Here is a 72089-nt window from a genome sequence, read left to right as displayed (position 1 = left end):
AACCTGCAGAGAAAAAAAAAGAAGAGAAAGAAAATTTAAAAAAAAAAGCAAAGGAAAGAATGAATTTAAAAAAAACAATCTGACTTATATAGGCCCCTAAAACGACGTCGTTTTGAGGTTGGCCTTAAACACCCAAAACGACGTTGTTTTGATGCAACCCGGATTTGACCCGATCCAATAGGCTGAGATCCGCGTGTTTTTCATTAGAGGGGCTAATTGCACTTTTAGCCCCTTCGCTTTTTTATAGTTTTATAATTCAATTTTTTGTATTTTTAATTTTGCCCAGAAATTTTGTTTTGGTTTCATTTTGGTCCCTCTGCTGTTGTGCGTTTTAGGCCGAATGGTTTATTGCCCGATCTAGTCCCTCTTATTTGTTTGCGTGTGCAATTTAGTCCTTTCCCCTTTATTTCTTTTTAAATTTGCCCCAAAACTTTGTTATTAGTTCAATTTTAGTCCTTTCCTATTTATTTTTGTTTCTTTATTAAATATTATTATTATTATTATTTCTAATATTATTAAGTTTATCAATATTATTTTTTTATATATTAGTATATATTTTATTATATACATATATATATATATATATTGTAGTGTTTTCTATTACTTCATTTTTATATTTTGTTATATTTGCTTTTTTGCATTACAATATTATTATATATGAGTGTATATGTTTTTATGTACGTATATGTATATATATTTATATAGCCTTATTTTTATCATTTTTTAATATTTTATTATACGTGCTTTTTTGTTACTATTATTAATATTATATAATAGTGTATACTTTTTATCATATATATGTATATATATATATATATTTGTACATAGTCTTATTTTTATTACTTTATTTCAATATTTTTGTTATATTTGTTTTTTCGTATTTCAATATATTTATTATATAGTGTATATTTTATTGCCTATGTGTATATATATATTAATATATATAGTATGATTTTAATTACTTTATTATTTTTAGTATATTTTATTATTTTTTTATATTTTAATATTATTACTATTATTATTATTATCATTGTTAATATAGTGAATATTTTTGTTATATGTATGTATGTATATATATATGTATTTATATAATAGTATTTTCAGTTACCTTATTTTAACATTATTATTATATTATACATTTTCCCTTTCATGTTTATTTATCTATTACTCTATTAATAATTAACTTAATTTACTGATTATTATTATTATTATTATTATTATCACTATTGTTATATTTAGTATTACTTTTATTTTCTTTATAACTAATTATTACTGATCTTCGTATTATTACAATTGTTTCTTATTTTTATTTTATATTATATTATTAGTTTTTTATTAGCATTAGTTTTAGTTTCAATTAATAATTTGACATGCATATATATTATGTGTATATTCTTTTAATAGATATTATGTATATATTTGCATATACCATTTTTTTATGTACATATTTTTAATATTATCTTTTTAGTATGTACATATTTTCAATACTATTATGTAAACACTTTTCATTCCTATTATTACATATATACTTTAATATATATATACATATAGTAATTGTAAGTATTTTTAATATTACGTTACGTCACTCCATATAGCACCCCAAACCCGCCCAGACGTTATGGTCGGATCCGATATGCCACATCGAAGCGTTCAAAACATTTTATATTGTTGATCCGAAAAACTTACTTAGTGTTTTAAAAGATAATTTCATTATAGGTTAAAGTGAATGGAAGTCGTGCACCGTAGGAAACCGGAAAAGAGGTGGTGAGTCCATCGGATCGCTAATACCAAGCTCCTTCGGATCCAATCCTAGACATGCATACCGCCATTGCCACACCTTAACGTCATGGATATTTCTAGAAACCGATTTGATTAAGTCATTTTAGGAAAAGTGATTAATTTTGGAAAATACTTTCATTGCGGAAGCTTTGCTTGTTGTCGTGTTATTTTGAAATCAATTGTTGTTTTTGAAAACGCGCCTAAAGCTATCCAATTTCAACAGTTAAAATAAGTAATACCTATCTTAGTAATACATATTAAAACCATCAAAAATAATTAAGCGGCCTTATTACATTTAAAACCCAAAACTTCAAACGTAAATAAAAGGATGTCCAGTTCACCGTAAGAAAATCAAACTTTCGAACGGGTGGCCACTTCAATTCCCTCACACTCCAAGCCCACTATGGTTGGGGATTACTGCGTGGATGAAAATAAAAGGGTGATTTTGGGAAACTCGGTGTGTAAATTAACCCAACCATAGCCTACATCACTCAAACCACGTAAATAGAATAAGTTGGCCTTAGCCCGAGCAATTGAGAATAAAGCCCATAGGCCCATAACAGAACAGAACATATATTACATGTTTATGTAGAAACCCAACCTAGATTCATCCATAACACCCCCGTACCAGCCTTACACCATGTGGGGAGACTACTCGACCCACCCAACCGCTACACACCACAGAAATCGCAGCGGGGCTGCTAGATATTGTGACGAAGTCATCAAATACAGATATTGTGGCAGAGCCACCAGAACAGATATATGTGGTAGAGCCACCAGATCAGATAATTGTGGCGTAGCCACCAGGACAGATATATGTGGCAGAGCCACCAGATCAGATAATTGTGGCATAGCCACCAGGACAGATATATGTGGCAGAGCCACCAGATAAGATAATTGTGGCATAGCCACCAGGACGCTTCCTCCATAGTATAACCCAAGTCCCCATGCAACAGATATATAATCATGGCATACATCATACAGAATCAGATCGTCATGCTTTTCAGTCAAAAGTAACCCTAGAGGTATAATGGTAATTTTGCCTACATAGGGGTATTCAAGTAATTTAAATATTCTTAAGGTTTTCATACATAACATAGCCATTTATGTATGATCAGAAACACTTACTGCGTTTTCTTACCAATTTGGGCTCGTTGGACCATTATCCCGTTTTTGGCCCATTAAGCCCAAAAATATTGAAATGCACAGAATCGCGCACTCTGCAGTCTTATCACTTTATTTTACCATATACGTCAAACTATTAATCTCATGAGCATTCACACACTCGCAAGATCTTAAAATATCGGCTTTTCGGCATTTCGGCTTTTCGGCTTGTGCCGATCTAGTCTATAAGAGGGTGTTAGTTACACATTTGCTGACGATATATTCGACGAGATCCACACACGAACCGCCTACAATTGGATTACTAACACGTTAATCTAACTATTCAAATACAAACTACGATTAACCCCTTACAATATTCGGCCAACCACACCTACAGATCATAGTAAGCTTATAAGAAATCAATAAGCAACTCATTAACAAATTTTTGTCAATGTTTACCACATAATCATAATTTCACTGCAAGCTGTCTTCCTGAGCAATAGTAACTAAATCATTTATAACTGGAGCTACGAAACTCCAAATCAAGTGCCGTTAATTTTCCCTAAAAATATACTCATATATCTTCTATCCATAAAATTTTCAGAATTTTTGGTTTGGCCAATCAATACCAGATTTTTCTTAAAGTTTCCCATGTTTCACTATTTGAATAATCTGACCACTCTTCATTACGAATCAAATTTCTCATTGTACAGAATTCAAAATATGTTCTTGTTTATTTCATTAGAAACTAGACTCAATAAGATTTAATTACATAATTTATTCAGCTTCTAATTCATCTCCCACAATTTATGGTGATTTTCCAAATTCACGTTAGTGCTGCTGTCCCAAGCAGATTTATTACCAAATCACTCTTTCACACATACCTTGCAAGCATGTTATTTAAACATGTATATCACCAATCAATCATCACATATCTATGATTTTACTTAATTATAATCTCCATTTCATCATTTTAAAGCACAACATGTTAGCCGATTTTTCCTTTTAGCATCTAAGGCACATGCATGCTCATTTGTTTGGCTCAACTTCACCTATCTTCCATTTTTCATCAAAAGAACATGAAACAACAACCATTTCCTTCATTTTAATTCATGACTAAATGCTCACAACACAACTAAAAACCAAAATATGCAAGGTAGAATCAAGAAGAACTCATGAATCTCAAAATAGAAGCAAGGTACCAAGAACTTACCTTCAATTTTCCTCCTCCTAGTGACCGAATACTCAAGAGCTTTCTCCTCTCCTTTCTCTTCTCTAACTTTCGGCTATGATGAACAAAGATGGACAAAACTTTGTTCTTTTCATCCTTTTGTTATTTTATTACCCAACAGTTAATGACACAAAATAACCTATATTATTTGTGCCATACCTATGCCATAATGTCAATAAAAAAAAATGCCCATAATGCTTATCATGCCCATCATGGAACATTTACCTAACCCATTATCAATTTTTTTTATCAATTTGTACCATAAATTATGGATATCAAGTGCTCATATTGTCTTCAACAACATGATGGCCGGCCACTTCTTGTAAAATGGGAGGTTTGACATGCAAATCCTCCTATTTTGCACTACTATTTATTTGGCCATTACAAATTAGCCTATAGCATTTTCAAACATTTTCACATAGGTCCTATTTCATAATTTTACTCACAAATGACAAAATCAAAACATGAAATTTTGCCAACATTCACAGAATTCCCGAAAATTGGGGCGTTACAACTCTACCCCCTTAAAGAAATTTCGGCCTCGAAATTTACCTGATCCAAATAGTTGAGGGTATTGTGGACGCATAGTCTCTTCTGATTCCCAAGTAGCTTCTTCCCTTCCATGATTACGCTAAAGCACTTTCACTAACGATACAGATTTCCTTCTAAAAACCTTAACATCTCGAGCCAATATTTGCACAGGCTCCTCCTCAAAGGTCAACTCAGTCTGAACTTCAATTTTCGAATCGCGGGACATGAGCAGGTCGAACGATAATGCCTTAACATGGAGACGTGAAAACATCGTGAATCTGTCTAACTCGAGGCAATTCCAACTGATAAGCCACTGGGCCTACTCGCTTCAAAACCCGATAAGGCCCAATGAACCGCAGACTCAACTTGCCCTTCTTACCGAACCTTAATATCTTATTCCAAGGAGAAACCTTTAAGAAGACCATATCACCTACTGAGTACTCAATCTCCTTACGCTTCAAATCTGCATACGACTTTTTCCTATCAGATGCTTCTTTTAACCGATCCCTAATTATTCTGACCTTATCCTCAGTATCAGCTACCAACTCTGGTCCAAGAATTTGTCGCTCTCCTAGTTCAGTCTAACAACTAGGTGTACGGCACCTTCGTCCATACAGTGCTTCATACGGTGCCATTCGAATACTCGCCTGGTAACTGTTATTGTATACAAATTCTGCCAACGGCAAGTAATCCTCCCAACTACCTCGAAAGTCAATCACGCATCCCCTCAACATGTCCTCCAGAATCTGAATAACCCTCTCTGACTGACCATCAGTTTGGGGATGGAAAGTCGTACTAAAGTTCAATCGCGTCCCCAACGCCTCATGCAACTTTTTCCAAAATCGAGATGTGAATCTGGGATCCCGGTCAGAGACAATCGAAACTGGGACTCCATGAAGTCATACAATCTCCGCCACATACAGCTTGGCTAACTTTTGAAGCAGAAAGTCAGTACGTAAAGGTATGAAATGGGCTGATTTGGTCAAACTACCCACAATCACCCACACCGAGTCTTTCTTTGATGGTGTCAAAGGCAACCCACTCACAAAGTCCATGGTTACCTTCTCCCACTTCCAAAGTGGTATCTTCACCGGCTGTAACAGTCCAGAAGGTAATTGATGCTCACTTTCACTTGTTGGCATGTCGACATTTTCCTACAAACTCGTTATTTCGCTAAGTCCGAGCCACCAAGACAATTCTCGCAAGTCGTGATACGACTTATTCCTCCGGGATACATGGCACATAGTCCTCATGAGCTTCCTTCAATATTATGCGCCTTAAATCGAGTCCTCGAACACAAATTCTTCCTCGAAACACGTAACTCCATCACCATTTAAACCGAACTCGAAGTTTCCTTCCTTAACTTGTTGAAAACGAGCAACCAAAGACTCATCTTCCAACTGCTTCCTTAATCTGGTCCACCAAAGTTGGCCTTACTTGCAATTCAGTCAACAAACTGCCATCATCATACAAACTCAAACGAGCAAACATTACTTTCAGATCAGATACGGTTCTACAACTTAAAGCATCGGCTACCACATTAGCCTTGCCTGGGTGATACTCGATCGAATAGTCATAGTCCTTAAGCAACTCAATCCATCTCCTTTGCCTAAGGTTCAGCTTCTTCTGAGTCAACAAATACTTAAGACTCTTGTGGTCTGTGTATATAATACACCTCTCCCCGTACAAGTAATGTCTCCAAATCTTAAGTGCAAATATCACTGCCGCCAACTCCAAATCATGAGTAGGATAGTTCCCTTCATGAGGTTTAAGCTGTCGTGATGCATATGCAACCACCTTACCCTCCTGCATTAACACGCAGCCCAAACCCACGTGTGATGCGTCACTGTACACAGTAAAATCCTTCCCAGACTCCGGCTGAATCAACACAGGTGTTTCAATCAGAACTTTCTTTAACTTCTCAAAAGCTTCCTGCTGCTTCTCAGTCCATACAAACAGTACTCCTTTCCTTATGAGTTTTGTCGAGGTGCCGCCATCACGAAAAACCTTCCACAAACCTTTCAGTAGTATCCCGCCAACCCTAGGAAACTTTGAATTTCGACACCGCCCTAGGTGGCTTCCACTCCAAAATTGCTTCAATCTTTCGAGGGTCCACCTTAATCCCTTCGGCAGAGACCACATGTCCTAAGAAGGTTACCTCCCTCAACCAAAATTCACACTTGCTGAACTTCGCAAAGAGTTTCTTCTCCCTTAACACTCGTAACACTATACGGATATGCTCATCATGTTTCGCTTCAGTTTCAGAATATACCAGGATATCATCAATGAAGATGACTACGAATCAATTCAAGAATGGTTGGAACACCCGATTCATCAGATCCATAAATGTTGCAGGAGCGTTCGTCAGTCCAAATGGCATAACCAAAAACTCGTAATGACCATACCGAGTCCTGAATGCCGTCTTATGGATATCCGCCTCCTTGACCCTTAACTGAGGATATCCAGATCGGAGGTCGATCTTAGAAAATACAGAAGCCCCTCTAAGCTGGTCAAACAGATCGTCAATCCTTGGCAGTGGATACTTATTCTTAATTGTCAGTTTGTTCAACTGGCGATAATCAATGCACATTCGCATTGTACCATCCTTCTTCTTCACGAATAGCACCGGCACTCCCCATGGAGACACGCTTGGCCTAATGAAGCCCCTATCCAACAACTCTTGAATTTGTGCCTTTAGCTCCACCAACTCCTTCGGTGCCATTCTATACGGTGCGATAGACACTAGTGCCGTTCCAGGCAATAAGTCGATTCCAAACTCCACTTTTCGGTTCGGAGGCAATCCTGGAAGCTCCTCCGGAAAAACATCTTGGAACTCCTTTACAGTCCTAACCTTATCCACTGACAATCCCTCCCCTTCTGACTGACTTACAAATGCCAAATAGGTCTCATAACCTTTCCGAATCCACTTTTCGACTCTTAATGCTGACACCACATTGGACAAATAATCCCTTCGCTCGCCTATCATCATAACCTCCTCACCCTTCGTGGTCCTTAACACCATTCGTTTTGCAGCACAATCCAAAGTCGCCCTATGCTTAACAAGCCAATCCATTCCCAGAATGAGGTCAAACTCTCCGAACGGTAACTCCATCAGTTCTCCAGGGAAAACCTTGCCTTGAGTTTCTAAGGCTACATCCCTATATAGTTTGTTTACCCTAACCGAATGACTTAAAGGACTTAACACAGATACCCCACTCACCATCTGCTCAGAGTGCACACCCAACAACCCAGATATGGCATATGCAACATAGGAATGAATAGATCCAATATCCACCAAAGCAGTATATGGCATGCCAGAAACCAAGAACGCACTAGTTATGACGCAAAAGGTCGCCTCCTCTCGACGACGAGCTGCATACACCAAAGCTGGCTGTCGAGCTTTAGCATTTTCGACACCCCTGCCAGGTGCCCTTCGACCTCGATCGTTTCTATTTTCACCCCTACCATGTCCACGTCCTCTCGGTGGTTGGGGTCTACCCCTTACGGGTTGAGCAATCCTTTGTTCAGCAACTTGAACTTGATCAGCTTTCTGAGGGCAGTCCCGTACTCTATGCTCCATAGATCCATATCAGAAATAAGCACCAAAGTGTTTCCTACACTCGCCCAAATGTACCTTACCACAGTCTCCACAGATTGATGGTCTGACCACATTCATCGGCACTGCTCGAACCGGTTCCTCTACTCTTGCTTTTTTAATAATCCTATTTGCACCACCCGAGGGTCCTGAATCCCTCCGGAAATGGTTCCAATCCTTCTCCCGATTTTGCTTTTTAGCACACTTAACCTCCACAGCGATCCTTGCCTTCTCCACCAAAACCGCGAAGTCTCGCTCCCTCTGCGGAGCGATCAACACCCTGAGGTCATCTTTAAGACCATCCTCGAAGCGCACACTTCACTCATACTCCGAGCAACTATGCCCACGGCATACCGGCTCAACCTCGTAAACTCGGCCTCGTGACTCGGCAGAATCTGCTTTTACCTTCTTGCACCAGATTCAGGAATTCTTTCCTGCGGGCATCCACATAACTTGCTCCAACATACTTCCCTTTAAAGGCCGTCTTAAATAGTTCCCAAGTTACCCTATCAGCTGGGGTTCCTTCTCTCACAGTGAGCCACCACTGGTAAGCCTCGTCCCGTAGCAACGATACGGCTCCCTTCAGCTTTTGCTCCACAGAGCAATCCAAGTCATCCATAATTCGTTCTGTGGCCTCCAACCAATATTCTGCCACATTCGAGGCGATACGAGACACACCCCTAAAGATCTCCGCTCCGTTGGCCCGGAGTCATTCAAAAATTGATCCTTGAATTCCGTTGCCCGAACTTGTCCCGGCAACCCTTTCCAGAACACGAAGCATTGCCTGCGACAGAGCGTCATCCCCGGCACCACGATCATGAGACTCCACTTCCGTTGCCGATGGTACCGGTGCATCTGCCTTCGGTATATGTCCCGAAGATGAAGATACCGCTCGAGCCCTTCCTCGGCCACTTTCACGGCCTCTATCACGAGTAGCTCTTGTACTCATATCGTATTATCTGTTTACGAATTTTATGCATTAACTTAGTATTCCAGGGATTGTTACAGATGTTTTATGAATCGATAAGAATTCAAAGTTTGTTTTCGCAGAATCAAGTCTAGTTACGCTTTCAATCTCTTATCGATTTTCCTATGGTTTCAGATCATCCTATCTAGAGTGTCCTAGTAAGGTTTGATGCATGCAGATAATTCAGAAAATATTCGTAAAAGAGTAGTACTTACGACCTTGGTGCGTGGATTCAGCAGCCACCTCATCGGGCCAGATAAACTCAAAAGATTTAGACTTTTGAAATCCATTTTCCAAACATTTGTGTTAAAAAAACAAGTATGGAGATTATCTCTTTTAAACAGAAATTTTCAAAAGTCGTTTTTCCAAAATACCCTCCTTTTTTGGCATAAAGTTTTGAAAACCCTTTTTGGACCCGATCCACAGCCGAGTTGTTGCAACTGGGCTCTGATACCACTAAATATAGTACCCCAAATCTGGCCCAGACGTTATGGCCAGATCTAACATGCCACATCGAAGCGTTCAAAACATTTTATATTGTTGATCCAGAAAAACTTACTTAGTGTTTTAAAAGATAATTTCATTATAGGTTAAAGTGAATGGAAGTCGTGCACCGGTAGGAAACCTAAAAGAGGTGGTGAGTCCATCGGACTACTTAAGTACCAAGCTCCCTTCGGATCCAATCCTAGACATGCATACCGCCATTGCCACACCTTAACGTCATGGATATTTCTAGGAAACTGATTTGATTAAGTCATTTTTAGGAAAAGTGATTAATTTTGGAAAATACTTTCATTGCGGAAGCTTTGCTTGTTATCGTGTTATTTTGAAATCAATTGTTGTTTTTGAAAACACGCCCTAAAGCTATCCAATTTCAACAGTTAAAATAAGTAATACCTATCTTAGTAATACATATTAAAACCATCAAAAATAATTAAGCGGCCTTATTACATTTAAAACCCAAAACTTCAAACGTAAATAAAAGGATGTCCAGTTCACCGTAAGAAAATCAAACTTTCGAGCGGGTGGCCACTCCGAATTCCCTCACGACTCCAAGCCCACTATGGTTGGGGATTACTGCGTGGATGAAAATAAAAGGGTGAGTTTGGGGAAACTCATGTGTAAATTAACCCAACCATAGCCTATATCACTCAAACCACAAAAATAGAATAAGTTGGCCTTAACCCGCAATGTAATTGAGAATAAAGCCTATAGGCCCATAATGTAACGTAGCAGATATTACATGTTTATGCGTAAACCCAACCTGATTCATCCATAACACCCCTGCATCAGCCTTACACCATGTGGGAGACTACTCGACCCACCCAACCGCACACACCACGTAAATCGCAGCGAGGTCGCTAGATATTGTGATGAAGTCACCAGATACAGATATTGTGGCAGAGCCACCAGAACAGATATATGTGGCAGAGCCACCAGATCAGATAATTGTGGCATAGCCACCAGGACAGATATATGTGGCAGAGCCACTAGATCAGATAATTGTGGCATAGCCACCAGGACAGATATATGTGGCAGAGCCACTAGATCAGATAATTGTGGCATAGCCACCAAGACGCTTCCTCCATAGTATAACCCAAGTCCCCATGCAACAGATATATAATCATAGCATACATCATACAGAATTAGATCGTCATACTTTTCAGTCAAAAGTAACCCTAGGGGTATAATGGTAATTTTGCATACATAGGGGTATTCAAGTAATTTAACTATTCTTAAGGTTTTCATACATAACATAGCCATTTACGTACGATCAGAAACACTTACCGCATTTTCTTACCAATTTGTGCCCGTTGGCCCATTATCCCGTTTTTGGCCCATTAAGCCCAATAATATCGAAATGCACAGAATAGCGCACTCTGCAGTCTTATCACTTTAATTTACCATATACATCAAACTATTAATCTCATGAGCATTCACACACTCGCAAGATCTCAAAATACCGACTTTTCGGCTTGTGCCGATCTAGTCTATAAGAGGGTGTTAGTTACACACACTTTGCGACAATATCTCGATTTGAGATCCACACACGAACCGCCTACAATTGGATTACTAACACGTTAATCTAACTATTCAAATACAAACTACGTATTAACCCCTTACAATATTCGGCCAACCACACCTACAGATCATAGTAAGCTTATAAGAAATTAATAAGCAACTCATTAACAAATTTTTGTCAATGTTTACCACATAATCATAATTTCACTGCAAGCTATCTTCCTGAGCAACAGTAACTAAATCATTTATAACTGGAGCTACGAAACTCCAAATCAAGTGCCGTTAGTTTTCCCTGAAAATATACTCATATATCTTCTATCCATAAAATTTTTAGAATTTTTGGTTTGACAAATGAATACCAGATTTTTCTTAAAGTTTCCCATGTTTCACTGTTTGAATAATCTGACCACTCTTCATTACGAATCAAATTTCTCATTGTACAGAATTCAAAATATGTTCTTGTTTATTTCATTAGAAACTACACTCAATAAGCTTTAATTACATATTTATTCAGCTTCTAATTCATCTGCCACAATTTATGGTGATTTTCCAAAGTCACGTTACCGCTGCTGTCCCAAGCAGATTTATTACCAAATCACTCTTTCACACATACCTTGCATGCATGTTATTTAAACATGTATATCACCAATCAATCATCACATATCTATGATTTTACTTAATTATAATCTCCATTTCATCATTTTAAAGCACAACATGTTAGCCGATTTTTCCCTTTAGCATCTAAAGGCATGCATGCTCATTTGTTTGGCTCAACTTCACCTATCTTCCATTTTTCATCAAAAGAACATGAAACAACAACCATTTCCTTCATTTTAATTCATGACTAAATGCTCACAACACAACTAAAAACCAAAATATGCAAGGTAGAATCAAGAAGAACTCATGAACCTCAAAATAGAAGCAAGGTACCAAGAACTTACCTTCAATTTTCCTCCTCCTAGTGACCGAATACTCAAGAGCTTTCTCCTCTCCTTTCTCTTCTCTAAATTTCGGCTATGATGAACAAAGATGGACAAAACTTTTTTCTTTTCATCCTTTTGTTATTTTATTACCCAACAGTTAATGACACAAAATAACCTATATTATTTGTGCCATACCTATGCCATAATGTCAATAAAAAAAATGCCCATAATGCTTATCATGCCCATCATGGAACATTTACCTAACCCATTATCAATTTTTTTTTATCAATTTGTACCATAAATTATGGATATCAAGTGCACATATTGTCTTCAACAACATGTTGGCCGGCCACTTCTTGTAAAATGGGAGGTTTGACATGCAAATCCTCTTATTTTGCACTACTATTTATTTGGCCACTACAAATTAGCCTATAGCATTTTCAAACATTTCACATAGGTCCTATTTCATAATTTCACTCACAAATGACAAAATCAAAGCATGAAATTTTGCCAACATTTATAGAATTCCCGAAAATTGGGGCGTTACACTCCACTCATTATTATATGCTTGTACATGCGTTCGTCTCTATTTTATGTTTAACACTATTGTTATCATGTTTAATATCGCATACGTTGTTATTGTTCTTTAATATTATTATCGTAGATATTGTTTGTTTCGATGTATTTCTAACTCTGTTATGTTTGGTTACCTCCCATTTTTGTATCATCTCGCTGTCCAACACTTTAAAGATTTTTATTCATGTCTTTTAATTTCAATAAATAAGGCAATGTACCGATTTAACGTTAAGTCATCGATTTCATAGCTATGTTGGGTGAAATTCATCGGCTCGTGTTAAAAATGGGACACCCTTTCTAAAAAAAATCAAAAACTAAAAAAATCTCATTTTTCAATCGGATCACGATTAAATGTCAAATTGAATTTGTATTTTTGAAAATCAAGACAACACTTGTTTAATAAAGATACCAATTTTAGGCATCGCGAGGGTGCTAATACCTTCCTCGCACGTAACCGACTCTCGAACCCTTTTTTTTTCTGGATTTTCGCGTAGACCCAAATTTGGCCTTCATTTTTGTTCAAGAATAAATTTTCTTTTCAAAAAAGATGATTTATTAAGTGTCCGATCATACCTAGAAAAAAAATCGGTGGCGACTCCTTTTTTTTAAAAAATAAAACCGAAAGTCGGTTTTTCAAATTTCCAATAAGTCACCTCAATTAGCGACCAAAGAAAAATTTTTACGTTGCTACAGTTCGCATTTAATCATATAATAACATCTATTTGCTTATAAACTTACCTCGGACAACGATAATCGGAACGGGATGACTAATCGACAACTTTGGTTTTCCCCGATCCAAATCTGATTTCTTTGGTTCTTGATCTAAACATATTCAAATTAAAATCATTCAAATATAATTTCATTCAATTTAGTCCAAAAACACATAAATTGGCAAATTACCATTTTGCCCCTAACATTTCACACTTTTTACAATTTAGTCCAAATTGCACAAAACACAAAACATACAAAATTTGCACACACCATGCTTAAGCCAAATCTTCCTTATGATCATAAAAGTGCATACATTTCATTTATTTCACATTTTAGTCCCTCAATTTATTATGTTTACAATTTAGCCCTAATTACTCAAATTCATAAAAAATTCCAATACAAAACATATTAATCCAAAACATATCTTTCATAATTCATCAACTAACATCACAAAGCTAAATTATTCATCAATAGCATAACTCAAAATATTCATCAAAATTAGAAATTCAAGCATGGGCTTTGTACATTACACTACAACGATAAAAAATCGAGCTAGTTACATACCTTAATCAAGCTTCAACAATGGCCGAATACCCTAAGCTTTATTTCTTTTCTTTCTTTTTGTTATTCGGTCATAGGAAGAAAGATGAAAAATGGCTTTTAAATTTTATGTTTTATATTATTATAACTTATTAATCATTTTACATATATAACCTTTATAATAAAATTTTAAACCATTTTAATTCATGGTTATAACCGTCCATCACTTTAACAATGGTTATATTTCATTATAAATACCTCAAATTAAAAAGACAACAACAATTCGACCCTTTCACATTTAACCATCAAATTTTCATTTTACGCTATTAAGCCCTTTTATTAAATCGGGCACTTAAACGACAAAATTAAAACACGAAAATTTCACACAAATTAATTCACACATAATGAACATAGAAAATAATTTTTAAAAATTTTTTTCTGACTCAGATTCGTGGTCCCTAAATCACCGTTCCAAATAGGGTCTAAACCGGGCTGTTACAACTCTCCCCTCTTTGGGATTTTTGTCCCCAAAAATCTTACCGGTGAATAGGTTCGGATAACGTTCTTTCATTGCATCTTCTGGCTCCCATTTTGCCTCCTCAACTCCGTGTTTACACCACAGTACTTTCACTAACGAAATTTTCTTATTTCTTAATTCTTTAACTTCACGAGCCATAATACGAATCGGTTCTTCCTCATATGTCATATCAGACTTAATCTCAATCTCTGAGGATTAATAATATGTAAGGGATCAGATCGATATCTACGAAGCATCGAAACATGGAATACGTTATGAATCTTTTCTAACTTAAGTGGCAACAATAGTCTATACGCAACCGGTCCAATACGCTCAATAATCTCATACGACCCAATAAATCTCGGACTCAATTTGCCTTTATGACCAAATCTGAGTATTTTCTTCCACGGTGAGACTTTCAAAAATACTTTTTCCCTGATCTGAAACTCTATATCTTTTTGTTTCAAGTCAACATACGATTTCTGACGATCTGATGTTGTTTTCAGACTTTCGCAAATCACTTTCACTTTCTGTTCTGTCTCTATGATCAAATCGACCCCGTGTATCTTGTTTTCACTAAGCTCAGTCCAATATAATGGTGTACGACATTTACGACCGTACAAAGCCTTGTAATGCGCCATTTTGATACTCAATTGAAAGCTATTATTGTATGCAAATTCAATCAGAAGTAAGTATTGTTCCCACGTATCTTCAAACTCGAGAATGCAACATCTCAACATATCTTCAAGTATCTGAATGATTCATTTGGAATGACCATCTATTTTCGGATGGAAAGCAGTGCTGAAATGTAATTTCATACCTAGTGCATCTTGCAGTTTCTTCTAAAACCGTGATGTAAACCTCGGATCTCTATTCGAAACAATAGAAATAAGTACTCCATGCAATCTCAAAATCTGAGAAACATACAATTCAACTAGCTTATCAAGTGAGTAATCTGTGTGAACCAGAACAAAATGAGCCGATTTAGTCAATCTATCCACAATAACCCAAATCGCATCTTTCTTGCTCGGTGTCAACGGTAAACCGGATACAAAATCCATCGTGACTCTGACCATTTCCACTCAAGTATCATGATTGGTTAAAGCAATCCAGAAGATACCTGATGTTCAGATTTTACTTGCTGATAGACTAAACATTTCTAAACAAAGTTAGAAATGTCTCGTTTCATACCATGCCACTAGTAAAGTTGTTTCAAATCATTATACATTTTCGTACTACCCGGGTGAACAGATAATCGACTATTATGAGATTCATTCAAAATCATCTGAATCAACTCTGGATTTCTCGGAACACATATTCGGTTTCTGAACCTCGGACAATCCTCAGCATCAACTCTAAACTCTGAATCAACATTCAAATCACATTGGCCCTGCTTTACTAACAACTCATTATCAACTTTCTGAGCATCACAAATCTATTAAATATATAATGGTCTTGCTTTAAACTCAGCTATAATCGAGCCATCATCAGACATAGCCATATGCGCATTCATTACACGCAAAGCAAATAGTGATTTTAGGCTTAGAGCATCAGCAACAACATTAGCCTTTCCTGGATGGCAGTCAATCACAAGCTTGTAGTCTTTTAAAGTTCTAACCATTGATGCTATCTCAAATTCAGATCTTTCTGAGTCATCAAATATTTCAGGCTTTTGTGATCAGAATAAATGTGACATTTCTCACTGAATAGATAGTGGCGCCATATTTTCAATGCAAACAGAATAGCTGTCAATTCCAGGTTGTGTGTCGGATAGTTCTTTTCATACGGCTTTAACTGCCTTCAGTCATAAACTACAACTTTTCCTTCCTACATCAAAACACAGCCCAAACCATTCAAAGATGCATCACTATAGATAACAAATTCTTTACCTGAATCTGGCTGAACTAGTACTGGAGCTTTGGTCAAACTTTCAACTGATCAAAACTTTTCTAGCACTTTTATGACCACTCGAACTTAATATCTTTCTGTAATAGCTTCCTCATCGGGGTTGCAATCATAGAGAAACCTTTCACGAATCATCTATAGTAACCAGCAAGTCCTAGAAAACTTCGAACTTCAGAAACATTTCTCGGAGGTTTCCAATCGAGTATAGCCGAAATTTTACTCGGTTCAACCCGAATACCCAATGCTGATACTACATGTCCCAGAAAACTGACTTCACGTAACTAGAACTCGTATTTACTGAACTTTGCATACAACTGTTTATCTCGTAAAGTCTGTAACACAAGTCTCAAATGTTCAGCATGCTTGGTTTCATCACGGGAATATATCAAAATGTCATCTATGAACACAACCACAAATTGATCCAGATACTGCCTGAAGATCCGGTTCATCAAATCCATAAAAACAACAGGTGCATTAGTGAGTCCAAAAGGCATAACCAAAAGCTTATAGTGTCTGTAGTTCGGCATTTACCCTTCCACCCAGTTCAGTCACAACAGTGATAAACAAGATTGAGTCTGAGCTATATCTAAGTTCATTAGGAAGTTCAAAGAAAAAACGATGGGTTGCTGGTATTTTGGGAGTCCACATTGTTGATTCACCTAGTAAGTATTTGGGAATTCAATTGGGTCTTATGAATATCGATTCTTTCAACTGATTTTCGATGTCGGTTAACCTTAATAAAGTAATCACTTGCAATAATTGCCCTCTACTCTCTATCTCGTGTTCAAGAACCGAAGTCGACGCTTAATTCTTTTGATAGAATAGTTCGGTCCTTTTGGTGGGGGCATGATACTCGTAATCGAGGACTACACCTAAATCGATGGGAGCAATTATGCAAATCTATGCAACTCGGTAGTCTCGGAATTCTCTAGTATCAGTATATGAATGATAGGCTTCTTGCTAAATTAACATGGCGCATACTTACTATTTACTAACCCACAGGTGTTTATACAGCGAGTCTTTGCAAAATACTGCATGAGGAAAAGCTTTTTGTAGGTGACGATCAAACCCACTACTCCTAGATGTGGGTGAGCATCCTGCGCGATGGGATATCTGCGCTCGAGAATTAGATATTCAATTCTGGGATTGGACCAAGTGTCGGTAGTTAATCACGGTCTGTTACTACAACAGCATGCTAAACAGGATTTTCCAGGTTTGTGGATTGCTAGTACAAGACCATAGGGTCAGTTATCATGGAACACTACTATAATCCGCGAACAGTTGCATGCATCCTGGGCATCGAAGATGTCTTCTAGAGGATTCTTAGTTTTGAAGTCTGGAAATCACTTTGGAAATATAGTTATATTGGAACCTTCAATGTTAAGGAAATGTACAGTTTTTTACTTCACCAAAGCCGGTGACCTCAGTCTAACTTCGTTTCTCCGGTTAACTGGCGAATCTTCTCGAAGATCAAACTCCCTTTAAAACTACTTATTTTTCTTTGGAAAATCATCAATCAAAGCCTTCCAGTTAGGTCAAATATACTACGGAAGCTACCTGGCGTAGATAGCACCTGCCCGATGTGCGACGTTGATCAGGAAACCCTAGACCATCTATTTCGCACATGCACGTTCGCCCGTGTTGTTTGGTTTACGAGTAGATGATACTAGTGTTTCGCCCTTTAGGAGATGGGTGAATGCCTTAAGGTGCCAACAAAATGAACCAGCGGATATCACGAAGAAAAAAGTGATTACTGTCTAGCAGATATGGAAATACAAAAATCAGGTATGTTTTTCTAAAGCGCAACCGAACCCTATCAAAGTTTTAAAGTGTCTGAACTATTATTGGTTATCGGTGACAACGGCCTACTAAGATTATGGTACTTACAAAATACAGAAACCTAAGTAAATCAACTACTAGTACGTTGGCGTCTAATGTCATTTACACTTTTGTGCTAAATACCCACGAGCACGCTAGGAATAGCTGTAATATCGAGCTTTGTTTTATAGTCAACCATAGAACAGGTTTGTATGCAGGTGCCATTGGACTCATAGGGCCAGAATACTCATCCCCTCTCGTCACGTTAGTATGTCTTCAAACGGATTCCAAGTTCCATAGCAGACTAGTTCTTCTCCGACACCACCTGTTTAAATTGAATTCTATCCAAATTACTGAAGGAACTATCATCACAAATGACAAAAAATGGGGTTCCATCATTTCTAGGCAAGGCGCTGTTCATTGGAAATTAGAACCCTTATGGGAAGACATTTTTACTCTTGTAAAGCAGATTCCCCTATAGACATAAAGAGGCACCATCCGATGGATTTCCTCATTTGGAGAGTGGCAATGCAAACATTGGCAACCGGTTCCGATATCCCTTGGCACCTACCGATTTGCTGCTTCTTTTGTCCTTGTACCAAAAAAAAAAATTTATATGGTATCGACTACAATAGTAATTTTAATAGTAGGAATTAAAATTGATAAATGTTATTGATGAATACATTCCAGACCAAAGGCTTTGTAAAACTTTGAAGCTGTGGACCCTCTTAGACCAAGGTTTATCTTCTTGTTTCAGATTGCTTTAATCGGTTAGTTTATCTTGTCTTGAATTTAAGCCTTTGCCATTATATCTTGAATTCAAGATAATTAACCGATTAGGTGGGATTGCATACCTAATAAAAAAAATTATTTTACATTATATTTGGTTCGAAAAAAAATAAAAATAAAAATGTGGGTAAAAATAAAAATAGACGAAAATGTAAGTATATAGGTATTCTACTAAATAATCAAAGCTTTACACTTTTTACTGGAAAATGAAAATGCCGCCATAAGATTTTTGAAAGGGACACCTGATACTTGTAGAAGACTTGAAGATTGGAGGGATGCATTCGTTTAGGTTTATTTCATCTCTTCAACAAGTTAAGTAATGAGTGCATATTGTTCCGATGGAAATATATATATATATATATATATATATATATTGATGATATTGTTCAGAAATATAATGTTTTGTTTAGAGTGTCAACTTTGCTCACTTTGAAAAGAAAAGAAAAGCAATTATTACCAAAGTAGAAAACAACCAATTGAAGACTCCTAACTCAAGAATAAGTTGGCACTTAGCATTAATCTCCTAACAGTTGGATTTTGAACAAAATGTTTAAAGACAAAATAGCATTAGGAAATGGAAGACCAAGATGCAATCTTGCATCTTCGTTGATGCAATTCTATATTCTTGATCTAAGCTCTGACAAATACAGTGCATGTGCTTTTGATGCTGTGAGAATCCTGAGTAGTCTGTGCAATAACAGACATATATCTTTTATCTAATCATGCATTTCTCCAAGGTCTTTGATTGTACAATTTCAACCATTCCATTTCTTAGATAAGTGAGAAGACATAAATGGTTACATTTGGGGTGCACATACAAATACAGATGAAGAATACCTCTATTCATCAGATCTCTCCATATCACAACCTGGGTCATCGAAAAATTCTCGGTCGGTGAAGAAATGCCCATCCTCTGGAGGCTTATAGTCTTGTCCTCTCCATACCACAATCTGCTCCTTTTCAAATGTCACAAGGATACAGGGAACCAGGTCCTATATGAAAATTAAAGTTAGCTGATTAAATTCAATATTGAAAGGCATAACAATTGCACAAGACAGCAGAGGTCCTTTTTATTTTGGTATTCTTCATGTCTGATTTACGGTCTATGTTTGGGGTATGTGGCTGCCCCTTCCAACAGTGTGTCTAAGGTTCGAACCTGGGTCCTCCCTTTAGGAGTGTAATGTGCCTTACTATTGCACCCAACCACTTTTTAGTAGTAGAGGTCCTTTTTGATGATGAAGAAAAAACACTATCTCATATTTGCCAATTTCCAGTTCCTACTACGATAAGCCTTTTTAACATGCACAATAGCATTGGCACTGAAGCAGTACGAACTCCATTTTGTTTTCCATAATAAGATGCTAATTTGAGAATGCAAGGAACCAAGTGCAAACTAACTAGTAGCAAGTTTATCTCTCTCCACACACAAAAAAGCTCACAAAGCCATAGAAAATGCAGATATGTAAGACTGAAAGTTCAATTGATCTTGAATGTAACGGGGAAGAAAACATGTGTATGTTATTAAAAGTATCAGATAAGAAATATAATATTTACCCTGAGTTTGCAGCCTATTTTCTTGTAATCACTTCTTTCAAATCCCGTGCAGTCTATACGCACCAGCTCACTGACAACAAATGCATCTCTCACCATGGGTACTAGACTACCATAATATCCATTCTTGGCTGCAAATTTTATTTGCAATAAGTAACCACGTAAAAGCATGCATTATGCCAGAAGCCAACAGGAAGAAACAAAGGGTACCAAGTTTTGTTAGAACAGGAACAGCCAGTCCTCTCTTTCTCATTTCTTTTGTTTCCTCAATACTTAGACCATCAATAGTAGTTTTAATCAACCTAGGATAAACAGGTTCCTGAGGTTTCCACAACATTAAAGGAATTACAGGCCTTTTCTTGCGATTATAATTCCGGCCTCTGTACAATATAAGTGTACCACCATGCCTCTGAATGATCTTTCCAAATGTTTTATCCTGCAATAGTTATTCAAACTCCATGATGAGAGTAAATATCTCATAGTTATCTGCATAGATAATAATTCAATTCATGATATATGAAAATCAAGTACATAATATTATCGATCAATAGTCAACACAAAACACATGCATGAGACACAGGAGACCATAGAATGGGAAACGGATCACATCCGAAAACTTAAAGATACTATACAAAAAAGGAAATCCTTTCCCTTAAAACTGCTTGCAGTAAACCAAATACCTCAAGCTGCGTGCAAACATTCTTCATGTCGACAGTGGGTACCCCGAGACACTTAATCCTCACTGCTTCAGCAAATTTCCAATGATTATGAATATCATTCAGCATGTTATGTGTTAAACCATCTCTCCCTACAGATGAAGACAACAGAAAACCATGCTATAAGATAACCTGTGAGATGAAGGATAGCAAACGCAATGAAAACATTGAAAATAAGTTGATGGGGATCAATCCAATCACAAGCAAACCACTTAACAGGGAGCTTTGCCATGTATAAAATAGCATTTCTTCTACAAGAGTTTCAATAGTACATAACAGTTTCCTACATGAGTTTTTAGACCTTTGAAAACTAATCTTCAGTGATCCATTATATAACAGGTCATAACAAATATATCTAAGATTTTCTGAATACCTTATTTGATCATATTTTTTTTCTTCTAATTTTAGAATCATGACATCAAAGTATATTATCAAGCTCAAATAAACATCAAACAAAACCAACAAAAACGTAAACCCAAATAAAACACCTCAATTGATATTACAAACCAACGACCCATACCCACATACAAATTCCAAAAACCAAAAGAAGAACCAATAAAAAAATACTAAGCTACAATACCAGAATTATTGGGGGAAAAGTAAAAAAAGAAGAAAAATTGAAACTTGTACACAATACCCAAATTTATTTGCCTTTTATTTCTATTTCTCTGACATTTTTCTACCAAAAACTTCCTCTCAGCCTCAGTAAGAGGTGCCCCCTGAATCCTGCCCCTCAATAGCTTCCTCTTTGCCTCTAAATTCGGATCCTCAGTACCCTCCAGCGACTTCACCTTCGGGTCCACAGCAGGGGCACAAACCCCGGTCCACTCACGGTCCAATCGACCTGGTCCGAAAGGGGAGTACTTTGGCTCTCTCAACCCGATGGGTCTCACCGTGGGGCTGCTCTCTGTGTAACTGAACCGGAAATCGAAGGGCAAATCGGAATATATCGGCTTTATCTGATCGAGGGACGACGGGGGTCTGTATTTGGGTTTCTGCTTTTTATGTGAGTTAGAATTGGACTTAGATTTCTGAGGATCTAAAGAAAGGGATGGTGGTGGTTGGAAGGAGTAATGGTCACGGAGTTTTGAGGTGGAAAGGTGGCGAGTGAGGAATCTGACGGTGATAAAGAGCGACGGTGGTTTTTGGCGGGAGAGACGAGTTAGGGTCATGAGGACTGTTAGGGTTTAAGGCAGTTAGTTTCAAAGAACCGAGGGAGAAAACAGAGAAGGGTTTAAGTGTTGTCAGTTTGGGGATTTCAAAATTTTCGTAGTTTTCGTATATTAGAATTTAGTACCATAAAGAATTAATTTTCTTGGTCTAATTAAGTTAAGTTATTAATACATCTTAATTAAAATAACATATTTAAATTAATTAATAAAAATTATATGAAAATATATATATAAAGATTAAATCTCAATTTTGAGCATAATATAATGATTAAATTTGGGCATTCTATATAATTTTTAAAAAATAAGTACAAGGGTTAGAATTAAAATTTAATCATTATATTATATCTGAAATTTAATCATTATCTTATAATGTCAAAAAAAAACTTAATTATGTGTCATAACAAAAGATCAAAATCTTCCACGCCTTAAGTTGAATATACAAGTTGTACCTTACCAGTTAGTCTATAAAGGTCGAACACCCATGCCCCACGATCACACAATTTTGTTACATGAAATGTATCAAAGACAAAGCAAGCCACTTCTAAGAAAAATAAATGAATTCCAAAAATCTTGGGCAAATCCGAAGAAGGTTTTCCCGTGCGCTCATCATAAAAAATTTCTAAATCCCAATACACCAGATAGCTAACAAGAAGCACAAGCCAAAAAACACAATATGTGCTTTGGCCACACCTTCGTAACCCTAAATACTAGGATTTGTTATAGTCCCTCCGTAATACTCCAACATCCCATGATTTAGTTATTCCTAAACGAGTAATGAAAGGTATTTTCTTTCTTTCTTTTCTTTTATTACCTTGCGTATGTATAAGATCAAACTCGTTTGATTTCTAAAACGGGTACTAATCCTTAAGTTTTTTAGGAATCCTGCATCAGTGATTGTGAATGATTGATTTTTTCAATCTTTTTGACATTGTCTCCGTAAGAGCAAGTAAAAAAAATTTTGAGAAGTAAAATCATTTGATTTGATTTGTTATCAATAGCCATGAGTTGATCATCTTAGGGTGATCCTTTTGCCGATATATGCTCCTATTACACTCATAGCTTTTGATATTATAAAAGATTAAATTTTAGGCATATAGGAAATAAAACTAAAATTTAGCCTTTATTATATAATCTTACTAATTTCTATCATGTGCAATGCACGAGTTACTCGCTTATTCTATAAAACTGTTATTATTTAAACATTGGTTTATTAATTAAAACAATTCATGAAACAATAAAATTGATCTAACTAGTTAACATCGAAGCTAAAAATTCTAAAATAATTTATGGCATGTCTTGAGACATGGAGTCCTCTGTCTCAAGGCATAACCTTGAATTTTGACAATAAGTTTGAATTAGTATCCTAAATTAGATTTTGACTTAGCATGACCACTTAATTAGATGAAATAAGATCTTAAGTTTTATAAATGCATGTGAATGATTTTATTAAATGATTTATTTGTTATGTTATTGACAAATATAAATTAAACATGGTGTAATTATGTTGAAATAGTCTAAGTTGCTTCGGCAACTTAATGTGATGTCACACATTCAGATTCGACGATTGATCGCCTATAAACAAGTTGTCATTTATAGTAAAAATATCACACCAAAAATATAATAAATTCAATCAGCAGTGTCCACAAACGTAAGGGTCAAATTTTAATATAGTAAAGTTTACAATGAAACATTGGTAAGTATTCCGAGGATTGTACCCAATGGATTATAGATTGGAGAAAATATTATTAAATTAATTACAGAAAATTGTAACACCCTTTACCAGTATCTAACGTCAGAATAGGGTACGAGGCATTACCGGACTTATACACAAGCAATCATACAAAACTGAGACGTAAATTAATTTCCATCCAAATTTAAAACTTTCACATACATTCCTATCGTCCCTAGAAAGGGGCCTACGAGGTCCAAATCATGCATTAGAGGTGGTTCGGGACTAAATCAAGAACTTTAGAAAATTCTATGACACCTAAAATTTTTTTCATCAAAACAGGGTCACACGACCGTGTGGCTTGGGACACGCCCGTGTGGGTAGCCTGTATGGTTATGCACGCCCGTGTCCTTAACCCGTGTAACTCTCTGTTTATGACTTTATACACCAAAGGAAGTCACACGAACAAGTCACACGCCCGTGTGCTAGGCTATGTGGCAAATTTTAATTTTTGAAAATTTTCATAAAATAGGTGCAGACTTCACACGCCCTGGATACACGCCCATGTCCCTAGGACGTGTCCGTCCCACGGCTAAGACACACGGCCATGTCTCTACCCGTGTGGACAAAATAGGGCTATTTACCAAGCCATTTTGCCACCCTTACTTGCACCAACCTACACCACAACAAGCAACACCAATCCAAGCATATACATACAACCAAATCAGCCACAAGCAAGATATCAATACATCATTTGCACATACTAACATCTATCATGCATAAACATCACATAATTTCTTTTCTATTCATGCCAAATTCATCTTCATGATAAGCATCATCACATAAATATACCAATGACCAATAAGAATAATATTAGCCAACTTCCAATGGCCAAATACAAAATGAATCATTAACCATTACAATGCCAACATATTTGGCTAAACCAATATGACACGTAATAAAATGACCAAGTCTCTATACATGCCATACTCAAGATATTAAAATCAAGTATACCTAAAAAAATCGTTTGATAGTATGAATCGAGCTCCGACATTCCTTGATCTTCGAGCTAGCTTGGCGACACTATGAAGAATGGAAAGAAAAAGGGGAGTAAGCTTTTTAAAGCTTAGTAAGTTTGCATGCAAATAATAAGCAACATAAATCATACATTAATCATATAACTACTTAACATAAGTTAGCATAATTATCATCAAGTATCTTAGGCTAGCTTACTCATTAGCATTCTTACCAAGAGTTCATCTCATACTAAAGTCCATACTCTTGGGTTTTACATATATACATGTACCAACGCATAACATAGTTGCATACTTTGCCATCTTTGACATACTTTTCGGATTACCCGTTGAACACTTGGAATATTATCGGATACACGAAAAGTCTTGCACATAAGTGCCATATATGTAGCCAATGCTACCTCATATCTCATAACACATAGGGCTCGCACACGAGCTAATCACGGGCCTACTTATACAAGCTGTCAGTCAAAATGTAGCTACACGGGCTGCTCACACAAGCTGTCAGGTATCCGCAACACGTGCCAGACTACCCAGCCACCGGTAGGACGTGCATGACCAGCATCCAGATTCACATAGATCACATAACACATGGTTTCCTAGTGACATGTCACTTGTATCCTAAACTATTTCTAAGGTTCAACCGAGATTTTCTCATTGTCGAAACTTCGTTGAATATTTCTATAGAAACAATTGTACAATATATGCAATATTAAGCATTAAATACATAATATAACATTGCATTATTTACGCACAAACTTACCTCAGTACAAAATAGTAGGAAATGGACTTAATCGTCAATAACCTTGTTCTTCCCCCAATCAAAGTCCGAACTTCATTTTCTTGATCTATAATAGAAAATTTAACTTATTTAATTATCACATTACTCAATGCTATCCAAAAATCAACTTACGGCAAAATTATATTTTTTCCCCTAAACTTTGACATATTTGCATTTTAGTCCTTAGGCTCGTAAAATGAAATGTATCTATTTTCTTTGCTACCCAAGCCTAGCCGAACTTAAGCCATGCTCATAACAACCCACATTTTTCATCAAATCACATTTCTACTACCCATTTTCACAACTTTTACAAATAAATCGTTTTTATGCATTTTCACTAAAAATCACTTAGTAAAAGTTGTTTATCACACCTTAAACATATAATATCTTCCATCAAACATCAAAATAAATGCATGTCACACATGACTAAATTTTTAAACATGAAACCTACTTCAAAATAATGGTAGAAATAGGCAAATGGGGTTACGAGGACTTAAAAAATGTAAAGAGCATTAAAAACGGGGCAAGGATGTACTTAAAATCAAGCTTGAAAGTTGAAGAAACCCTAGCTATGGTCTCCTTGTAAAATTCGGCCAAGATGAAGAAGATGGACACTAATTTTGACTTGATTTTCCCTTTTTATTATTTTATTAATTAAATGACCAAAATGCCCTTAATGCATAACATTGAAACTTTACCTATTCATGTCCATTTTTGTCCATTAACTTATCCAATGGTCTAATTACCAACTAAGGACCTCTAATTTAAAACCTCATAGCAATTGGACACCTTTAACAAGTATAACTCAACTTTTTCATTTTTTACAAGTTAGTCCTTTTGACTAAATTGAGTGCACAAACGTCAAAATTTTCGAACGATATTTTCACAGAATAGTTCTATAAAACTGCAGACCATAAAAATATAATAAAAATGAATTTTTCTATGTCAGATTCGTGGTCCCGAAACCACTGTTCCGACTAACCCCAAAATCGGTCTGTTATAAAAATAATTAGTAATCTAATCGAGTCATGAATTAGTAGTGCGAATCCAAATTAATATATTAATTAAACTAATGAAATTACTAAACCTAAATTAATCTAATGGACTTTACTATTCCTAGTGTCGACAACGCGAGCCTCTAGCCTATGATCGATTAAATCTCTAATTAATAAACTGAAGATTAATTAATTTCAGAATTTGAGTTTTATTATGAATTAGATATTAATTAACTAGTATTACCTTCCGGCCTCTACTAATTAATTAATCGATTTGTTGATATTTGTTTATCTCTCGACCTCACTTTCTCAACCAGCATAAACTACGATTCACTTGGTTAAACTTATCTCCCAATCTTGCCTAACATATGATTGCTTCCTAGATTGTCAAGCCTAGGGTTTAAGAACACATCATTTATACCAACTTATCCTATTATAAACCTTTATTTTTTTGTTAATTAATTGACTTGATGAATTAATCAGTTCAATAAACAAATTATGCAATATATGAATAAAACACAAGATATTATTCTAATATTCATACAATCATTAGTTTACCAAACTAACAAAATATAAATAAAAGAATAAAGTAGAAGAGTAGAGAGGATGCTCATTAATAATATATTAAGGCACGGATCTAGAGCAATCTCCTCTCGTAATTGTCTTCACATCAGAATAGAAAGTTCTGACTACACGAACATAAAAAGGAAATGCAAAGAAAACTTAATAGGAAAAACAATGTCTCTAAGTCTGTACCACAATTTCGGTGACCCTAAGGTTGCTTATATAGGCAACGGGCTACTTGGTGACCACTCAACCATAGATACAGTTAGATACTAATTAATACAATATTATGATAAATGCTAGGGTCCAAATATGGAAATATCCCTAAAAGGTCATGTAACACCCCGAATTTGGGCCTAGAAGTATTGGGCCTTGAGTGTGGGTCCGTAAGGAGGTTGTATATAGGTATTTAATTGTGCAATGAAATGACACAATTAAATGCCTGCTTTGGTGGTTAATGGCCTTGAGAAGTGTTAGAGAAATCTTGGGTTCAAACTTGGGCTTTAGCAAAAATTTTGGTATTAAGAGAAAAAAAAAACCTAGATGCTTGGATGAGGACTTTTAAATTATTGTATTAAATAGATGACACAAGGAAGCATGTAGTATAGTGGTTGTGTCGTCATTAAGGTTGTATGGGAGCTTGGGTTCAAGCCTTGGCTCTTGCAATTTATTTTGGTTTTTTTTTTTAGGGGAACCTCGACTTTGGCCTTTAGACCTTATAATTAATTGGGGATAAAATATGACACAAAAAGCCTTGTGGCTTAATGGCAAGTAGCGTGTGGAGCATTTAAGAGGAGGCATGGGTTCGAATCCCATGGCAAGCAAGGAGTATTTTTTTTGCTAACAGGGGGCTGCAAGAGTTGGTGTTGAATTTAAACTCTGATGTTGGAGGGATCCCACATCGGGAAGCTAACATAAGAGTGGTTGCGAAGCTGGCTTTAAATAGAGGGAACCATGAGGAGAGTAAGGATACCTTTCTTGGCTGATCCCTTTCGCTGTATGGCGTGCTCGTTTGGGTTGGGCGTCGGCTAAGAGTGCTCAGAGCGTGGATTAACTCCAGTCTCCTATCGTGTGTATTTTCTCGCTACTCTAGTCAGAGGATGGCTACTTGGCCGTGATGGTAGAAAGGGGTCATAATGGGCCTAATGGGCCCACGGGCCCAATTGGATAAGTTTTTGATTGTGTAGTAAATATTGGACTAGGCTAGGTGAATCTCATATTTGTGGCTAGATTTGGGCTAAAAGGGCTACACGAGCGCAGGGCCCATTTGGGTGAGAATAGGCTTTAGGCCCATTCGTATTATTATCCCTGTTTAGAATACTTTAGTTTACCAAATTATTGAAATACCCTCGATTTGTAGAATTACCATTTTACCCTCGATTTATAGAATTACCGTTTCACCCTCGATTTACAAAATTACCGTTTTACCCTCGATTTACAAAATTACCATTTTACCCTCGATTGTGAAATTACTGAAATACCCTTGTAGGATAGAATTACCAAAATACCCTAGTTTGTAAAATTACCAAAATACCCCTAGTTTGTAAAATTACCGAAATACCACTGGTTTTGAAATTACCGAAATACCCTCAATTTGTAAAATTACAAAAATACCCTTGACTTTTTAAAAATTATAGAAATACCATTGGTTTACAAAATTACTGAAATACCCTTGGTTTGTAGATTTACCAAAACACCCTTGTAGGATGAAATGACTAAAATACCCCTAATAGGTAAAAAGACCGTAAAGCCCTTGTAGGGTAAAGTGACTGTAATACCCTTATATGGTAAAATGACGAATACACCCTTATATTCCGTATGACTGATGTGTTTAGGATTTACATCTATTGATATTGGATTAGTTAAGTTTGAGTGACAGGTGGTGGTTATCGTAGGTGATTGATTGTGGAAATGTTTCAACTTCAACCCATAACAGGTGTGTACTAACCCTCGTAGTAGCTTAGATTAATATCTCACGAGAAGTCAAATGCTAAAATACTAGGTATTTGGGAACTTGTAATGTTGCGTGTGGGTATAGATGCGATAAATACGATAAGATCGGTGTTTGGATCGATGGAATGGGTAAGAACTCAATTTTGTGCACGATGGTAACTTGGGCCTCAATGGGCAGGAATTGGGCCAAATGGGCTTTTGGGCCCATTTGGGTAAAATTGATAGAAAATGGAATTTGGAAAAGTTGCATGTTAACACGGTTAGTATTGTTGTAAAATTTAGGTTAAGCAGGCTTAGTGGGCTAAATCAGCATTTGTAGGGCCCATTAGGGGTTTTGGGCCCAAAAGCTCGAATTTGATAATGTGGGTTAAAGATCATTGTTTAAACACTTGAAAATATTGACAATTGTAATGAACATGGAAAACCCTGATTTTTGGTAAAATTACGAAAATACCCTTATAATATGAAAAATGAGTGTTTTGTCCTTGTGGGCAAGTGACTGACTTGAACTGTGTGGTTGACGGATGTGATTGTGAATATATGTTGGTGATATTAATGACTTGACTGTGATCGTTTGATTCAAATATGGGCATGACATTCTACATACATGACATATTGCATGGGATATGGATTATATTGATGGAGGAAGTGCTAAAAGGGCTCTGCCCCAGTTTACCGAAAAGGGCTTTGCCCTAGTTTATCAGAAAGGGCTTTGCCCCAGTTATTAAAAGAGGCTAGGCCTCCAGTTATATGATAAAGCGGCTATGTTGCCAGTGGAGAGTTTGGTTGGGTGGGTTGAGTTATTCCCCACATGGTGTGTTGGTTGGTACGGGTGGAGAGTAGCAGATGGTGGGTTGAGTAGTCTCCCCAAATGGGCTTACATACATTCATTGATATTACATGTGATATTGAAATGGGCCAATAGGCCATACCGCTTACAGTAAAGGCTTCGGCCAGTGATATGATTTATGAAAAGGCTTTGGCCCAGTGATATGAATTATGAAAAGGCTTCGGCCCAGTTTATGTCGAGACTGAATTAGGGCTTAGGCCCATATTGCTACTGTTTAAGGGCTAAGGCCCAGATCTGCATCTTATCTTGAATAGGGCTTTGGCCCTGATTGTCTTGACATCGTGTTATTCACTGTTTGTTTGTTGTTGGGGATTACACACCGAGTTTTGTAAACTCACCCGCTTTCTAACTGCAAGTGTAATCCCTAAGCTTAGATGGTTTGGAGTGCGAGGACTTGAGATGGCCACACTCATCGCTTTGCTTTCTTTTAATTGCAATAAGTAGACGATTTATTTCTTTATAAGTTTTATCTTATTAATATTATTATTTGGTTTTGGGTTGTAATAAGGCCATTTTAATTATTTTTCTAGGATTATTTTATTTTATACCCTATATTTTACCGATAACAATCCAAAATGGGTTAGACTTAGGCGCGCTTCCAAAATGATAATTGTTTTCAAAATAACATAACGATACAATTAATCGGTTTATCAAAATATCTATTTAAATGAATTCTAACTCGTTTTCTCAAAACCTAACCTCGCACCAAAGTGTGGCAACGGTTGTGGGCATGTCTAGGATTGGATCCAATCAAGAGCTTGGTATTTAAGCAGCCTTCATGGCTCACCTCCTCTATTACAGATTCCTACATGGTGCCCAGCTTCCATTCACTTTGTTAGCTTAACAAAAGACGGTTTATAAAATACTAAAACGAGACATGAATTTTTAACTTCAATGTAGCACGTCAGATTCGGCCATAATGTCTGGGCCGGGTTTGGGGTGTTACATTTAGTGGTATTAGAGCTAGGTTACAGAACTCGGCTGTGGTATGGGTAGCAGAAAATTATTGTTATTTTTTTATTTTTTTATTTTTTTCTTTTTTCGAAATTGGGGTTTGAAAAAGGTTTTTCTAAAATTTTGTTTTGAAATTTATCAACGAAACTTGACTTGTTTCGAAAAGATGTTCTTGGAAGTGTGGCACACCGAGTCTCCGCACCAAATCTGTAAGTTCTCTAACTCTTATCGTTATAGATTGAAATGCTGTATTAAAAACCACTATAGATAGTAGCACAATACTGGAACTCTCTAGTTAGAGTAAACTATAACGCTTGAATTTAGATTTAGTATTTATTTGGTGTGCGTTTTGGAAATGTAGAAATTGTTTGCATGTGAAATCTATCCGCTCCGATGGATAAATGTTTTGGGTGTATGTTAGTATTATTAGTATCAGAGTATGCAGCGAAAAGTATGGTGGTGTAGTCTGAGAGTGGAAAATTTCGAGGACGAAATTTCTTAAAGGGGGGTAGAATTGTAACACCCCGAATTTGGGCCTAGAAGTATTGGGACTTGAGTGCGGGTCCGTAAGGAGGTTGTATATAGGTATTTAATTGTGCAATGAAATGACACAATTAAATGTCTGCTTTGGTGGTTAATGGCCCTGAGAAGTGTTAGAGAAATCTTGGGTTCAAACTTGGGCTTTAGAAAAAATTTTGGTATTAAGTGAAAAAAAAACCTAGATGCTTGGATGAGGGCTTTTAAATTATTGTGTTAAATAGATGACACAAGGAAGCATGTAGTCTAGTGGTTGTGTCGTCATTAAGGTTGTATGGGAGCCTCGGTTCAAGTCTTGGCTCTTGCAATTTATTTTGGTTTTTTTTTTAAGGGAACCTGGACTTTGGCCTTTAGACCTTATAATTAATTGGGGATAAAATATGACACAAAAATCCTTGTGGCTTAGTGGCAAGTAGCGTGTGGAGATTTAAGAGGAGGCATGGGTTCGAATCCCATGGCAAGCAAGGAGCATTTATTTTGCTAACAGGGGGCGGAAAGAGTTGGTGTTGAATTTAAACTCGATGTTGGAGGATCCCACATCGGAAGCTAACATAAGAGTGGTTGCGGTCGGCTTTAAATAGAGGAACCATGAGGAGAGTAAGGGTACCTTTCTTGGCTGATCCCTTTCGCTGTATGGCGTGCTCGTTTGGGTTGGACGTCGGCTAAGAGTGCTCAGAGCGTGGATTAACTCCAGTCTCCTATCAGGTGTGTATTTTCTCGCTACTCTAGCTGTAGGATGGCTACTTCGGGCCGTGATAGGTCGAAAGGGGTCATGTGGGCCTAATGGGCCTACGGGCCCAATTGGATAAGTTGTTTGATTGTGTAGTAAATATTGGACTAGGCTAGGTGAATCTCATATTTGTGGCTAGATTTGGGCTAAAAGGGCCACACGCTCGTGTGAGCCCATTTGGGCCGAGAATAGGCTTTAGTCCCATTCGTATTGTTATCCCTGTTTAGAATACTTTAGTTTACCAAATTCCTGAAATGCCCTCGATTTGTAGAATTACCATTTTACCCTCGATTTATAGAATTACTGTTTCACCCTCAATTTACAAAATTATCGTTTTACCCTCGATTTACAAAATTACCATTTTACCCTCAGTTTATAAAATTACCGTTTTACCCTCGATTGTGAAATTACTGAAATACCCCTGTAGGATAGAATTACCAAAATACCCCTAGTTTGTAAAATTACCAAAATACCCCTAGTTTGTAAAATTACCGAAATACCACTGGTTTGTGAAATTACCGAAATACCCTCAATTTGTAAAATTACCAAAATACCCTTGATTTACAAAATTATAGAAATACCCTTGACTTTCTAAAAATTATAGAAATACCATTGTTTACAAAATTACTGAAATACCCTTGGTTTGTAGATTTACCAAAACACCCTTGTAGGATGAAATGACTAAAATACCCCTAATAGGTAAAAAGATCGTAAAGCCCCTGTAGGGTAAAGTGACCGTCATACCCTTATATGGTAAAATGACGAATACGCCCTTATGTTTCGTATGACTGATGTGCTTAGGATTTACATATATTGATATTGGATTAGTTAAGTTTGAGTGACAGGTGGTGGTTATCGTAGGTGATTGATTGTGGAAACGTTTCAACTTCAACCCATAACAGGTGTGTACTAACCCTCGTAGTAGCTTAGATTAATATCTGCTGAGAAGCCGAAATGCTAAAATACCGGCATTTCGAGAACTTGTAATGTTGCGTGTGGGTATAGATGCGATAAATACGATAAGATCGGTGTTCGGATGGATGGAACGGGTAAGAACTCAATTTTGTACACGATGGTAAGTTGGGCCTTAATGGGCAGGAATTAGGCCAAATGGGCTTTTGGGCCCATTTGGGTAAAATTGATAGAAAATGGAATTTGGAAAAGTTGCATGTTAACACGGTTAGTATTGTTGTAAAATTTGGGTTAAGCAGGCTTAGTGGGCTAAATCAGCATTCGTAGGGCCCATTAGGGGTTTTGGGCCCAAAAGCCCGAATTTGATAATGTGGGTTAAAGATTATTGTTTAAACACTCGAAAATATTGACAATTGTAATGAACATGGAAAACCCTGATTTTTGGTAAAATTACAAAAATACCCTTATAATATGAAAAATAACTGTTTTGCCCTTGTGGGCAAGTGACCTGACTTGGAATTTGTGTGGTTGTGGATTTGATTGTGAATATATGTTGGTAATATGAATGACTTGACTGTGATTGTTTGATTCAAATATGGGCATGACATTCTGCATACATGACATATTGCATGGGATATGGATTATATTGATGGAGGAAGTGCTAAAAGGGCTCTGCCCCAGTTTACCGAAAAGGGCTTTGCCCTAGTTTATCAGAAAGGGCTTTGCCCTAGTTTATCAGAAAGGGCTTTGCCCCAGTTATTAAAAGTGGCTAGGCCTCCAGTTATATGATAAAGCAGATATGCTGCCAGTGGAGAGTTTGGTTAGGTGGGTTGAGTTATTCCCCACATGGTGTGTTGGTTGGTACGGGTGGAGAGTAGCGGATGGTGGGTTGAGTAGTCTCCCCAAATGGGCTTACATGCATTCATTGATATTACATGTGATATTGAAATAGGCCTATGGGCCATACCGCTTGCAGTAAAGGCTTCGGCCAGTGATATGATTTATGATAAGGCTTCGGCCCAGTGATATGATTTATGAAAAGGCTTCACCCAAGATATGTCGAGATCGAATTAGGCTTAGGCCCATATTGCTCTTGTTTAAGGGCTAAGGCCCGCATCTGATCACATCTTGAATAGGGCTTTGGCCTGATTGTCTTGACAATCGTGTTATTCATCGCTTGTTTGTTGTTGGGGGTTACACACTGAGTTTTTGTAAACTCACCCCGTTTCTAACTGTGCAGGTAATCCCTAAGCTTAGATGGTTTGGAGCAGTGAGGGACTCAGAGATGGCCACACTACTGTTTTTATTTCTTTTAATTGCAATAAGTAGCCGATTTATTTCTTTATAAGTTTTATCTTATTAATATTATTATTTGGTTTTGGGTTGTAATAAGGCCATTTTAATTATTTTTCTGGGATTATTTTATTTTATACCCTATATTTTACTGATAACAATCCAAAATGGGTTAGACTTAGGGCGCGTTTCCAAAATGATAATTGTTTTCAAAATAACGCAACGATACAATTAATCGGTTTATCAAAAATATCTATTTAAATGAATTCCAACTCGTTTTTCTCAAAACCTAACCTCGCACCAAAGTGTGGCAACGGTTGTGGGCATGTCTAGGATTGGATCCAATCAAGAGCTTGGTACTTAAGCAGCCTTCATGGTTCACCTCCTCTGTTACGGATTCCTACTTGGTGCCCAGCTTCCATTCACTTTGTTAGCTTAACAAAAGACGGTTTATAAAATACTAAAATGAAACATGGATTTTTAACTTCAATGTGGCACGTCAGATTTGGCCATAACGTCTGGGTCGGGTTTGGAGTGTTACAGGTCGTCCAAGGAATCTTCTTTATTTTCACTTGCCATCCTCGCGTCGTCCTAACGTGGGAAGACTCCTTGTCACGACATTGCCATCATAAAATCCCTCTTATATTTATTGCATTTTTGTGACAAGAGGAAGCTCCTCGTCATGAAATCAAGTGCTTTCCCAACCTTGGCAGCTTGCTATCGGGCTCCCATGTCTTACTGCTCGATCATTATCCCTTGTATTCTTAGACCTAAATTGATATCATACACAGTAAAATAGCCCATTAGTCACTCACGAGGCCCAAGTCGACCTTACGGGTCATCGAAATAGCAAAAAATGCATATTTTATTATTATTTTATTCCTAACCTACTAATATTGAAAATGTAATTATTAATTATAAAAGTGCTTGAAAACAAGCTTGTCTAGTGCGGAAATGACCTAAAATAACTACTACATTTAACGTCAAGTCAAATACCCCCACATTTAAATCATTGCTTGTCCTCAAGCAAACAAAACAAAAACATAAGTAAAACAAAAGAAACTAGAAAACAAAATAACTAATAATAAGAAATAAACATGGAAAAGATAAAATGTACTAGAACTAGTTTAATACACGAAATTGAATAGAAACATATTAACAAGATAATGTAAGTAACATATAACTCTAGTATGATATACAATTGACTCATAATTTCTAAAATTAGATGGGTTAGTTTAATAAATTAGAAAGCAAACAAATAAAAGAATATTAAGTATAAGTATCCATCAAAATATACAAATATACAATTATGTTCAAATGAATATAAGTGGTAAAAAAAAATCAAAACTTGGCATAAATGTCATCCATATAGAGTATTATCTAAGCCACATAAGACTTCTTAACTTGTAGCGTTATGTGGCTTAGGTTGGTTCAGAATTCAAAGAACAGGCTCGACAAAACGGCAAAGCATGAAAGTAGTTTGGAACATTATATTGTCCCCTATACTCCCATAATATTTGAATAATCTCACCACCTTAGATTCACTTTCCTCACCTTCCTTATTTCTCCATTTCCAAGGCCTCGTATAGTATCCATGAGTGCAATCATCTGAGATCATATTTTATTTTATTCTTTTTCCAACTCACTTTGTCTTTATTTTTCATTGAGATTTTCTCAATTGGCATTTTACTTTATTTTTCTACAAGATAAAGAAATCTTATACTCATTATACCATACAATTCTTTAGTTTACTCATTTTTTTCTTTTCTTTTGAAACCACTGTGATGTATCTACCTAATCCCTTAATATTAATGGTCGGATGTCTAAATCTGTGTAGGGAACAAGAAATAAATGATCAAATAGAATATATAATAGGCTTAAGGTTTCATTTTTGGTTCATCAAGAAAATAGATTCATGCTTAAAATAGGTACTAGGAAAAATATTTACGAGATAGCTTTTTTGGCTCTGAGCAAACAATGCGTTAGGTCATCCCTAGGTAATTCGGTACATAGACTAAATTGGCCAAGTCTGTAAATTTTTACAACTTATAATTCAATGAAACATGCATGTTATTTATATACCTATTTAGCATGTGGTATACTTAACTTCATAGATATATTCATAATGTAATAAATTGAACAAATTAATCTAAAATTAGATAATTTACAATCAATTATTATCAAACTAAATTTATAGCCTATTCATAAAATCCTATTAACATGCTCCTAACCAATCACTTGTATTTCTACAAGCTCAAGCACAGATGATCTTCCATAATTCGGTGTAGCAAATTAAACTAGTTTTTTCACTTGAAGAGCTTCAATTCAAGCATTTTCATTATATTTTTATTAATTTTCATAATTTAGTCTAAATGCAATAAAAAGTGTATTATGAGTCTTTTGTTGACCTTAGGGGCCGGATGCGGCCTAAAGGTGAGCTAATATACTTAGTGAGTGTGCAGGAGACCATCAAAGGACGTATAAACTCAATATAGGTTGCTATGTTGCAATACGGGAAGTTTGATGTCGTAACATAGGGAGCAGAATACAAGAATATCGAGATTGCCTTTGGTGTCACGACACAACCATGGGATGTGCACCTCTAAAGCAACCCTGAACCTCAGCATACTACCTTCAATGTCAAGACACAAACACCAAGGTGTCACGACATCAGTCCTATACAGGAGTTATTTAAGAGCCAAAAGCATTTTGGTTTGTACAATCAAATATTTAACACGAGAGCATCAACTGACCTAGGGTTGAAGACCTTAACTTTATAAATAGGCTCATTTAGCACTTGTTATGGACATATTTTTAGACTTAAGAATTTTATTTGTAATTTCAGTTCTCAATTCTTAGACTTTAGGTTTATTTTAGCTCTTTTTATGTTCTTCAAAAAAGTGGTTTGTACATGCGATCAAATACTAGTGGATTTTCTGTATTTTATCTATCAAATACAAACAGGATTTTCCAAACTCTATTCTTGGTTGTTATTCATGTTTCTCTTTAGATTCAAGTCTATTATGTTCATGAGATCTATGAGGAACTAATCCTCTTATAAGGGATTAGCGAGTGGAAGTGTGATTAATTGATTCTTATGTAGGGTTTTCTTAACGGATCAACTGTTTGGGAGAGAAAGAACTTGAACCCTAAGCTTGACAACCTAGGAAGTCATTTAGGTGGGAATTAACCCAAAATTGGTATGGCCTATCCGTGAACACCTTAGCCCCAAACCGGTCTAGACTATGAGGTCGAGAGATTAATAGTTCTTTTCGACTCATTAGTTTAATGGAAGATCGAGAGATTCTGCTAGGGTAATGACTAGTTGATTGAGTAGAAACCCAAAATAGGAATTAGTTATGACCGCCAAAGCAAGCTAATCACCCATGCCTGTAGTTGATTAAAGTTTATAACTTAAGTTTTTCTAATTTCTTTATATTTTGGTTTTTGTTATTTAGATTTCATTATTTATATCTAAAAACATTTTCTTTTATGTTTTATCGTACTATAATTTATTTAAATTACTAATTAAATCTATTTGTGATTAGGTTAGAAATTATTTAATACTAACCTCCCTTGGGTACGATTCTTAGAGTACTTACCTACTTTGTTGTAACTATATTACAACCTGACCTGTATACTTACGAACACCACTTTATTCTATATCTTTTATGCAAGATTCTTACTTTGGACGTTGGTACATCTAGAGGCAGTCAAGTTGTTGGCGTCATTGCTGAAGAGGCAATGTCAGTAAATTGATTTTAATTTTTTGCATTTATTAGAATAATTAGGAAATTTATAAATGATAGATGCAATCTTCAATACTCTGTATTTATTTATTCATTTTACTAACAATTTTCTTTTCTTCAAGAAATTCACAAGTATATACACTTGAAAATAGGAAAGATTTCGGTAAGAATAGTTAAAAAAATCATGGACAAATTCGGTTACATGTGGTCCAATGATAAAATAGACTATGACGATGAAATCTATAAAGAAGGAGTTTATGAAGAATGGGAAATTCAGGAAAGTCAAAGATTGCTAATGTTAGGATTGAGCCAAGTTAGAGAGGAAGGCTTAACAGACCTACAGGACAATGACAAGGGCACAAGTGTGAGTATAATTTGTCATTAGGATGAACAAACTCAGTATAAAAGCATAGATGAAGAGGAAAACCAAACAGTAATAGTACTTAGAGAAGGTGAAATCTTGAGTAGCTAGGAAACCCCAAGTTGTGAAAGTAATCAAACAGAACCTAGTGAGTTCAAAGAAGAAACAATGTTACAAAAGGGTGTCCAAAGTGAGACAGAGCCAATAGTAGAAATGAAAATTGGGTCAAACATTGAAATTGCTCTCCTGACAACATCGGTTTCAACAAAATTAGAGGATAAACAACATCAAGCCCTAAATGACGAGATAAGTGTCTCGACCCTATTTCAAACTTTCTGTGAGATGTTAACCTTTATGGAATTGATAGATGACTTACTAAAGCTTTCAAATCCTGTAAAAGAAACTGAGAATTACATAAAGGAAGGCTCATTCAATGTGGAGAAATTTTTTAAAATAATAATATTTAATAAGATTTCCTAAAACTTCAAAAACCCTAGGAATTTTACAATATTAATCAAGTTAGGGACCATATGTATTGATAGAATTTCTAGTAACTTAGAGGCTACTCTTAACCTAATGACCTTACCAAGAAATACTAACCTAGAGTTAAGAGAATTAGAAAGCACCCAATTTTTATTAGAATCATATGATAAAACCAGCACCCAGTTAATAGAACTATTAAAAGAGGGCTTAATCGAACAATGTAAGTATAAGATGTGGAATGAATATATAACTTTAGACTTCAAGGTTAATTTTGAAAAATCCCTAGTGTTGGAAGATTTTCTAGGTCCTACAAGGATTATCAATAACTTTAAGAATAGAAAATTAAAAGTGCAAATGAAACATATAACGAGAATACTTCATGGAATCAGAACTACAAGAGGTAGTTAGAACCACTAGGTTATAGAATATTTACAAATGTGGCTAATTACTTTAATCTATAGAAGGTATTTTTAGTGATAAATGCAGGAACAAAGAGTAGATTCAAAGAGCAGGATAAACAAAGAAAAGTGGAATGGCATGACGGATGTTGGACTAATGTCGACAGAAACGAAACCAAAGAAGCGTCCATTTATATACTAATAGAGCTGACGAATGAGTCCGTCAGCAAAACTTGATATTCTTATTTGGATTTTAATTTTATGTATATTATTTTATTTTTAAATAATTAGTATTTTAGGCCTTAATTTGTATTAATTTTTTTTAAAGAAATGAGACGTATTGAAAATAGGAAGAATGGGCGAAAGTAGAGTCAATGTCACAACACAGCACCCTTGTGTCATGACACCTCTACCAAAATCGAAAGAATCGAGAAAGTTGTCTTACTATCATGGCACAGGGGGAAGTTTACCCAGGTTTTCAAAATTTTAGAGTGTGTCGCAACATTGAACCCTGATTTTAGGACATCGGCATCCTATTAGGAGTGTCGTGACACAAAACCATTGTGTCATAACAGAAAACCACTATGTTGTGACATTGCTGCAATTTTTGTAGGGTCAACCCGACCCAATTACGCAAATTGCTGACCTTTAACTTCACTGTAACCAATTTTTAATCTTCAAATCCCCTTTTTAATTTCTTAACACTCTTTTAACCAAACCCTAAACCTTTCTTAACTTCTAAACTCTCTCAAATCATCTCAAAATTCTTCAAAACCTAGCTTAACCTTTTCTTCTTCTTCTTCCTTTCTCTTCTATTTTGCTACAATCTTTTCTCATTTTATTTGGTGCAGGTTTGACTATAATCACTAACAAGGGAAGTCATCACAATCTTAGGAAAGCGAGCAGCATGATTTCAAAGCCAACGTTAAGAGTTCCAACTTGAATATATATTCTATTGCCTTTGAAATACATTGTTTGTTAATTTTTTAGTATGCCTAGAAAAAATTATATTGAAAATGCCTTCTAGGAAATCAAGAAAGACTAAGGCACAAGAAAAACCCATGGTTTTAGACCCCTCAAAATTTCAAAACCCAAATGCTGAAAAATATATATTTTTTATTTACAAGGAAAAAAATTTATTCAAGAAAGCCATCGATGGTTCTATGTAATCAGATTTGGACATTGGCCTGGTATCATTGATGGAGGTGATTTTGTGTCACTCTTAAAGGCAATGTAGTTATCTTGGTAGTTCAAGAGCTCTGTGCCTTTTTTAGGGATCAAAAGATAAGGAGACCGTATTATGAAATATGAGAAATTGTTACAATATGAGGTAAAGAAGTACAGGTTACTCCTCAAGAAATATGTGAATTTTACAATGTCCTATACTGTGTAGTGGATTTCCTAGATAACACTGATTTAAACACATTTAGGAACATAGAAATAGATGATGTAAAATATTTAACTTAAGGGAGAGGCATATCGAACCATAGACCGGATACTGAATTCTCGACTAATTTTAATCAAGAAATTATGTTCCTAGCGGATAAGATATGGATGCAACTTATTTGTACTAGAATAGCCCCTACATTGAATGTCTCTAACGTAAATACTTTTCAAGCTATCTTGTTGTACGAAATTTTGCAGAAAAAATAGATGTGTCTAGAGATGAATACATCAAAACATAAAGTGATGCATTAGTAACCAAAAAGTTAGGGTTTTGTTTCCTAACCTTATGACAAATTTATGCAAAAAGGCTAAAGTTCCAATGGAAGATCATGAGCAATTCATGAATCTAACAAAGAGTTTTATTGGAGACTCCACGTACACTAAATAAGTTGAGCTTTAGAGACAGCAAATTGCAGATTGGAGCCAAAGAACAAAGCATAAAATGAACATCCCTGCATCATTAAAGAAAGTAACAACAAAAACTTGAAAAGAAATAACGAGTGAGATCGCGAAGATAGATTGGATGATCCACTGGATGCTCTACTAGATGCAACAAACATGATCAGTCATTCAAGAGTTTGCACAGTAAAACCATATCAAAGAACCAAACTACTTGCCAAACTTGGATATGTCTAGATCATTCAACACTAGATTCAAGGAGCCAAAGAATGAGGAAGAATGAGAGGAAGAGGATGAGGCTATTGTGCGAGACTTTCAAAGGGAGGAGGACAATTATGAGGCAACATTCTAGTCGCAGTATTCCACGCCAAAGGGTCCTATCATTCGTAGCTTGACCCGGTATGCAAATCTGTCGGGTGGTGGCTCTTCAAAAAAATGTCTCAGGGAAGGAGAAAGCACCCATGGAAAAAGGGGGTTCGTACCATTTTAAGGATTTAGATGATGATTAAACAGAAATTTTATTTTTGAAGACTGTAAATAATTTTAGGATAATTTTTATTTTAGGAGTAATAGTAGAATATTATTTTTTTGTTATTCTATTTCGAATTTTTGGTGTAGGAACCCTATATGAAAGAAGTACAACAATTTCGAATGTACAACGAACAAAGGATGACGTACCCATCATTAGCTGACAAAACAATCACAACCAATCAGGTAACTTCTTTCCTTATCTTTCTTGAGCTACACATTGAGGACAATGTGTTCTCTCAAGTGTGAGGAGTAACATAGAAAATTTTTTTAATGCTTTTCTTTTAATTTTTATTCCTAATTATGTGTTTGTGCTTGTAGAAATATAAGTGATTGGTTAGGTCATCCCTAGGTATTTCAATTAATTGTATTTTTATATAGGAATCAATTAATCACTAGTTGATTGTTAAATGGGGTTTTCTTAGCGGATTAACTGTTTGGGAGAGGAAGAACTTGAACCTTAGGCTTGACGACCCTAGGAAGTTATTTAGGTAGCAATTTAATTAGTTCTTGCCAACTCTTTAGTTTAGTGGAAGATCGAGTGATCCTGCTATGGCAATGACTAGTCGATTGAGTAGAAACCCAAAATAGGAATTAGTTATGACCACTAAAGCAAGTTAATCACCCTTGCCTAGAGTTGATTAAAGTTGTAACAACCCGTCTTTAGTCAAATCGAAATAGTGATTTTAGGACCACAATTTTGAAGTTGAATTATTTATTTTATTAATATTTGAATTTTTACATCATGAATATATAATGGTGTGAAATTTTCGTTAAGAAATTTTAGCATTTGGTTGCTCAATTTGATAAAAAGGACTAAATTACGTAAAGTGAAAAAGTGTTGTTCTATTAGTTTAAGGTGTCAAATAGCTTTGTTTTTTAAATATGGTGGCCTTAAATGGTAATTAAACCATTTGAAACTTGAGTGGACATTCTTGGACAAGGTTTTGTAATGTTTGAAGGTTATTATTAAAGGTTATAATAGTAATTTGGTAATTAATGATAATTAAAACTAGTAAAATAACATCCATCTTCTTCATTTTTTATCAGCCATAGCCGATTTTAACCTAAAGAAACCATGGATAAGTTTGGCCAAGCTTGTATAACTAATTAATGTATGGTTTTTTCCCCATTTTTAATGATTTATACGTTTTTTTGAGATCGTTGCAGCTAGGTCTAGCTAGCCCAGGGACTATTTTACAAAATTGCTAAAGATTTTGAATGTTGCTACTGATGAATACATGTTTATTTTGAAGTTTCTTGATAGATTATAAATGCTTTTTGATAGATATACAAGTTTTGTTAAGTGATTTTTAATGAAAATGCAAAATAGGGATTAAATTGAGAAATGTTGAAACTTTGTGATTAAAATGTGAAATGAATGAAAAATGTGGGATGTTATGGGTATAAGGGTAATTCAGCTAGCATGGGTTAATCTTGAATTTCATGAATTTGTGATTTCGTGAAATAAGGACTAAATTGTAAAAATGTGAAAGTTTAGAGGCTAATGTGTAAAATAGCTCAGATGCATATTTTGGATTGAATTGAATAATTAGAAGAATAAATAAGCTAATTTTGATTACTTATAGATCAAGAAAAGAGGAGTTTGGACTTAGATAGGGGAAAAAGCAAAGTAATTGAATAGTCGGTCCGTTTCGTCATTTCCGTACACGAGGTAAGTTTGTATAATTGAACTTAGATATGTGTTTATTCAATTGATGGATTGTATTGAGATTGTAATTATCATATAGCTAAATGTGTAGAATTAAATTTAAATGTAGGATTTAAGTAGACGAGTTGCTAAATAAGACCATAGCATGGCTATGGCAAATAAAAAAATAAGACCATAACTGGGTTAGGCAAGTAAATGTAAGACCACAGCAGGACCATGGCAATGTATGTGTAAGACCATAGTTGGACTATGGCATTAGAAAATCGAAGTGCTTGTACCAGAAGCATTTATAAAACAGGAGTGATTTGGTAAATGAATTGACGATAAATAGTTACATATAGGTACAGGTATGTATAGAAAATGTTTATGTAACGAATTAAAAGAAAGCCTAGAACCTATGCTTAACTATGTGGTTAAACTTTATGTTGACTTGGTGATTGATGTTTTAATACAATTTATGTTATCTACTTAGAAATGTTAATGAATGATAAGATTATTTCATGTTTACATACGAACTTACTAAGCTTCATAGCTTACTTTGTTTACCTTTCCATGTTTTATAGTCTTACAAAGCTAGCTCGGATTCAAGGTTCGTTAGAGACTTCATCGCACTATTGGACATCTATTTTGGTACTTTTGAAGTTCATATATATGGTATATGGCATGAATAGGCTTTGGTCATTTTGGCATGTTTGATGGAAATGTATTTTGACCTTTAAAAATAACTTATAAATGTTATGTAGTTTGTAATAAATATTGCCATATGATATGGTGGATGTTGAAGTATGGCACTCAAATGTTTATTATGGTTTGAGGTATTTACTTAGTTGAGATGTGATTGTTGTGGATTGATGTTGAATAATGAATTGGATGATTATGGTTAATGATATATATAGGTGAGTTATGTTTAGTAAAGTAAGATGAGTATTGAAATGGTAGAACTAAATATAGTATGATTTGTATATTGGTTAATGACTTTTGGCTGCAGATTTGTGTCTTGAAATGGTACCATTTGAGTTAAATAGGCATATAAAATTTTGATGGCAAATTGACTTGGTAAATAGCCTATTTTTGTCCACACGGGCAGAGACACGGGCGTGTGTCTCAGCCGTGTGTGACAGATGGTCTTGTTACACAGTCGTGTGTCTCTTGGTGTTGATTTTGAAACCAAGTCAGTATGCTCCACACGGCCTCACACACAGGTGTTTGACTTGGTCGTGTGGCATAAGTCAGTATACCCTAAGGATTGGCATGGACTAGCACATGGCCTGGCACACTGGTGTGTGTGACCATTTTTAGGGCACACGGGTTAAGCACATGAGCGTATGTGTTGGTTGTGTGATCCAAGTCATAGAGTTACACAGGGTTGGACACGGGTTGGGACACAGCCGTGTACTTTCATTCTGAATGTCCACACGGCCTGTGACATAGGCATGTCTGGTGGCCGTGTGAGACTTACTGCCTAGCCACACGGGCCTGTGTCCTCTGTTTTGAGAAAAATTTTCAAAGTTCCGTTAAAGTTTCTTAGGTTATCGGTTTAATCCCGAATCACTCCCAATTCATGTTTAGGACCTCGTAGGCTCGTATAAGGGATAAATTGAATGATGAATGCTTAAATTGTGAAAATGTATGCTAAAAGTATGTGTAAATGTATTGTAAGTTGGTAAAGCTCCGTAACTCTATTCTGGCATTGAATACGGGTAGGGGTGTTACATTTGTTGGTATCAGAGCTAAGATTTAGTCGATTCTAGGGAAAACGTAGCTTGTGTGAGAGTCTAGTTATACATGCCATATATAACCTATGATAGTGTGATGAATCCTGACATTATAAACTATGTTTTCGTATAGTAATGGATCCCAAACGAGTTGTAGCAGATGATGTCGAGAGTAATGCGCCTGCATCTGCTCAAGGGATAGGGCCTTCTAAATCTAGACCCGTGTCGAGTAGTCACAGAAGTGAAGCTAAAGAAGCCTTTTTCCAAATGATGAATGAGTGGTTCGCTCAATATGTCTGGACAAGTCTGGCTGCTCAACAACTTCCACCCCTGCCAATTCCTCAAACAATCCCTGTATTTTCTCAAGTTATTGAACCTATATGATTGAACATGCCACCAGTTGATAAAATTCGTAAGCATGGGGTTGAAGAGTTCAGGGCTACAGTTGACGATGATCCCTAGAGAGCTAAATTCTAGCTTGAAAATACAATCAGAGTATTTGATGAGTTACTGTGTACACCCGAAGAGTGCATTAAATGTGTTGTATCCTTGTTGAGAGACACTGCGTATCGATGGTGGAATACTTTGATATCAGTGGTATCGAAAGAATGGGTTACGTGAGATTTCTTTCAATCTGAGTTCAAAAAGAAATATATCAGCCAAAGGTTTATTGATTAGAAACGTAAAGAGTTTCTAGAATTAAAACAAGGCCGTATGTCCATGACAGAATATGAACAAGAATTTGTGCGGCTTAGTAAATATGCTCGAGAAAGTGTTTCAACGAAAGCTATTATGTGCAAAAGATTTGAAGATGGATTGACTGAAGATATCAGATTGTTAGTCGAAATTCTAGAGTTGAAAGAGTTTATGGTAATCGTCGATCGTGCTTGCAAAGCTGAAGAACTAGGCAAAGAAAAGAGAAAGGTTGATTCTGAAGTTCAAGAAAGAGATTGATGAATAAACCCTACCACTCATTATCCAAGAAATCACGCGATGTTTATAGTCGATCAAATGCATTGATAGAGTACTCTAATAGAGATCGTGGGAAGCAATTTACGAGTTCAAAAACTCCAGCTATGTCAATGGCAAGTGTGGGTTATTTTAGATCGAATAAAATTGAATGTGGACGATGTGAAAAATGACATTTTAGAGAATGTAGAATGAATGACAAAGCCTGTTTTAGATGTGGTTCACATGAACATTTCATTCGAGACTGTCCTAAATTAGATGAGAAAGATAAATCTCAGAATGCAAGACCAAGCAACACGACTGCGATAGGAAGACAATACCGTAATGTTGGAAATGTGAGTGGTGATAGAGGTGCAACATAAGACATTGCTGTAAGATCTGAAGCTAGAGCACTTGCCAGAACCTATGCTATTCGTGCTCGCGAAGAAGCATCATCTCCAAATGTTATTACCGGTACATTCTCTCTTTATGACACTGATGTAGTTGCATTGATAGACCCTGGATCAACTCATTCATATATATGTGTGAACTTAGTGTTTCGTAAGAATTTACTTGTTGATTCTACTGAGTTTGTTATAAAAATGTCGAACCCCTTAGGCAAATATGTCCTGGTTGACAAAGTTTGCAAGAATTGTCCATTAATGACTCGGGGTTTCTGTTTTATGGCTGATTTGATGTTGTTGTCATTTGATGAGTTTGATGTAATTTTGGGCATGGACTAGTTGACATTTCATGATGCAGTAGTAAATTGGAGATGAAAGACAATTGAATTGAAATGTCAGAATAATGAGGCTCTCTGAATCGAATCAAATGATCTGAGTGGTTTACCAGCTGTAATTTCATCGATGTTAGCTCAGAAATATGTAAAAAGGGGATGCGACGCATATCTTGCATATGTACTTCATATTAAAGTGTCAGAATCAAAGATTGAATCAGTACCAGATGTTTACGAGTATCCAGACGTATTTCCAGAAGAGTTACAGGGTTTGCCATCGATTAGAGAGGTTGAATTTGCTATTGCTTTAGTATCAAGAACTTCACCGATATCAATAGCTTTGTTTAGAACGGCTCCTACAGAATTGAAATAGTTGAAAGCTCAGTTGTAAGAATTAACTGATAGAGGATTTGCACAAGCAAGTTTCTCGCCCTGGGGTGCACTAGTGTTGTTTGTTAAGAAGAAAGACGGGTCAATGAGAATGTGTATTGACTATCGTCAGCTCAACAAGGTTATGATAAAGAATAAGTATCCGTTGCCGAGAATAGAGGATTTATTTGATCAGTTAAAAGGGGCAACAGTGTTTTCAAAGATTGATTTGAGATCGGGTTATTATCAATTGCAAGTAAAAGACTGTGCCGAAGACTGCATTGAGAACGAGGTACGGACACTATGAATTCCTTATTATGCCTTTTGGATTAACTAATGCTCCTGCCATTTTTATGGATTTGATAAATTAGATATTTAGACCGTATTTAGATAGATTTGTTGTTGTGTTTATTGATGACATTCTGATCTATTCTCTAGATGAGTCTGAGCATGCTGAGCACTTGAGAATTGTATTGCAAACCTTAAGAGATAAGCAATTTTTTGCGAAGTTCAATAAATGTGAGTTTTGGCTCTGAGAGGTTGGATTTCTAGGACATATTGTTTTAGCTGAAGTTATTAGAGTTGATTCGAACAAGATTTTTTGCAATTATAGATTGGAAACCTCTGAAAAATGTATTTGAAGTCCAAAGTTTTCTAGGACTAGTTGGCTATTATCGATATTTTATGAAAGGATTCTCTATGCTTGCAGCACCGTTGACTCGATTACTTCAGAAAGATGTAAAGTTCGAATGGTCTGAAAAGTGTCAGCAGAGTTTTGAATAGTTGAAAGCGTTATTGACAGAGGCACCAGCGTTATAAAGCCTGAGTCAGGTAAAGAATTCATAATTTTTAGTGATATGTTATTGAATGGTCTAGGTTGTGTATTGATGCAGGAAGGCAAAGTAATAGCTTATGCTTTTAGATAGATGAAGCCGCATGAAAAGAATTATCTGACGCACGATTTAGGGTTGGCCGCGATTGTGTTTGCATTAAAGAGTTGGCAACATCACTTATTTGGTGAGAAATGACACATTTTCACAGATCACAAGAGCTTAAAATATTTAATGACTCATAAAGACATGAATTTGCGACAACGAAGATAGCTTGAATTACTGAAAGACTATGGGTTAGTAATTGATTATCATTCCGAGAAAGCGAACGTAGTTGTTGATGCTTTGAGCAGAAAGTCATTATTTGCTTTGCGCACGATGAATACACAGTTAGCTTTGTATGATGACGGTTCAATTGTAGCTGAGTTGAAAGCGAGACAATTATTTATTCAGCAAATTTGCGAAGCTCAGAAATATGATAGTGATTCGCAAGCTAAAAGAGTGCAAAGTGTGTCGACTAGTGATTCAGAGTACCAAATCTAAGTCGATAATTGTTTAATGTTCAGAAACAGAATCTATGTACCGAGAAATCCTAAGCTTATTTAGAAGATTTTAATCGAAGTACATAGTGGTTGTTTATCTGTACATTCGGGAAGCATTAAAATGTACAATGATTGAAACAATTATATTGGTGGTCGGGTATGAAACGAGACATTTCAGAGTTTGTATCAAGATGTTTAGTTTGTCAACAAGTTAAAGCTGAACATCCAGTACCGTCGGGACTACTTCATCAAGTGATGATACTGGAGTGGAAATAATATATAGTGACGATGGATTTTGTGTCGGGAATACCCCTGTCTCTGAAGAAGAAAGATGCAATTTGGGTTGTCATTGATCGACTATCGAAATCTGCACATTTCATTCCTGTACGTACAGACTATTCACTTGATAGATTGGCTGAATTGTACATATTTGAGATTGTGAGATTGCACGGTGTACCAATTTTGATTATTTCGGATATAGATCCGAGGTTGACGTCATGGTTTTGGAAGAAATTGCAAGAAGCTTTAGGTACAAAGTTGAATTTCAGTATAACTTTTCATCTGCAAATAACGGACAGTCTAAAAGAGTAATCCAGGTTCTCGAAGATATGCTCAGATGTTATGTTTTAGAGTTTGAAGGCAACTGGGAGAAATATTTGTTGCTGGTTGAATTTGCGTAAAATAACAGCTTCCAATTGAGTATAAAAATGGCTCCGTAGAAGTTTTGTATGGTCGCAAAGGCTGAACTCCATTGTACTGGACTGAGCTTAGCGAAAAACAAATTCACGGGGTTGATTTGGTTAGAGAAATCGAAGAGAAAGTGAAAATAATTTGCGACTGTTTGAAAGCAGCTTCATATTGACAGAAATCGTATGGAGATTTAAAACGGAAAGAAATTGAATTTCAGATCGGTGACAAAGTGTTCTTAAAGGTGTCTCTGTGGAAGAAAATGCTTTGTTTCGGTCTTAAAGGCAAATTAAGTCGGCGATTCATCGGGCCGTATGAGATTATTGAACGAATAGGGCTAGTGGCATATCAGCTAGCGTTACCGATTGAGTTAGAGAAAATCCTTAATGTGTTTCATGTATCTATGTTGCATCGATATAAGAGAAAATCCATAATGTGTTTCATGTATCGATGTTGCATCGATATAGGTCGGATCTATCACATGTTATTTCCTCGTCAAAAATTGAGATTCAACCTAATATGACATACAACAAAGAACCGATCAGAATTCTTGCTCGAGAGATCAAAGAGCTGAGAAATAAATGCATAGCTTTAGTAAAATTCTTATGAAAACGTCATGGTGTTGAAGAGGCTATATGGGAGCTTGAGGAAGCTATGAGAAAATAGTACCCTAACCTTTTCACTAGTAAGATTTTCAAGGACGAAAATTCCTAAGGGGGAGAGTTGTAACAACCCGTTTTTAGTCAAATCGAAACAGTGTTTTTAGGACCACAAATCCTAAGTCAAAATATTTATTTCATTAATATTTTAATGTTTACAGCATGAATATATGATGGTGTTAAATTTTCTTTAAGAAATTTCAGCATTTGGTTGCTCAATTTGATAAAAAAGACTAAATAGCGTAAAGTGCAAAAATGTTGTTCTATTAGTTTAAGGTGTCAAATAGCTTTGGTTTTTAAATATGGTGACCTTAAATGGTAATTAAACCATTTGAAACTTGAGTGGACATTCTTGGACAAGGTTTTGTAATGTTTAAAGGTTATTATTAAAGGTTATAATAGTAATTTGGTAATTAATGATAATTAAAACTAGTAAAATAACATCCATCTTCTACATTTTTTATCAACCTTAGCCAATTTTAACCAAAAGAAACCATGGATAAGTTCAGCCAAGCTTGTATAACTAATTAAGGTATAGTTTTTGTCTCGTTTTTAATGATTTCTACGTTTTTGAGATTGTCGCAGCTAGGTCTAGTTAGCCTAGGGACTATTTTGCAAAACTGCTAAAGATTTTGAATGTTGCTATTGATGAATACATGTGTATTTTGAAGTTTCTTGATAGATTTTAAATGCTTGTTGATAGATATACAAGTTTTGTTAAGTGATTTTTAGTGAAAATGCAAAATAAGGATTAAATTGAGAAATGTTGAAACTTTGTGGTTAAAATGTCAAATGAATAAAAATATGGGCTGCTAGGGGTATAATGGTAATTCAGTTAGCATGGGTTAGTCTTGAATTTCATGAATTTGTGATTTTGTGAAATAAGGACTAAATTGTAAAAATGTGAAAGTTTAGGGGCTAATGTGTAAAATAGCTCAGATGCATATTTTGGATTGAATTGAATAATTAGAAGAATAAATAAGCTAATTTTGATTACTTATAGATCAAGAAAAGAGGAGTTTGGACTTAGATAGGGGAAAAAGCAAAGTAATTGAATAGTCGGTCCGTTTCGTCATTTCCGTGCACGAGGTAAGTTTGTACAATTCAACTTAGATGTGTATTTATTCAGCTGATTGATTTTATTGAAATTGTAATTATCCTATAGCTAAATGTGTAGAATTAAATTTAAATGTACTGTAACCTCCCGAAATAGGGCCTAGTCGGAATAGTGGTTTTTAGACCACAAATCTGAAATAAAAATAATTGTTTTATGATTGTTTGATGATTTGTGATATGTTTGTATGCTTGTGTAAAAATTTCATGAAGAGATTTTATGTGAAAAATGTCCAATTTGACTTTAGGGACTAAATTGCATAAATTTTAAAACTTGTGTTCTAGAAGCTTTTAGCATTAAATTGAATTGGATCATTAATTAGAGGTCTTAAAATTATGGAAGAAAATAAGCTTGGATAGGTGAAATTTCAAAGAAAGGCATTAAGGGTATTTTAGTAAATTGGTAATTAAATGAACTAGAAGACAAAATAAAAAGCCAAAATTGTTCATCTTTCTTCGCCATGGCTGTGTGAACCAAGGAGGACACCATGGCTAGGGTTTTCAAGCTTCCAAGCTCAATAATGAGTGCATCTAAGCCCCATTTTTTTATGTTCTTTGCATTTTTGATGTCCTCGTAGTCTTATCTACCCATTTCTACCCATATTTTGAAGTAGGGTTTGATAAATCGTAATTTATATATATTTTTACCCTATGTTTAACGCATTTTATGGATGATTTTCCATTGGAATTGGTGAATTCGATGCTCCTAATGCTTTAATTTCATGTTTTACACTTAGAAGAGCATAGGAGAGTGAAAGGAACGAGAAACGGGCCAAAAACAGAGAAAATGGGCCAAAGTACGAAATCAACACAGCCTGGACCTCCTCACATGGGCAGATCACACGGCTGTGTCAATTTGGCAGGCTCGAGCACGACTTGAAGTAATCGTACACGGGCGTGTCCCTACCGAGCCAAGTTGAGTCCAATTCGAAAAAGGCTAATTTTGAGGGCTTTTAGGCATTCCAAAGCCTATAAATACACCCTAGAGAAGGAAAAAAAGGGAGATGGAGAATAGGGAGTAAGGAATTACTCCAAGAAAGCTGATTGATCCATCTCAGAAGCCTGATTCATCATCAAGACTGAAGATCTCTCCTCAATTTTCCTTTAGGAGTTTTGGGTTTTCTTTATGTTTTGTATTCTTTATTCTTCTGAGATGTTTTTTTATTTAGTTATGAACTAAAACCCCTAAATACGTAAGGAGAATGAAACCTAAGATGAATCTTGTTATTATTTTCTGAATCATATAGTAAATATTTAACTTGTTCTTAATTATGTGTTCTTAATTCTTGTTTTGATATCCCAGGATATTGATTCAAGACAAGCTCTTATTCAGAGGAGGAATAGACCCTGTCTAAGAGTACATTTGTCACAATTAGGCGGAGTTGATTGCGCGCCTAGACATAGGGTGACAAGATTTTTCTGGATTAGGGTGAAACCTAATAAGGGGATCCATAGATCGAGTTAATGCAACCCTAGAGTGTTAATTAGAGAAAAGTCTCGGTTATTCAATCTAGGGATTAGACGTTATTAGTCTTGAATAGGGATAATAACATAACTTAGGGATCTCTACGGAACAAATTGAATGAATAAATCGTCCGATTAAGAGCCAAAATAACAAGTAAAGTCTAGGTGGATTTTTCCTTAGGTATTGTCTTAAGTCAATCGATTTTCCCTAAAAGCAATTCCCCAATTCTTTTCTTTGTGAGTTTTTAGTTTAGATAATTAGTAAATTAAAACAAAACCTCTTTATTCTTAGGCTAGATAATAAAAAGATAGTCATTACTAGTACTTTTAGTTCCTTTGGGTTCGACAATTCGGTCTTGCTAAAACTATACTACTGTTCGATAGGTACACTTGCCTACATCGCAATAATAGTTAGTTCAAGAACGAGTAATTATAAATCTTTAAAACCTATCACAAAATCATGTGATCAAGTTTTTGGCGCTGTTTCCGGGGAACTGAAATATTAAGAATGCTCAATTTTTATTACTTTAGCCATTTATTTTTCTTGCAATTTAATTTAATTTTATTATTATTATTTATTAACTTACTTTTTCTTTCTCTTGGCAGGTTTTTATAGTTTATGACTAGAAGAAACCCGTCAGGACCATTACTTTTTAACGAAGAAATTGATCGTACAGTTCGCAGAAATCAACCCTAGAGTTTCACAGAGAACGAGCAAGAAGAAAATACTCAACCCCCAATCGAAGAGATGGCTGAAAACCAATACAATCAGCTACCTTCTGCAATTGTGGCTAATGAAAATCCTGCTCCATGCACTATGTATGATTATGCTAAACCTTCTTTAACAGGAACTGAATCTAGCATAGTTAGACATGTTGTAGCTGCAAATACTTTTGAATTAAAAGCTAACACTATTCAAATGATATAACAATTTGTTCAGTTTGATGGTTTGCAGGATGAAGATCCCAACGCTCACTTAGTAAACTATCTAGAATTTTGTGATACATTTAAAATCATTGGCGTTTCTGATGATGCCATTCGTCTTCGGTTATTCCTTTTTTCATTAAGGAACAAACTAAACAGTGGTTGAACTCGTTACCACGAGGGTTAATTACTACTTGGGAACAAATGACCGAAAAAATTCTTACTAAAATATTTTTCACCGGCTAAAATGACTAAATTAGGTAATGATATCTCTTCTTTTGTGAAGATGGATTTAGAAACCCTCTACGATGCATGAGAGAGATACAAGGACTTACTGAGAAGGTGCCCTCACCATGGGTTACCGCTTTGGCTCCAAGTTCAAACATTCCACAATGGCCTGAATCCTTCGACTCGGCAAATGGTTGACGCAGCTGCTGGTGGAACCATCAATAATAAAACACCTGAAGATGCCTATGAGTTTATTGAGGAGATGTCACTGAATAACTATTAGTGGCAAGTCATAAGGACAAAGCCAATGAAAATAGTCAGTGTTTATAACGTTGATTCAGTCACCATGCTGTCAAATCAGGTAGAACTCTTGAATAAAAAGATTGATAGTTTTCTTAATTCTTCATAGGTTCACCTAGTAATGCAGTGCGAAGCAAGTAGCGGTGGAACAAGCCATCCGGAATATCAACCTTATGCCCATAACATGGATAATGAGCAACTAAACTACATGGGTAATAATCCTCGACCTCAAAACAATCCATTTAGTAACACTTACAATGCAGGTTGGAGGAACCATCCCAATTTTTCGTGGGGAGGCCAAGGAAATCAAAGACCACAACATCCTCCGGGTTTTCAGCAACCACCCTACCAACAGGAAAAGAAGCCGAACCTGGAAGAGATGCTCTTAGAGTTTATATCGGTGTCAGAAACTCGTTTCCAGAACACCAAGACAACACCTAAGAATAAACAAGCGTCAATCCAAGAGCTTGGAACTCAGATAGGCCAGCTTTCCAAACTAATCTCCGAACGACCACAACGTAGTTTGCCAAGTAATACTGAACCCAACCCAAGGGAATAGCTCAACGCGATTAATATTCAAAATGAAGAAGGATTTGTCGAACCTGAACCAGAACCGCGGCAAGAAACTATGGTAAGAAAAGGTCATGGTGAGGTAGATCAAAATAAAAATAAATCAGTAAATGTCGAATATAAACCTCGTATACCATACCCCAACGCGACAAGGAAAGACCACTCAGATGAACAATTTGGTAAATTCCTTAAACTCTTTAAAAAATTACATATTAACTTACTGTTTATTGAAGCTCTATCGCAGATGCCAAACGCAATGAAATTCTTAAAAGAGATTTTAGCAAATAAGCGGAAGTTGGACGAGGCGTCACATGTGGAGTTAAACGTAGTGTGCTCAGCTATTCTAAAAAAATAAGCTACCGCACAAACTAAAAGATCCAGGGAGTTTTACGATTCCTTACTTAATTGGTAGTTTAGATGTTAATATTGCATTAGCTGATTTAGGGGCTAGTATCAACGTCATACCTTTTAAAATGTTCAAGCAACTAGGTCTCGAGAAACCCAAACAGACTAGGATGAGCATTCAATTAGCAGATAAAACTATAAGATTTCCTAGGGGTATTATTGAAGATGTGCTAGTCAAAATTGATAAATTTATATTTCCCGTTGGCTTTATTGTTTTAGACATAGAGGAGGATAGCAGTACTCCTTTAATCCTAGGAAGGCCCTTTTTAGCAACTGCTAAAACAATTATTGATGTTGGCATAGGTGAGCTCACGGTTCGCGTAGAAGACGAAACACTCACCCTTCAAGCTCGCAATTCTGACAACACATCGAAAATTGAAGGTGATCGTCTAAACCATTCTATTAAAATTGACCACATGATACAACCTACATTGTAGGAGCTAAGTCTGAAGGAAGTACATGAGCCACTCTCAAACAATAGTAGAGGTTCTATTCATGAAGAACGAATGCTACAAATAGAGGAGCTAGATGAATGGCGAGCACATAAACCAAAAACACATGATAAACCGAAACTATGCTAGAATGAGCCCGATACCTCTCCAAATCCACTTAAGGTTGGTGATAAAGTCTTATTAGATGCCGGAGATCCTCACATTGTCACTGCTACACTGAATAAGGAAATCCCTCTTACGCTACTCAGTATTTTTCCATTCGGTACAGTGGAGATGAGTCATCCAAAGTTCGGCACTTTTAAGGTAAAAAATACCCATTTAAAACCTTATTTTCAGATTGATAGTAGGAATGAGGAGTATAAACTCCTCGAACCACCATGATCATACAACGGAGAGGTAAGTCGAGCTTAGACTATAAATAAGTGCTTCTTGGGAGGCAACCCGAGCACTAACTGTATTAACTTCTTCCAAAATTTAGTCTTCAATATCTAACTTACTAACAGAGCTCTTTAATATAAGTTTTCCATAGAGACACGGCCAGGCACACGGACGTGCTTATGGCCGTGTGAAAATAGGGTAAGGATTTCCCCAACGTAGGATACGATAAAATGCCACGGCTGTGTGACATGGCCGTGGTCAAGCCTGCCAAAACAACACTGGCATGCGACACGCCCGTGTGGAAGACCCATGGTTGAACCTGTTAAAACAGCACGGGCGTGTGACATGCCCGTGTCTAACACCCGTGGTCGAACTTGTTAGATTGACACGGGCGTGGGGCTTGCACACACGGGCGTGGAAGAGGTGAACGAAGCTAGACACGATCATGAGATACAGCCATGTGAACCGACATGCTCGAGGTACATGGGTGTGGGACGAATTTTAGACTCATCCAAATAGGAAAAACGCAAAACACAGGGGCAAAATTTGGGGAACACAGGCTTGTGCCTTAGCCGTGTGGCCCAAAATCTATAAATACCTTGCACTATTCACTTTTTTCCCCATTCAAAAACCCTAACCCTAGCCGCTGCAACTCCACATGGCCTCCCTCCCACGCTCATGTGGCGCTTCCCATTTCATTTTTGATGCTCAATCTCTTTCCCTTAGTGTTTGTTTACTCCTTTCACTTCTATTTTACTTATTTCTAATGCTTATTATCAACATAATCTTCATATCTTTTGAACTATTTTTCATTTTTCTATCATTTAATTTTCATTCTTAGGTTAGTTATCATACATGTCGTGTTAAATAAAGTTATTAGAAACACCTCATACCTATGACATTACTATGCTTATTCTCATACGTTTACCATGCCAATGTCTATCATTTAATTTGCATTCCTAGGTTAGTTATTATACATTTCTATGTTAAATTGATATTAGAAAAACCTCATACCCATTACATTTCTATTCTCATTCTCATTGTTATTGTGGTTGAGTTTGCTTCATAGTCTTGGCTGAAATAGTTAGTTCCAAATTCATGCCTTTTACTTCTTCGAATTCGTTTACCTATTATTATTATTCTTTATATTACATGCTTTTAATGTCGTCTTCATGAGGAAAGAAAACTACCATACCTGCTTCAAAGAAGAGGAAAGGAGCGTCCTCTTCTGCGGGTCCAACCGCAAAAATTCGTCACCCTCTCCTACAGTTGCCCTGAGGGCGCCAGGAAGAACTGTTCCAAATACTTCAGGCCCAACCTTTAATTGCGGGTCGCTGCATCGACTGGGCTGCTGTAGAACAAGTTCAGTTGGCTGATTCGATTTGAGCCCTCCTAACCGCTGACCCTTGGGAGCTATTCTTTGGGATTATCGAGCCAACATACCTTGAGCTCACGATGAAACTATGCTCAACGTTCTATCTTTAGACCGTAATGATGAACTACGATGATCCCGGCATGGTTCAATTTTGCCTAGGCGGATTAATCCTCCAGCTAAGCATCCTAGAGTTTGGTGCTGCACTAGGCTTATATACGGAGGAGTTCAAGGAGGAAAATGAACTACATGCTCTCACTCGCCACATACACTTTTCTCCCTCGAAGTGCTGGTACACTTTGGCCCTTGGCACAGCCTCCTACAATCCTAGCCTCTCCAAGGCATCAGTTCTCCCACCATCCCTGAGGTACCTACATGCTGTTTTAGCTAATACGATTACAGGAAGGTGAAAGAGCATTGTCATCGTCAACACCCACAATGTCTACTTCTAATGGTGCATGTCGCATAGGCACGTCATCGACCTTGCCTATTTCATCGCCCTCGCCATTTAGCACCAGACGGAGCGACATAAGAAGGAGGTCATCTCCATCGGCCCCTACGTGACTCGACTGGCGCGACAATTCGGGCTCCTCAACACTGCAGCCCAAGAATCATACCTCACCCTCATCGGCTAGATGTCTTCACAAGGCATCTTGAGCATGCTTAGCATGAGGATGATCCAGAGGTGCCGAGGAACCTACCCTCCCCAGTATCGTCTCGCCCAATCTACTAAGGAGGAGGCCTACGAGGACATTTCTGATGATGTCCCCCTACAGCACGAGGACCCACCGACTCAACCACCACCACCCTCTCGTCCAGTTCATGCGGCAGCTTCATACGTTGACATCTCTGAGCGCCTCATTTGATTCGAGCAACAGTGTTTTCAATGATTTGATGACATTGATGCTACTCTACAGTAGATTTGTCAGCACCTCTACATCTCATCGCCAGTCCCACCTCGCGAACCATCCAGTGATGAAGATGTTTAAAAACATTTATTTATTATTTTATGTTTTTAATTTTTATTAAAACTACTTTTTATTTTTAATTTTATTTTTATTAGATTTTAGAATTTTATTTTTAATTATCAATTTCGATTTTTCTTTATGAGTAATTATTCTTCCTAATATCCTCTAAAAAGTTCCTGATTTTATCACAGTTATATAGAGCTCTTAAGCTCAACATCACATAGGAACTAAAACTCCATCGGGAAAGGTTCTCCATGACTGCCATGTCCTGCTTGCCCATGACCATAGCTACCACTAGAGATAATATCCTTTTGGCACATGACTTATGGCCTAATGAACCTTTACGACCTCCAGAGTATCCTCCTCCACTCTCGAACCGATTCCTCTCCAGAACTCTAGTTCGAGGAATTCATTATACAGGAAGTTTCACTTCTCTTACCATCTTATTTTTATACTCTAATATCTATCTTTGTACATTGAGGACAATGTACATCTTAAGTGTGGGGGGTATTTATTTCATTATCAGAAAAATCCCTAAATCATTGCCTTGTTCTCTTGAAAAGCTTTCAAACATATTTAGGATAAATTTTAATTAATTTATGATTTTGATTGATATATATTGAATTAAAACATGGGCAATTATGCATTGATTGTTTAAACTTTAAGACATTAGAGAATCAAGCATGATGAGTTGATTTTTAAGAATTCAAAATCTTAGGCTGTTTCCCCAAAGTTTAGGTATTACTTTGAATTAGAATTCACAAGTTTTTACCAAAAAAAAGCCATAATTTTTGTGAGATTTTTGAGCCTTTTGAGCATCTATTAATTCTTTCATGCTCACTTTTATTACTGCTTTGAGTGCGTCAGTATTGAACTGTTATTCTAGAACTTGCTTGATTATGCATGTCGAGACCACACCATTTGATTTGATATGTCAAAATGATTAAGGCACTTAGGATTAACCCACTCATGCCATGAAAAGCCTACCTCCACGATTAACCCCTAGTAAACCCCCTTGAGCCTAACAAACCATTCTTTGTATTACCCTTAATATTAACCCTTAACCCATTATTGTTGAAATCCCCTAAATTAATCCCTATTTTTGTCGAGACTTGAGTTGAATGGATTGCTTAGCTATGTTTTGTTCTTAATAGTTAGTCTATGTTATTTAACTTGTTCTTAAAAAAAAAACATGTATACATATTAGTAGTGATCTCCTGTTTGTAAGCTTCAGAAGTTAAATTCCTTAGTCTGAGAAGAAGCTCTGTTGTACGCAAGTGATGATTAACTCTTTTTCTAGTTAGGTAATTTTTCAATTCAATCTCGATTTTAACCCTTTGTTTCAGCTTGTGACCACACCCCCTAACCAAACCTCATTACAACCCTTTAAAGACCTTTTTGATTAATGTATCATCTTAAATTATAATGGTGGAGATTTGATTTTCATGCAAGCCTATGGTAATGACTTTTCATTATTGACTATTGAGTGCTTCATTTATTGTCCTTAAACACCTCGAGTGATTTGAGTGAATCTGTAGTGAGGATGTGAAACTCTGTGATATTCTGAATCAAACGTAATTACTTAAATGAGGAGAGACTCCTATGTTTGCATGATTAAATACTCAACTTGGAATGTTTGAAACTTTTATGTTCTTTTAGTTGAATTCTCAATGTATGATTACCTATGGATTATCATGAGATATTATCGATAGAAATTATAAGTTGAGAAGAATTTATTTTGATTATGAGTTGAGAATTTTTATTAAGGACAAGCAAATGCTTAAGTGTGGGGGTAATTGATAAACCGTAATTTATACATATTTTTACCCCATGTTTAACGCATTTTATGGATGATTTTCCATTGGAATTAGTGAATTCGATGCTCCTAATGCTTTAATTTCATGTTTTACACTTAGGAGAGCATAGAAGAGCGAAAGGAACAAGAAACGAGCCAAAAATGGAGAAAATGGGCCAAAGTACAAAATCAACACGGCCTGGACCTCTTCACACGGGTAAACCACACGGCCGTGTCAATTTGGCAGGCTTGAGCACGGCCTGAAGTAATCGCACATGGGCGTGTCACACGGGCACGTCCCTACCGAGCCCAAGTTGAGTCCAATTCAAAAAAGGCTAATTTTGAGGGCTTTTAGGCATTCCAAAGCCTATAAATACACCCTAGAGAAGGAAGAAAAGGGAGACGGAGAATAGGGAGTAAGGAATTACTCCAAGAAAGACGATTGATCCATCTCAGAAGCCGGATTCATTATCAAGACTGAAGATCTCTCCTCAATTTCCCTTCAGGAGTTTTGGGTTTTCTTTATGTTTTGTATTCTTTATTCTTCTAAGATGTTTTCTTATTTAGTTATGAACTAAAACCCCTAAATACCTAAGGGGAATGAAACCTAAGACGAATCTTGTTATTATTTTCTGAATCGTATGATAAATATTTAACTTGTTCTTAATTATGTGTTCTTAATTCTTGTTTTGATATCCCGGATACTGATTCAAGACAAGCTCTTATTCAGAGGAGGAATAGACCCTGTCTAAGAGTACATTTTCATAATTAAGCGGAGTTGATTGCGCGCCTAGACATAAGGTGACAAGATTTTGCCGGATTAGGGTGAAACCTAATAAGGGGATCCATAGATCGAGTTAATGCAACCCTAGAGTGTTAATTAGAGAAAAGTCTCAGTTATTCAATCTAGGGATTAGACGTTATTAATCTTGAATAGGGATAATAACATAACTTAGGGATGTCTACGGAACAAGTTGAATGAATAAATCGTCCAATTCGGAGCCAGAATAACAAGTAAAGTCTAGGTGGATTTTTCCTTAGGTATTGTCTTAAGTCAATCGATTTTCCCCAAAAGTAATTCCCCAATTCTTTTCTTTGTGAGTTCTTAGTTTAGATAATTAGTTAATTAAAACAAAACCTCTTTATTCTTAGGCTAGATAATAAAAAGATAGTCATTACTAGTACTTTTAGTTCCTTTGGATTCGACAATTCGGTCTTGCTAAAACTATACTACTGTTCGATAGGTACACTTACCTACATCGCAATAATAGTTAGTTCAAGAATGAGTAATTATAAATCTTTAAAACCTATCACGAAATCAAGCGATTAGGGTTCATATTTAAAATTTGACCCATGCATGACATGCTTGTGTTTTGATGTTTAATGGAAGAATATGAAAAAGTTTGATACGTGTTTAACGTCTTTTTTACTAAGTGATTTTGCATAAAAACACCTAAAAATGACCAAATTGTAAAATATGTAAAAGTGGGTAGTAGAAATGTGAAATAAAGAAAAATATGGGTTGCTATGAGAAGGAAAATAAATCGGCTAGGCTTGGGTAATCAAGAAAATGCATGCATTTCATTTTACAAGTCTAGGGACTAAAGTGTAAATATGTAAAAATTTAGGGGCAAAAATATAAATTTTCCAAAGTATGATTTTTGGACCAATTTGATCGATGTGATTGTTAAATAAATTATACTTGATATGTTAGATCAAGAGAAAGAGAATTAGGCTTAGATTTGGAAAGATCGAGAGTATGGACTAAATCGGAATAAATAGTCGTATTCGCATTCGAGGTAAATTCGTGTGATAATAATAATGCAACGTTATGCTTGAATTGTAATATTATACTATTATTTCATAAATTGAATGATTTTTTGTATGGATGTACACGACGAGAACTCGACAAGCAAGTACTTACGATAATGTTATCATTTTTTGTGATTGAATCTAATTTGGTATGTTAATTCGATTAAGTGGAGTTAAAGGTTATTGATGCTAGGTATGTGATGATGACATCCCCTATGAAATTATATTGTATGTTATGCATATGAAGTGATCTAAAATATGTCAATGATACTTAATGACATTGTGATGAGCTGTAATTTCATGTTTAAATGTGATTATCTTTATTATTATCAATATGAAGAAATATGTGATTAATCATTATCATGAGTTATATGGTTGGTCCTCTGGACAGGTTCAACGAAGACGTGCAATTAAGGAAATCCTGTTTGAACCTTAGGAATAGTTTAGGATACAAGTGACATGTTACTAGGAACTATGTGATCTGAACTCATTGAGTTGTGGTATGAGTTCGTGATATATGTGACACATGTTTTGGCGTCTGGGTACTGGTCTCATATATCTCATTGATGGCGAGGTATTCCGGCATGTGTTGTTGATACTTGACAGCCTGCATGAACAGACTCATGAATAGCTCATAAACGAGCAACATGTGATCAAAGATATGAAGTAGCATTGGCTACATATGAAGCACTTAGGTGCAAACTTCTGATGTATCCAATAGTATTCTGAGTTTTCAACGAGTAGTCCAAAGAGAAGCTCAATGAGTAATCTTATTGAATATGTCAAAGATGAGAAAGTAAGTGAATATGATGTGAGATAGCACAGGTACGTACTCAAAACTCATGAGCAATGAGCTTAAAATGTGATGAACATGTGGCAATGTTGTACATTAGAAAGTTATGATTATAAGATCTTGATGAGATGTAAGTGAATGAATCATGATTATAAGACTTTATTGTACACTATGCTAATGATATGACTTACAATATGTTTAAGATGCTTGATCTTGTGGTGAAATATGTTTGAACGAGTGATGAGTATGAAGTAATATATAAATTAAGTGTTCATAAGTTACAACATGTGTGGTAAGGGCTGTGAATGGAAAGTATGTAGGTATATCCATGAAATACTTGTGATTTATGTTATGTTATGTTGACATTATTGATCTAAGTAAAGGAAAGACATGAAATGCTTATTATTTTCATACGAGCTTACTAAGGTTTAAAACTTACTCCCTCGTTCCATTTCTTTCAGTGTTGTCAGTCAGCTCGGGGTTAGAGATCATCGGAGGCACCATCACACTATTAAGCTATCAATAGAGGGTATTGATATATTTTAAGTGTTTCCGAGTGAGTGGCATGTATAGGGACTTAGTTATTATGATATGTGTTCTTATGATTTGGTCAACTGTATTGGATGATATTGATCTATTTGTATATGCTCATAAGATGTGGCTCATAATGATTATGGTTTGTAAGTCTATCTACCCATGTTATGTGCTACTACTTTAGGATGTGATGTGATTCTGCATGTTGTCATGAATGATTAGTGCTATGACATAAGTGCTTGATGAATGCACTATTACCAATCGAAGTGGTCATAGCCATGGAATTAAGGTGTAATATGGTAATAAGATAATAATGCCTTGAATAAGAATGCTTGATGATTAAGTTGAGATTACTTGGTAAGTTGATAATCATGGTATAAAGGTAAAAGTAGTCATCAAAATGACAAGGCTAAATGAATGTGAATTGGTTTGTTTAGATGTGGTATAATATGAGTATATGGAACACATGGATGATGGCATGTAAATGCTATAATTGTGCCTTAAATAAGGATGTTTAATCCTTAAATTGATGCTATGTTAGATGCCTTTTTTGTGTATAAGTATGGTTGGGATTAAGGGTAACAAAAGGCTTTGAAGATAGCTTAAGTATTGGTCACACGGGCAGAGACACGACCGTGTGTCTCAACCATGTGAAGGACACGACCTGGAGACATAGGCATGTGTCCAGGGTGTGTGAAGTCTACACTTAATTCGTGAGAATTTAATTCGTCACACAGCCTAGCACACGGGCGTGTGGCCTGGCCATGTGGTTCATTTTGTTTGCTGACATCATAAACAGAGAGTTACACGGCCTGAGGACATGGGTGTGTGACCTTGTTTCATGAAAAAATTTCTAAGTTTTCCCAAAATTCCTCAAAGTTCTCAGTTTAGTCCCAAACCACTCCTGATGTATATTTTGGGCCTCGTAGGCCTATAATAGGGAACTATGATTGAATGTTGATGGCTTTAAAGTTGAACGGAATTTTATGGTCTGATTTTGTGTGATTATTTATGTTTTAGTTCGATAATGCCTCGTACCCTATTTCGGTGTCGGAAACGGGTAAGGGGTGTTACATGTACGGTTTAAGTAGACGAGTTGTTGAATAATACCATAGCAAGGCTATGGCAAATCAGAAAATAAGACCATAACTGGGTTATGGCAAGTAAATGTAAGACCACAGCAGGGCCATGGCAACGTATGTGTAAGACCATAATTGGACTATGGCATCGAAAAATCGACGTGCACGTACCGTAAGCATTTATAAAACTAGAGTTATTTGTTAAGTGAATTGATGATAAATAGTTACGTATCGATACAGGTATTTAAAAAAAATGTTTATGTAACGAATTAAAAGAAAGCCGAGAACCTATGCTTAAATATGTGGTTAAACTTTATGTTAACTTGGTGATTGATGTTTTAATACAATTTATGTTATCTACTTAGAAATCTTAATGAATGAAAAGATTATTTCATATTTACATACGAATATACTAAGCTTCATAGCTTACTTTGTTTACCTTTCCATGTTTTATAGTCTTATAAAGCTAGTTCAGATTCAAGGATTGTCAGAGACTTCATCGCACTATCGAACATCTATTTTGGTACTTTTGAAGTTTGTATATATGGTATATGGCATGTATAGGCTTTGGTCATTTTGGCATGTTTGATGGAAATGTATTTTGACCTTTAGAAGTAACTTATAAACGTTATATAGTTTGTTATAAATATTGCTATATGATATGGTGGATGTTGAATTATGGTACTCAAATGTTTATTATGGTTTGAGGTATTTACTTAGTTGAGATATGTTTGTTGTGGATTGATGTTGGATGATGAATTGGATAATTATGGTACATGATATATATAGGTAAGCTATGTTTATTAAAGTAAGATGAGTATTGAAATGGTAGAAGTAGATATAGTATGATTTGTATATTGGTTGATGACTTTTGGCTGCATATTTGTGTTTTGAAATGATACCATTTGAGTTATGTAGGTATATGAAATTTTGGTGGCAAAATCGGCTTGGTAAATAGCCTATTTTTCTCCACACGGGCATGTGTCTCAGCCGTGTGTGACAGATGGTCTTGTTACACGGCCGTGTGTCCCTTAGTTTTGATTTTGAAACCAAGTCAGTATGTTCCACAAGGCCTCACACACAGGCGTGTGACTTTCCCGTGTGGCATAAGTTAGTATACCCTACAGGATTGGCACGGCCTAGCACATGGCCTAGCACACAGGCGTGTGTGGCCACTATTAAGGAACACCGTCTAAGCACACGAGCATATGTGTTGGCCGTGTGACCCAAGTCAGAGAGTTAGATGGGGTCAGACACGGGCTGGGACACGGCCATGTGCTTTCATTCTGAATGTCCACATGGCCTGTGACATGGGCATGTCTGGTGGCCGTGTGAGATACATGACCTAGCCATACGGGCGTGTGTCCCTTGTTTTGAGAAAAATTTTCAAAGTTTCGTTAAAGTTTCTTGGGTTTTTGGTTTAATCCTGAACCACTCCCAATGCATGTTTAGGGCCTCGTAGGCTCGTATAAGGGATAAATTGAATGATGAATACTTGAATTGTGAAAATGTATGCTAAAAGTATGTGTAAATGTATTGTAACTCGGTAATGCTCCGTATGCTTGCAGAAATAGCTTTATTTTATATCTTTTGTGAAGGATTCTTACTCTAGGAATTGTTACGTCCGGAGGCGATCAACAAACAAAACACACAAAATAAAATTCTGAAAACGACTAAAAACCTATAAAAACAAAATGAAATAACAAAAATTTTAAAAATTATCTATGTTAGCCGTCACACTTTAATCGACACATTGTCCCTAATGTGCAATGAAATGTAAAGTATAGAGGTTACCCGATTAGCATTAAAGTTCCATTGCGATTGGTGGGACTAACTCTTCCTTCCGGTTTTAGATTGAATTTGTAGTGCTTCATAACTTGTTGGGTTCCTACATAGAAACAAAAAATGCACAATTTATATATCCCTCAATTGTCGGTAGATTCGTCAGCATTGAACTCTTCTGTGCCGCCACCCTCTTCCGAGATGATTCATGGCTATTTTCCTCAAACAGCGGATGGTCCAGCTTTTGCAGGTTGAGTGGTGCTGGATGGGGCTGTCCAAAATAGTGGAGGTTGCGGGCCTCGAAATGACTGTATGTTGAATTGCTAGGTTAGATGGCTCATCACCTTCCCGTATTCATAGTTCTACTGTAACACCCATTACCCGTTTCCGCCGTCAGAATAAGGTTACGAGGCAGTACCAACCATATCACCTCATTCACAAACAAATTCCATGCACTAATCACATATATTATCATAGCTCATTCATTCATAAACACATTGTCCCTTTTATAGTTTACGAGACCTTAAAACATGTTTTAAAAAGGTTCGGGAATAAACCGATAACATTTACAAATTTTAAGAAACATAGAAAATTTTCTTTAATTATAGGGTCAAATGTCCGTGTGAACAGGCCGTGTGCCTCACACGGCATTAGACACGCCCGTGTGTCTAGGCCGTGGAAAAATAGGGCATACATACTAACTTTACCACACGGCCACAAGACACGCCCGTGTGCCAGGCCGTGTGAAATTGAGGGAGGTTACTGACTTGGCCACACGGCTGACCACATGCCCATGTGTCTAGCCCATGCTCGAAACTGACTTAACTAAATTACATCAAACACATGGTCGAGGCACATGCCCGTGTGTTCAACCGTGTAGGGCGAAGTTAGGCTTGGTTTAAGCCACATTTCCCACCAATGTTAAGCACACAAAAACCACAACATTTTTGCATCATTTGCATACATTTAAAGGCAACCAAAACATGCCAATTCAATCACATATCAAGCTATATAATATCAACCAATTCAATATGCCAACACCATCACAACTTACCAAAGTTCCAAATGCATAAATTCACTACTTCAATATCCCATAATAAATCATTACATAAGCATTATAAACATCACATAAATTACTTATCCAACACATCATTTAGACCAACTTATAGGCCATATATATAACAATATTAACAAGCCAAATTTCATGGCTAATATTCACAACACAAAACATACCAAGACAACACTATCCTATACATGCCATATACCATATATACAACTCTCAAAATGGTACCAGAATAGATGTCTAATAGTGAGATTGAGTCACTGAAAAATCCTGAATCCGAGCTAACTTTATAACACTGTAAAACAGAGAACATTTCACACAGTAAGCTTTAAAGCTTAGTAAGTTCATGATATAACACATTTAACTCATCAATCAAATATAATTCAATCAATTAACTAACACTTAATATAGCTCATCATATTACTCATTATTATTCAAGAATATATCTTACTTTCATACCACATCATTAAGCTTATAATAAGCATTAATAATGCTATTCAATCCAACTCATTTCATCATTCATTTATATAATTTTTCATCTACTTGTACTTAATATCATCAATCATATAGGTTCCGTACATACCTGTACCATCACGTTTTTATCTATCACATTTATTACATCAATGCTCGATGCACTAATTCATTCGATCATTCTTAAACGTTCAATGAACCCGCACACTTAGTGCCATTTAATTAGCTAAAGCAATAATAATATTGCACACTTAGTGATATTATATTAAACCAAATTTATATCAGTATCGCACACATAATGCCATTTAGTTAGCCAACGTTGTTATAATCCCGCACACTCAGTGCCATTTTTGGTAGCCGTAGCTATTTCATTTTTCGCACACTTAGTGCCTTATATTCAATCCAAATTTCACATACTCCAACTTCACAATCATATTTCCATTCATTTCATCACATATAACCATTATTTAAACAATATGTATTATAAACGAACTTACCTCAGACGTAAAAACGACGATATTAGTCGATCAATCAAGCACTTTGTTTTTACCTCGATCTAGGTCTGAATTTCTCCTTTATTGATCTATATAAATTCAAATTTGACTTATTCAATCTCACATTCATTCAAATTCAATCCATATACACATATTTAGGGCATTTTACAAATTAGCCCTCACATTTTCACATTTTAACATTTTAGTCTGTATTTCATGAAATCACAAAATGCACAAAATTTCTATATACACATGCTTAGCTGAATTTTCCCTTAGTTCATGTAAGCCCTCATATTGCATTTATTTCACATTTTAGCCCTTCAATTTCACATTTTCACAAATTAGTCCAAAATATGCATTTTTACTAAAAAATCACTTTATACAACATGTATATCAAGCACCAAGCTTTCATAATTCATCAGTAAACTTCATAAAACACATGAATCCATCCATGAAAAATCTCAAAATCAAAATCAATTTCATGAATTAAGGCATGGGCTTGATAAAACACAAAGCAATGATCACAAAAACGTAGAAATAACTAAAAAGTGAGTCAAAATGAACCTTTAATCAAGCTAGATGTTGGACGAATGTTTCAAACACATAAACCCTATATTTTCTTCTTTAATTTTGGCAAAACAAAGATAACTGAAGCACTAATTTCATTTCTTATTTTATTATTCATCATTAATAACTAGTTTACCATTATACCCTTGCATTATAACATTAATAAACCACTAATTCATATCCAACTTTGTCCATGCATTAATCTTATGGTCTAATTACAACATAAGGACCTTTCATTTAATAAGACATAATATTTAAGCACTTTTAACAAATAGCATGCTAATTTTGCATTTTTTACAATTAGGTACTTTTTTCTAAATTAAACATACAAACGATCAAATTTTTATATGAAATTTTCACTCATAATAATTCACATATTATAAGAACAGAAAATAATATTAAAATATTTTTTTGACTCAGATTTGTGGTCTTGAAACCACTGTTCTGACTAGGGTCTAAACTGGGTTGTTATATCTACGAAGTGTTGTACTTAAGGTATGCATCTATCTGTTGAGTCATTTCATCAATCATCTGCACTATTGAAGTTGATGTCACCCTTTTTGTCGTACCTTGGTGGTACAGGTTGGGGTTCTGTCATGGACTATAGCAACCCATGATCTCGTGTATACTCCCGATATGCCGCCACTTGCTTGTTTCGCTACCCCACCCGATCGACACACTGATTGCAGAACATCATTTAATATACCCTTCAGTGGGGAGGTCGGTTCTTCTTAGTCCATCTCCACTCCGGCCTTCTTGCACATCTCCATAATTAAGTATGGGTACGAAATTCCTCGTATGTGGCCTCCAACACACTGTCTCATAGTGTAGAGGATCTAGTCCCTCACATTAATCTGTCATCCCTGCAAAATAGAATACAACAAGAGAGTACGATCATGGGTAACTTTTGTGGCATGTTTGTGTAGGAAAAAAATTGCATAAATAAAATATATCCACATTTTTTCCTCCGGGGTCATTATTGATTGCTGAAATCGTAATGGTTCCCAAATCACCTGCTTTTGGAGCCAATGGCCTTGACCCTTGATTAAAAGAATAATGACCTCATCATAATCCACCTCGTCCTCATTTAATTTTTTTTAAAAATCGGGGGTATAACAAGGTGTTTTATGAACAACATCGATTGCAATTAGAAAGACTTTGTTGTCTTGAGCTTTATAAAAATTCATGTAAAATTCCTGAATGATCGAAATTACCATTGGTTTGGGTGGTTGTCCGCAAAATGTATTCCACCATAATTGGTCGATCCTTGTGATTATTGGGTCGTGGAACAATTACGTGGCAAAATCAAAGCCACGTTCGAGGATTAACGATTTATCAAAGTTTCCAAATCACCTGGCCACTTTGTTGTAGACAAATAATTTTCTAAAGTCATTTGGAAAATCGCGTTTCACAGATCGTCGTGATGTCATTCGCTTTCAAGACGACATTTTAATTGATTTCAATGTATTCAACAATCAATGAACACAATATATAAAAAAATATTTCCTGATTCGTTAACCTATCAATCTAACACTAATTTTAAAAGTATTAAAAGAAAGATCGAGTACCATTGGGCTTTGTTACGGGTGATTGGATTAGTTTCTAGTGTTGTCCCTATCGACTATTGTTGTTCCTTCGCCAGAATGTTGTCACCTCACTCAACGAAGGGAGTTTTGATCCTAATCTTATGTAAAATGAAAGGTTAATGGCTAAGAATAAAATGAAACACTAAATAAGCAAAAGATTTGGGAGCGTTGGGCTGGAGAACGATAGAAAGAAAGTAGAAAACTATTTGGGACATTTTGGGAGGGTCTTGTCATGATGAGATCCTCTTATAGTCATCGCCTCTTCGAGACGTTAACTCATTTCTCATCTCAAAATCGCATAGACATCACGACACTCTTCATCCTGACGTCACAAAATTTTTTGGCGTCCTCTTTGCTCAAAATTTATATGGAAAATATCCTAATTAAACATTAAATTCAACAATTAAAATATTTATATGGAAAATAAGGATTTAAAATTAAAATAATTGTAAACAAAAAATTATTTTTTGAGATCGGGACAATCCATATCACCTCTATAAAAGAACTTTCAGTTGATCCTTGAGACTTTGATTCGTCGTTTGTTCCACTGTTGATAAATTTGAACCAGTACCCTCGGTCGAATCCAATGATATCACATTATCTTTGACCAGCATTGTATCCACATTACGGGCCATTTGATGTCAAATCTAAGCCAACCCTAAATTGTCTTCCAGGGTATTATTATCTCAAGCTTCCTCCCATCCATGTCACGAAAATCTTTGGTTGCCCAAGTTTTATCTTCATTGTTGCACAAGAATGAGATAAACTTATTGATTTCTTCGGTTGGCACCTTCTCGGTTATGGCCAAAAAGTGTATCAGCTTGTCTACACTTTTGTTCAGAATCTATTGTAGCTTAAAGTTAGTTGTTAATTCTATTTCTACTTCTACATCTACATCTATGCTAATTAGATCGGAAACATCTTTTGGTATATTCAATTTATTCTCGTCTCCAATCCCAAACTCTTGTTGACTTTGAAAATTTAATTTTGGAGGATTGTTGGTAATATATTGGTCATTTGGATCGAAATTGTAGACATCATGTACGACCTCCTCCAATAGAGTCTCTACTTCTATTTGCTTTCAAAGTAAATCCTCTAACTGGTCCACCCGTTTTCAATTTCTCCTAAATTGGCTTGGGTGAGAGTTCTTCCGAATAATCGGACTACTTGTCTTTGTAATCATGACTCTATAGGTTTGTCGAAGCTCCATACAACCTACTCGATTTGGATTGTTCATACACAGACCTATAAAACTCAACATCCATGATTAAATCTGATAATCAACAAGGTAAGTAAAAGTAATAATTGTAATAATATCTTTTTTCTCACTAAAATAAATAAATTAAATAAAAAGTTAGAACACTATCTAGCTTGTTCTTCTTTTGGTTAATATTATTTCACGGTAATCAATCTAACAAAAACTTTACTGTAGCAATCCCCGACAATGACGCCAGCAACTTGATCGTCTATAAATGTGTTATCGTTTAGAGTAAAAATATCACACAAAAATATAATAAATTAAATTGGCAATGTCCACAAGCTTACGGGTGTAACACCTCGAAATATTTATTTCTATTTCTGTATAGTTTTAACACAAGTCTGTATCTACTTTAGTGGTTAGGTGTTCTAAGTGTGTGTGTGAGGTCCCAAGATCAAGCCTTAACTTTGGTACATTTTGGTATTTTTCTGACTTAAGCC

At 35.9% G+C, this 72089-nt stretch overlaps 1 protein-coding gene, 1 long non-coding RNA gene and 1 other non-coding gene across 3 annotated transcripts; 1 reads left to right on the top strand and 2 right to left on the bottom strand.

Annotated features, from left to right (window-relative positions):
- Positions 1-19667: 19667 nt before the first annotated feature.
- Positions 19668-22568, bottom strand: LOC108470690 (CRS2-associated factor 1, mitochondrial). The gene is made up of 5 exons (XM_017772113.2): positions 21913-22568; positions 21240-21367; positions 20770-20995; positions 20563-20690; positions 19668-20000 (listed from the first exon to the last, which is right to left on the bottom strand). Exons 1-5 carry the CDS (start codon positions 22445-22447, stop codon positions 19848-19850), a joined length of 1170 nt encoding a protein of 389 aa, XP_017627602.1. The 5' UTR covers positions 22448-22568; the 3' UTR covers positions 19668-19847.
- Positions 22569-32385: 9817 nt separating this feature from the next.
- On the top strand, positions 32386-34887 carry LOC128295304 (uncharacterized). Its single transcript, XR_008285664.1, has 2 exons — positions 32386-32489; positions 34667-34887. It is a non-coding gene; the product is annotated as an uncharacterized LOC128295304 (long non-coding RNA).
- Positions 34888-53995: 19108 nt separating this feature from the next.
- LOC128295925 (small nucleolar RNA R71) lies at positions 53996-54102 on the bottom strand. Its single transcript, XR_008286474.1, has one exon. It is a non-coding gene; the product is annotated as a small nucleolar RNA R71 (small nucleolar RNA).
- Between the last annotated feature and the right edge of the window lie 17987 nt (positions 54103-72089).

This window comes from Gossypium arboreum, chromosome 7 (genome assembly GCF_025698485.1).
Source record: "Gossypium arboreum isolate Shixiya-1 chromosome 7, ASM2569848v2, whole genome shotgun sequence".
Lineage (NCBI taxonomy): Eukaryota > Viridiplantae > Streptophyta > Magnoliopsida > Malvales > Malvaceae > Gossypium > Gossypium arboreum.
This window is presented reverse-complemented; position numbering and strand designations above follow the sequence as displayed.

Excerpts from the sequence above, each read along its gene's own strand:
- LOC108470690 (XM_017772113.2), bottom strand. The coding sequence starts at position 22,447 with ATGACCCTAACTCGTCTCTCCCGCCAAAAACCACCGTCGCTCTTTATC. Across the intron at positions 20,691-20,769 it reads TCCTGTTCTAACAAAACTTG|CCAAGAATGGATATTATGGT; the intron begins GTACCCTTTGTT and ends TAAAATTTGCAG. Across the intron at positions 20,001-20,562 it reads AAATAGGCTGCAAACTCAGG|GACCTGGTTCCCTGTATCCT; the intron begins GTAAATATTATA and ends ATTTTCATATAG.